At 42.3% G+C, this 72,089-nt stretch overlaps 1 protein-coding gene across 1 annotated transcript; it reads left to right on the top strand.

Annotated features, from left to right (window-relative positions):
* The first annotated feature begins 27,731 nt into the window (after positions 1 to 27,731).
* Positions 27,732 to 71,856, top strand: LOC308064590 (patched domain-containing protein 4-like). Its single transcript, XM_080389260.1, has 2 exons — positions 27,732 to 40,512; positions 65,838 to 71,856. Exons 1-2 carry the CDS (start codon positions 39,913 to 39,915, stop codon positions 66,336 to 66,338), a joined length of 1,101 nt encoding a protein of 366 aa, XP_080245386.1. The 5' UTR covers positions 27,732 to 39,912; the 3' UTR covers positions 66,339 to 71,856.
* The last annotated feature ends 233 nt before the right edge of the window (positions 71,857 to 72,089 follow it).

Genomic DNA, 72,089 nt, shown 5'->3' with positions numbered 1-72,089 from the left:
CTGATGCAGTCTTACAGAGCCCTCAACCAGGTGAGAAAATCAAGAGGCTTGATAGATGTCTAGACCAGTACACCACACTGCTGTAGCTAGATTCAATACAGCACCCAAACTGGTCCATTTAAAGACAGCTCAGCCAGCAACAGCAGGGACTGTGCTTGCTTTGTGTTGGTGGTGAAAGAAGAACAGCAGTATCCTGTAGCATCAGCAAGATTCAAAGAGCATAAGAAACAAGCAAAGGGACTTGTTTGAATTGTGGCAATTATGATCTTAACAGAAGGAACAAAGATAAAATGGATCATTCTCGCAACCAAAGAGGAAAAAAAATACTGAAGGCTGTATATTTATGAGTAGTCAATTCTGCTACTGTGAGCATTTTGGCAATGAAAAAAATGAAATACCATGAATTATGGAGATTGTTTAATGTATGTGACTGCTCTGAACAGAAGAAGGTACAGAGATATGTCAAAAGAGTGGGAAAACTACCAGCTGAATTTGGCAGCTAGCTGGGGAAGAAGGCCATGTGGAAGTCATCATGACAGGATAAAACAGTAAACAATTGGAAAGGGCTGAGATGTGGAGGGTGGGTAAGAAGCTGAGCACTGGTTTGATGCAGTAAGAGAAGACTGCATGGGCACTTGGTGAAAGAGCTACTGGGAGAAATGGGCAGAGAAATCACAGCAATCCTGTTCCGAAGAGGTTAGGAGGTGTGGGAGCAGCCTAACAGAAGGTTGCAACAGCCTATAGAAAATGGGGGCTAGCACTGAACTCATTGGGGATGGCTGGAAAGAAAAGATTAGAAAGGTTTGGTGTTTTGTCCTTACGTTGGTTTTGATGGAAGAACACTACCTTGTTATATATCTTCCGTACAGTTTTCCCATACAAATTTTAGTTTTAGCACAAACTCTAATACCACCAGATGTTTATCTCCAAACTAATCTTCTGTTTGAGAAATGGTGTTATGCTTCTTCACAGGACTCATAGTTTGTTTTAAATCCTTCCCTCCTTTGTAGCATTTGGACTTCATCTCCATGAGGTACCACAAAGTTCCTACTTGCAGGAGCTATGCCTCAAAGGAATTGTAAGACAGCTGAGCTCATGAAACAGGGACATGAGGCTACTGACCCATTATTCATATGAGACAACCATAAGAATAAAATCACTGAGTTTCATGCCAGTCAGTTTTTCAACACTGCTTTGAAAATTTGTCTTTAAAAGAAATCTTTTATGGGAAAAATACCTTTAATCAGCAATCCAGTCTTGTGTTGGTGAAAAACATTTAGTATAAATTCATCAAATATTTCTGGGAAAAGGAAAACCTGGTAGGGTAAGAAATGTTAAAACACAGGTGGCATGAGACAGAGGCATGGCAGAGTCGCTACTAATGGCCAGGTTGTATGGTTGATCAACGAAATGGGAGATGATGGCGTTAGTAGCAGTGGATAAAGAAGGAAGGAGGAGGAGGTACAGGTGGAGGCAGAGGAGGAAGAGAAAGAAAAAAGCACAGCATGGCAGCATTCTACATGTTGGAGCTGGGTTCAGAAGGGTGAGCATACAGGGCAAAAAGCTGTGACCAAATCATCAAAACTTGAACACAGTGCAAAGTGCAAAAGCTTTTTGTTTTGTCCTCTTCACTTTCTGAAGCCAGATGAACGCATGCCTCCAAGGCACCTAATCAGAGATAAAAGGAGAACAATGAAAAGATTAATAAAAGGAAAAAAACAACAAATTTCATTCATGGGTAAAAGTGGCTATATCCTTCTCTACCTGCAGATCTATTAGTGAAAATATTTTGATTCAATGTAATGTTTTGGTCATAATTTCTTAGTGTGACATAAAAGAAATTTAAACAAAGTAAAGAAGTCTGCAGAGGCATCTAATTTCCACCTCCCAGCTAGGTTAAGGAAGCTTCGGTCTGGTTACAGCCACAGAACAAGCAAAGAAATTTGCTAAACATTTATTTCTTTTCTTTATTTTAAAATGTGCCATTTTGTCCCTCACAGGAAAGGGTCATTGTGTCTCAGTCTGTCAGTGGGATTCCTTTCAACTGAAACCCTTATTTTATACAACCATTTTTATTCATAACTGTCGCTATGGGGCCCGGTCCTATTTTCACACTAGGAAAATGCAGTTGATTTCAATACAGCCAGTCGTGGTCAGGCTTCTGTAAATGAGATTAGAATTGAGCCTATGTCAAATACAGCAGAGCCAGAAAAAGATTTATTTATATCACTGAGGTGAGGTTTTGTCCCATTAAAATGTATTATCTATTACACTTTGGACAGCATGGCCAAACCAAACTAACACTCAAAATTGGATGTTTGGAAGGAACAGGCTTCTGTTTTTCTCCTTCAACACAAATTCATTTGAGAGCTTTTGCTGATCCAGTGACTTTTTAAAGAGCCAGTTCTGCAAAGATCATGAAGACATGAATCAACAACTTTGGTGAAAGGCCTGGGCTGTGTTTCAAAGAAATGTTTCAAGGAGCATGTTGTTCTGAGTTTGAAGCTGCACGGTCTTTTATCAACATTGATGCCTTGGCTAGACAATTTATTGCATGCCCAAGCCTTCAGGTGATTTGTGTTTGTGGGGTGAGCAGGTTCACTTCAGGCTGTGCAAGTGACCTGCTGAATCTTGGATTTTTGCTGATCCCCCTTCAGCAGTAAGTAAAATAAACCCATTTCTTTAGCACTAACCAACAAACAGACGCAGTCAGAATGACCAGCCTAACCCACAGAAGTGCATATCCCCATCTTACCAGAAGCCTGAAGCTCACCAGAACTACTCTTGCAAACTTCCAGAGCCACCCTCAGAGTGATCTTGGATGAAACAACTAAAACCATGGTTTCCAATAACTACAGCTGTGTCTGCCAACTACTTCTACAGAGGATCCCCAGGAGCAATGTTCCATTGCCGGTCCTGTTTTTCTGGTTTGACCTTGAATATTTCCACTCCGCCTCTCATGGAGATGGCTGTTGTTGTACATCCCACCATTTACTCCAGGTAGTCAGGCCTGGCCATCCACAATATGTCTAAAGTATTAACAATATATAATACTACATATAGTATTATCAATAGGTACCTAAATGCCCAGTGAAATCCAAGAGGGATTCTTAGTTTTAAAGGATCCTAGGCATCCAAATATCTTTGAGAGCAAGCTTTTTAGATTCTTCGGTTAGTCTATGCTGACCTTTATTTTTCTCCCTTGGTATTCCCTCTGTTCATTCCATTTCTTGAGGTCTCTGGGGTGCTCTGAGTATCTGATCCTGTCTTCTTAAAAGACACAAATATCCTGATCCCATGGCGTTCTCTGCATCTTTTGCAGGTCTCTTCTGCTTCCGCTGAAGTCTTAAAATAAAATGCCTTTTCATTACACATTGGCATTCAGGTTTGGGTACGATACTAGGATAGCAGCAGTATTTACTAAAACTATAAAAAGAACATGAAAAGCTGATGTGATGGAGGAGTAAAATAAACAGGCACACAATCCTCTTTAAACTAACCCTTTTAAACTTATATATTGTATTCTAAAGATGCCAGCAGTGCAGATAAAATAGGAATCACATCAAGAAATGTGAATCACAACCCCGCTCGAAGGACTGCACTGTAATTAGGTTTTCTTCCTCTTGGCAGACTGACTAAAAAACTCTTGAAAGAAACACTGGTGCAGTTGGAATGCAGGGGTGCAGAGCCCATGCCACCACGGCACCGTAGCCATCCTGCTGCCCTGCTGCAGGGTCCCAGGGTCACATCGTTACACCGATCCCCACTCTGAAAGGGAGATTTCAGTGTGAAATCCAGCATTCTTTTGTGGATCTGGGAATAGCTCGAGGTCACTGACCCTCAAGCTTTTTGCTACCTATGCTAGCTGAGAAATGATAACTGATCATTAGAGAAGTACTAAACCCATGCCAGCGCAAAGTGAAACAGGTTTTATGAAGAACAGGCTCTCAGTCTTTTCAGTCCACGTTTCACTCAAGTCAATTAAGAACCATTTTTCAGCTCAAGGTAGGAAACAGCTTTTGAAGCTGAAGAGGTGAGTGGTGCTGGTCGCCTCATTTACTGTTGGTACAGATCCATCTGAGAGGTATATCTCAGGAATTAACAGTTATGGGCGTCAACTGCCCCTTACAGGTTTCATGGTAGCCAGCTATTGCACAAGCAAATATTCATTATTTATATTTAGTGTAGCTTCAAGCAGATTAGTGCTTTTTTGGCTTTATATCATGACTTCCAGACATGAGCTAGAAATCAAGGGAGTCAAGAAAAGCTGTGAGTTTTGAACATAAATGTACATTACCTGTGTTTAAATAGGATATAGTGCAGTATTAGTAGGCATGAAGAACAGTCATATGGTGTTGATAAATTCAGTGTTTACAGGGACAATTAGTTGGTAGTTTACATTCAAAACTTCAGGTTTCCGCAAGCAGGTGGTCAATGCACTGGGAAGAAAACTTAGCTAATTCACCTGAGTTCAGAGACAACTTTGGGAGTGTTTCAGGAGATCTGGAAGCAGGAGCCTCAGCCTCATCACAAGTTCTGTGCCAGGGAATGGCATCTTAGCACAGAAACCTTCTCTTATTTTTGCATCACCTAGTATATAATCGTCTGACTGTACAATTATTAGGTGTTCTTTGTATTAAATTATTTTAATCTGTATAAAGTAAATAACTGCAGATGTTGGTATTCTAAAAATAGTAAACAAATCTATGTCATACAAGCTGGCTTTCTGGTCAGCATGGGAAAAGCCTCGACCCATTACTTATTCTTTAACATTCTTACTTTCCACATTTTCTCATCCTCTTTATTTCCTAGTAAGTAGCAGCGTTACACTGACATTTTATCAAGCAGTTTTCATATCATTATTTCTGATGTTATGCTGCTGAAATATTGAAGTAGATAAATGAACAATATTTAAACGAGAGGCTTGATACATTGTAGATGCAGCAGAAAATCGGCAGAAGTCGTCCCGTAACAGATGGTTAAGAGCATTTAAAGAACACAGAACATAAGCACAAAACCAGTCAGCTGATCTTCTTCGGTGAGGAACAGGGTTTCAAAAACACCTGACGTGGAAGCCTGCAACCAGGCTGTTTGATCTGAAAATGAGACCACGTAGTCCTCCTTGGGCTGAATAGGCATCCTGCATCCACTGCCCAGCCAGTGAACAATGCAGAGCTCTATTAATCACAGTAAGAATTGCAATAAATCATAACAAGGATTCTGTCCCAGGCAAGGAAGGAAGGAAACTCTGAATCTGGGGCTGAATGTAGAGACAAGTTAATTCATCAGTGAATTGTCAACAAAGAATGTGCCTTAATCTTAATTACTGGTACACTACCATGTCAGAGCTCTGAAACATGTATTAATACAAAGAGCAAACAAGGTGTTAGCATGGAGCGATGTGCCAATTTCACATCCTGGGGTGATTCTGGCTACAAATGGGAATACTGCTTAGATTCGCAGGCACCTTTAGCTCTCCAGCATCCTCTCCTTCACCTGCTGTGCTGCCCCAGGTGTAGCATATCAGCCAACAGCAAAGTCCTTCTCTGCCTTCCGCACTGGAAGCTTACAGATCTCAGGCTGCTAAGGAAATGGTGGGGTGTAATTTGCCTTTGAGCGAGACAGGGGAGAACGTGCAGCTTCTTGCACCCAGAGAAGGCAATCTGTACAATCTTGCAATCAGACATCTGATGGCGTAGTAAGGCAAATATATTTGACAGTAATGATGATTTTTATATGTGGCACAGCTGCCTAGGTTCCCTTTATAATAATGGATAAAGGATTTAGATGCTTGTAAGCTGCATTTTATCCGAAGATAGACATTACATGACTAATTTCTTGAAAGTGCTTATTTCTCTCCAGTGATAAATAAGAGCACTGGCAGCACAGATGCAGGCACCCGCACAGTAAACTGCTGAAGGAAGGTGAGGAGAATCTCCTCCTGGTTTCTTGAAGACTTGTTGCCTTTGGCAGTGAGTACTGTGTGAAGTATTTATGGGTTCAGTAGGGAGACAGGTGATGTGCAGCAGAGTTCCCAGCATGGACCAAAAATTGCAGAGAAATGTCTCTGTCTTCCGATTAAGCACTCTTGGGAAGGCAAGACAAGCATTTTTAGAGTTACATACATACGTAGGCTTACATTCTATTTCTATCTGAGATCTATGTTCTCTCTGTCATTAAAGGGATGCTGGCAGGGGAGGCCTAAGTCCTCTGTAGCTTTGCCCTAGACAAGGCAGACACTTCTACTTAGTCCCTAAATATCTGTTCCTTACCCATTTTTATATCCTGTGCATTAGGGTCACTGAAGTACGATGACCTGGAGGCATTTAGTTATCAGCAAACCTGATTGGATTTGGGGATAGTTTTTCTTCAAGCAAGAGAGTCTCCTTGATATGTGACTGCTGATAAAGTTTTGCACTTTATATTCTTATCCCAAGGATAAAACTTCCAAGAGGAAAATCCATGAATATGTGAGTGTTAAGTGCCTGAACTAACACAGACAGCAGCTAGCACTAGTTTCTGATCAGGTTTAGGTGGGTTTTTTTATCAAGAAAAAGAAAGTAGTCAAAACATTCTGTGTTTTTTTGCCAAGATCTTAGTCTCTAACTGCCATCTTCAGCAATGTATTTGTCAATGTCATTTATTTCTTTGTCTAAATGCTATACCAGAAACTTCTCTATCACTTTGGATTTTCAGCTTAAAACATATTCAAGCGATCCGTGTTCTCTTACCAATTTCTGCCATCATTACACTCCCCTCTTGGATATTAAGGCCTGGAAGCTCATGCAAAGCAATTATTACTCTTTTTCTAACTTTGCAATTTTTACTTGTGGTTCTTGCTGTTTTCCTTCCAAACTTTTTTCTTCCTTAGTACATTTTTTTATTTTAGTGATGTCTGTGAGCTGTTCTTTTCTAAGGTGACCTACAAAGGATTTTTTTTTAATTGGACTTATACTTTGTTTCTTTCTGGTGTACAAAGATATTCTTTCTTTTTGTTTGTTTATTCATAGCAATTATTTTTTCTTGGCTATTTCAGGAATGTCAGTGCTGGCCTTTTCTGATTTTTCTGGATGCTACTTTGAGTCTTCCCAAGGACAGTTATTATTAGCTCTTACATTGCAGCTGACTGAATATGGGTGTTGAAAGTTTAATCTGTTATCTCCATAAAATATAATTACTTGTACCCACCAACCTTGAAATGAGCCCATATTTATATGAAAACCCTAACTATTTCTCAGTGAAAGCAAAATTTACTAGCTACCTCGTATCTTCCAGAAATGTTCTCCAAAACTGCTAGCTTCATTAGATATATATCATCTTGACTAAATCTCAGCCAGGCTTTCTTATCTGTATACATGTGCCTAATATTAATAAAGTAAAATCTTGCAGCCTCCCACTCCCTGTTCCATAAAGAAACATATTGTATCTAATTTCCTTCAAAACTCTGGAAAGAAGATTTCTCTGACGCTGTATAGTTTTCTAGCTTGCAGTTTCTTACCCTAATATTAGTGTTTAAAACTGGTCATGTGAATCAAAACTAAAATGCTTATTTCTCTTCTCTGAGCATAAAGACGACTGCTAGCTTTTAGAGCAACATGCTTTGTTAGCTGAGGTGAATCCCATGTCTCGTCTTCTCCATTCCATTTTTCCTTCTCCAGGATGTTCCTCTTACACTCCCTGAGGCTATGTGGGTTACATCAGACCATACAACATGTGATACACGCCATCGATACTGGCCTCTCTGCTGTCGGAAGCAGCAGTCAACTTGTGTACGACCTTGAAACTTTCATGAAACTTTTATGTACAGGTTGGCCTTGACATACACAGACCACATGCGTTCAATGACACTGCAACTCTGTAAAATATGTGGCCAAGGAGTGACTTCTGCCAGCCCCGAGGGAGCGCAGCCTGAGGTGCAATGCACACGTGACACTGCAATCAATCGCTGTTGAAAGGAAAACATCACTGCTCCTCATGTCTCTGATGCTCACATTTTTCACATTTGACTTTAAAACCAATTGTGGTGATTATTTGGGCCTTTATGTTAATTAGTTCTTCTCACTCCCCAGGTTGATTTTTTTGCCCCAGTGAGTTCTCATAGCTCTCTTTTCACAGTTTGTTTTATTACACTGAACAGACCAAGGTCGTCTTTTAAGGGGGAGACCCTTTTCCTCTGATCTTCCTTGTAGACCTTTGTAGTTTCTCTTCCTTGGTGATGCACGGCCAGGGCAGTATTCTAGATAAAGCCTTACAGGGACTTTCTGCAGAGCCATGAATAAAATATCCCTCTCAATGGATACTAATACTTAACTGTCAGGTAGGAAAACAGACCTCAGGGAGGAAGAAACATACAGAAGTGCTCCACTCAGTGACACGTCTCTCCTCAAATTCTGCTGCTAGTGCTTTGCTGTCATTTGCTGGAATAAATAGCAATCCTGTATTAAAATATAGGGATCCACAGCTCGAACAGTGAAGAGAAAGTAGTTGTTGAATTGTGTCCTCGCCTGCTGTGGCTGACAAGCTCAATGACAGAGATAAATGTAAGCTGGCAGTGTTACTGGATCCATATTTTAAACAAAAATTGAAACCTCACTTCTACGAAGTGCTGACACGGCTATCTGGAAGGATGAACCATTAAGTGCAGGATCCATCCTCCCTTACCTGCTGTGCTGTGCTTTGCAAGTTGGCATTTCACATACCAGCAGAAAAAGCCACCTGATGCAGCTAAGCAAATACCCTGAGCAGAAAAAAACAGGCCACCAGGGACTTATGTGCTGAGAAATGAGTTGATTTCCTAATGCACCAGACCCTAAATGTAAACTGTTAAATTTAACTGTCTTCATCTCAAGCTGAATCTCACCATTGTACTTGGTCAGCTGAATCCCACCCCGTGTTTGTGTCCTGCTGTACATACTTGCGAAGGGAGACTGTGAGCTGATCTGAAGGTGTAGAAGCAGGGCAGGACATGAAGCATACTGAACTGGTTTGTTGGAGGACATAGACATACTCCTTGAGATCAAAACATTGTCACTTATTATTTCTTGATTACTTGGTCCTAACTGGAAGAACATACCTTTTGTTTCTACATAGGGCAGCAAGTTGTGTTTGTGAACAAGATGCTGGCTACTTTAATCCTGTCTATTCCAAGAGCAGGTTGTTAATAACATAATTAATTTTGTATAATTTATTTCTGTTTTGTCTTAGAAAGAGATTCATCCATCCATCAGGAGCAATTTTCAGGTTTGTCCTACATTTCCAGAAAATCCTGTCTGATTTCAAATAAGTGTTTGATTGCTAAGTGATGACCATTTGCAGATGTCATCACTTTCAGTCAGATTTCTGAGTGATCAGCTATTCTGAAAATTAGGCACTTACTGTCTGATGGACAGATTCCTACTTCCTGTGTGTGAAATGAAATATCAAAGTGGAACATATAGGCTATATTTCCTATGCTATTATCCCTATACCCATGATTTTCATGGAGTAGTTGGCTGTATTTCATATATGATAGCTGTTCAACTGCTTATAGAAACAGTAATGCTGATACCAAATGAGTGGGATACGATATACTTCACTGTTAAATATCACCTGTAGGAAAGCCCAGAAGAAAAAGTCTAGAGATTAATCTACAGAAGGATCTTGACTAAAGCTTTACATTGAATTAGAGGGGGCTGGAGCTGAAGGGCTAATACAGTGATGATTCTTTAATATTTCCCAAAGCCAGTGTCCCTTTCTGCTGCTTACTGGGTGATTTATCAGAATTATGTATTACCTTCAGCTCTATTCACTTTGCTCCCGTACGGCTAGTGGCTGACAACAACAAAAGTGTGTGCTCTTAAAAGTGTAGCCATTATGGAATCTTCTTTTATTGTCTGGTAGTTGCAGCGTGTTCTATTACATTACATGAAAAATAGGGTCTGTCTCTTCTGTGATTAGATAGAGGAAAGATGGGAGCTGTATTTTGTGAGAATTTACAGCAGCTGATAGGGGTAAGTGAATAAAATATTCTAACTTGGTGTTTACCTTGTTTCTTCCTTTGCTGACTACCAATATCACTGCATGTTCTTTCCTTTTATAGAACAGACTTAGCCAAAAGCACATTTTCTTTTTTTTTTTTTTTTTCTGATCATCATATTTAGTGAATGCTGAAACTTATGACAGTGAACCCAAGCCTTGCAGTGGATGGTTGCTTCTGAGCGGGCTGGGGGGAGGATTTTCCTTCACTGCCTGAAATGGGCCGTTTAAATAAAAGGCCATCAACAGATGACTGGTGTTGAGCCTTAAAATCCTATAAAATTATCACTGTCTGAGAACTGTTTCCTCTGCCACTCTATTTGTGTCTGTGGTAGTGGAGAAAATCTAAAGCCAAAAACCAGAAGTGAAGATTTTTCTCCCCAGAGATTCAGCCTATAATGCATGCATTGAGTTCCTGTTTCTTAGAAGGCTTTGGAGATCTTCCTCATGAAAGCTGCCATAGGAAAACCACCATAGAATGAAAGTATGAGGGAAGCATTCCTGGTATGTCTTACTAGCTCTACTGAAAACCATGGAAGAATACCATGGCCCACATTTCTAGAGGAGGCGAGTAGTTTTAGGGGGTCTAATTTTCCAAGCAGCTGAGTATCTAAAAATGCAAGTGAATTCCCTTAGAACCGTTCTTGATGCCTCACAGTCAAGCCATGTGTCTTCCTTTGGTCATGATATTTTTTTTGCAAGCCTGAAAAACAGAGACAGCTTTGGAAATGGTGGAACTTTGATGCATTTCGGAGAGAAAAGATTCCATTCATGCAAAGCAAAGAAAAAGGAAACACTCTTCTATAAATGAGCCATAATCCATCTCCCATGCCCAATTAAGATGTCGATATATCTCTAGTCTGAGTTGTGTTTCAGTTCAAACTCAACATTGCTAAAACAACATTTCTAATCCCCATCCCTTCCCTGAACTTGCATTCTTCTCGCCTTTTTGGTCATTCTGAAAAATAACACTGCTATCCCTGTCAATCAAGCTTATAATTTGGGCATGATATTCACCCAGATGGATTTCTGTCCGTCACATCAAACTGTTTCTAAACTTCACAGACACTTCCTGAAGAAAGATTCAGATTTTCTAATCCATCCATCCAGTTAAATTGCATCCACACTCTGAACACCTGATGTCTCCAACCTCAATAAACATAGTTTTGTCTTATTGATGCCTATCCAGAATTTGGGTGCAAAAGTAACTTTCCTACTGCATTGTTTTGATCATGTAATTTATTTCTGTGTATTTCTTTAATCGTGCGGTGTCTTTTCTGTTGCACCAAATATAAGAAAATTCCCTTTTTCATGGTTTTACTTAGCTTTCTGTATCTAAACTTATCCTCTCTCACTTAACAGTGAGAGATCTGCTTTCAAAGCTCTGCTTCAGCCATAATGTCAACTTACAGCTTGATGTTTTATCCTTGTTTTGCTGCAGATTCTTGGGGTAAGTTCCACCAAAAAAAAAAATAAATCTTTGGTTTAATACTAGTATTAGTATTAAATATTAGCTAATCATAGACTCATAGAATCATTTAGATTGGAAAAGACCCTTAAGATCATTGAGTCCAACTGTAAACTCAGCACTGCCAAATCCACCTCTTAACCATATTCCTGTGTGCCACACCTACACATCTTTTGAATACCTCCAGGGATGGTGACTCAACCAGTTCCCTGGGCAGCCTGATCTAGTGCTTGACAACCCTTTTGGTGAAGAAATGTTTCCCCATACCCCAATCTAAACCTCCCCTGGTGCAACTTGAGGCTGTTTCCCCTTATCCTACATTTAAAAGAGCTAAATAGCATCATCTGTCAATAATTTGCAAGGTCATGTCTTCTTTCTTCTTCATATCTTTTCTTGGACTCCTTTTCTGTCATGTCTAAAAACTTGATAACATTCAGATTAAGTGGGTGCTGCAAACCACTGCCTGTAACATCACCCATTTCTTTATGACTGCCTTTTTTGGTCACCTATTAAAAATTATGTGTTTAAGAAGTTTTGAAGAAGGAATCACTTTTTCTTTTGTATTTGTACAGTAACTGTAGGGACTAAAGTAAGATTTTTTAAAAAAAAAGCATAGCTACTTAAATGCAGTCACTCAAACAATTTATAAAAGTGAACAGCTTTAAAAAAAATGTTTTGAAATAGCTAGCTCAATTCTAGCCAAGTATCAGAGTAATCTTGGGAGAGCTATCCCCTTCTTTATTGAAGATAATGACCTTCAAATAAAGGTAAATCTGAAAACTTTTGCAGTCATCCTTCTCTATAAGACTCCAAGACACACATTTTAAATGGGATCAGTGTTTACCTCTCATCTTTACTGAACTGGTAATTTACTTTATTCTAGCTTGGTTACTCTACAAAATGAAACTAATGCCTTCTAATAATGGTTGACATCGAATACTGTGCTACTTGGACATGTTTACATGATTTTTACATAAATGAATAAGTAAAGTAATGATGGCTATTAGTGCAATATTTATCATTACATGCTGAATTGCAACTGCATAGTTTAAAGGACATAACTTACTAGCAATGAGAATCTACACAGGTTGCTCTAGCAAATATAATTTTTTCTGTGATTTTAGCTTCAGCTGCAACCTAGTGGCCAGCTGTAGTAGCTATAATTCAGTTGCCAGTAAAAGAGAGTTTTGTTAGTAGAAAACATCTGCAGCCTCACTGCTCTTCAGGGCTGTGTTATTGTGATCCTGTGCCAAAACCACTCAGACAGGGACAACTGAGTAGGGACCTATGGACCCCTCCTGCAGAGAGGTGCAGGAAGGCACAAGTGTCCCATAGGATCCCTGTCACATCTGCCAGGGCCAGGTGGGTGTTTCAGATGCACTGGTGCATCTCTAAAGGTATTAAAGCCTAATGGATGAACAGTTGTGTTGAGTCTCTGGGTCATATGTGAATGTTCTTGTAGACATCTGTAATTAGATGTGAATCTAGACTGGAATGCCATCCAAAATGTCTGGGCTATGTTAACGTACACTGACTGACAGGCAACAGAAAGAGGGGTATTTCCTGAAAGTGAACAAGTTCTTGTTAAGACACAGGGAATGAAATGACCTCTGGACATGCCTTGAAGGTGTTTGCTTCTAGTTGACCAGACTAAAGACATAACAGACATAAAATCTGGGGAAATTATTCCTGCCCCACCCACCCCCCAAAAAAACTAAAAGAAAAACCCCAAAAACCAAAAACAACAAAACAAAACCAAGGAAATGGAGCTCATGATTTTTATCTAATAATATCTGACTGCTGACACAGAAAATGTATGGAAATGGGGGTCATCAGCACTGAAAGCACATGACCCTATCAGATGAGCTGCAGAAATATCTCCTAAGGGTCAGTACAGGCCAGTCTGAATAGCCTGGAGGCTGTGTTTTAGGAACATGTCTGTGTATACTGGAACCCAACGTAATACACCTATGTTTGCTTCATATTGTTGAATTTCTGATATTCATGAACTGGGACTGAGCTTGAAGAGGAACTCTTATATCCCTTCACAAGTCATTCCTGACAGATTGAAAAGGTGAAAAATCAACCTTAAGGAGCTTGTTTCTGAATGTACTGTGCAGAATTGGAGGATGAGTGTGATACCGACCCACAAGGGTGAACCTGCCAAGAGACGATAGGAAGTGATACCTGAACCAACCTCCAGGAAGACAGTAAAGCTCACTTCAGGGGACAAAGTTCTTACAAAGTATAACCAACCATCCATGGTTTGTACATTTTCAATTTTCTCATTTAGTGCTTCGCAAGTAGAATAAGAGAGGTGGCACATCACCCAGATCCCAGAGTACATGCTTTCAGGACACAAATCATTCTGCTAAATTTCTGCTGTCCAAGTTAGACAGATAGTCTAAGGTGGTTGTCTGAATTTCTGCTGCAGTCAGCTCACCTTTGGGGATGGATTTATCAGAGTTGTTTTGGCACCTGCCTTCGCATGGGATGAACTCATTTCAGGAGGTGCCCATCTCTCCCCAGTGACCACGAGTGTTTCAGACCGGACATCCATTGTGGGATGGCCAAAGTCAGACTGGATGGACCATACCAGCCATGTAGAAAATTGTAGCAGCAATTGAAGCAGAGCTAAACAGCACCCTGCAGCTCCACTTTAATGAATATAGCTTGAGTTAGGAAGTGACAGGTAAAGGTAGATTCATAGTAATAAGATTTCTTCCGGCATATTTTAAACTGCACAGCCTGGCGTGGTGTAGGATCCCAGCCTTATGATGGAAGAAGGTCCCCTGTTGAGTTACTTTTCCCATTCCCAACACCCTGTACAACACCACTGCATCTCCATTCAGCCTTATTGCTCAGGCTTAAATTGGCTTTACTTAGCGGCATTGATTTGAAGTGAGAATCGTGGGGGCGGGGGGAACATCCATCATCATTTTTCAAGACTTTTTGCTAATTAAATTCTGAGTTGCCAAACAGTGGGAGGGTAGTCATGGATTCTCAAGCAAAATGGAGTGGATATTGTATTGAAGCTTGGCCTGAGTTCTACCCTATCCCAAGCTACTTTTAATATTAGCTTAGGTCAGGGGTCCTCAAACTTTTTAAACAGGGGGGCGGCGTGCAGATGAAGTGGCAGGCAGCCATCTGTGGCTGCTTGATTTCCCCCCGCAACCCCTGGCGTGGGGGGTCTGTAAATACCGGGGGCCAGATTGAGGACTCTGGGGGCTGTATCTGGCCCGTGGGCCATAGTTTGAGGACCCCTGGCTTAGGTAGTCAATAAAACAGGAGTGGTATTTTCAAACAGTCTTACCTGAGCAGCCTGTTGTGATGCATGTCAGCAATTTCTTATGCCTGCCTGAACTGGAGCCATCCTGGCTGTAAGTCAGTGGCACACTGGGTGCTGGGCTGTTCCCAGCTGGTCTCTGGGAAGATGTTTGAACCCATTCAGGGCTTGTCCCATCGAACACAACCACAGCCTCCTCTTCTCTAGAAGAACTGATATGACTCAGACTGGATAAGGTTTTAGCAGATGCTTCCCTTGTTTCAATAGATTTCACAGTGTCACTTCTTATCTATGAACAAAACTGTCACAACGATTTGTTTTTGAGTAGTTAGGTTTCCACCTTCAGTTCACACAAGAAATGTGCCTGGGGCAAGATCTAGGTTTGTCACAATTTTCAGAGAGAAGAGGAGATGCTAAAAAGGACTGACCCATCAACCAGCCCTCTGTAATTTTCCTTGCATGCAGAATTATCTGTTCTAAGTTATTTTAGCTGAGAGATCACATTCAACGTGCAGAGCCAACATTTGATTACACAGTTTATCACACCCCTGCGTTTAAATCATGAGTAACACTCCCCAGTGCTTATCATGGCCACTGTGCTGCATATAAAACCTACCAAAGCTCTTCTTCCATGAAGTGAAGAAAATCCACGTAAACATCAGCAATCAAGGTGGCAGGCCCAGCTGTGCCACTGCGCCTACCTTATATATATAATTATAGCTATAATATAGTTATAATTGCATATAACATCATACACGAAATAAGCATAATATAATATAATATGTACTTATAGCTATAATATATTTATATTATATGTGTGGTCTTGTATTTATCTATGCAAGAAAGAATGTAAGCTATGAACAAAGATATAAAACTCATAGCTGTACTCTTTCTTGCATAGATAAGTACTAAGTCAGGTCTTGCTATGTATGTAGTTGAATGCAAAGAGTGTCTGCACCAGTTTTTCTGTTGACTTACCTACGTAGTTCCCATATGCTCTGTTCCTGGAGGGGCAGCGTTCTGCGTTCGGTGTAATTTGCACAGGATATATGGCACGCACTGCTGTGTGCAGCAGTTCTCTCCCACAGGGATTGCATTTTGGTTATGATTTTCCCTCCAGATAACACAGAAAACACCTTCTTTGAGATTCTCTGACTGCTGCTTGTACGTGGAACAGTACTGCAATGTCTATATTTTTCCCAGTGACCTCTCAGGCAGCTGCAGTCCCTTATACACCTGGATGTTCCACATTATGCAGTGTTCTCTGTAAATGGCTGGGATAAATGATAAGACTCAACTGCTTGGGGAGTAACCTAATCAACACACAAGGTCACATTCAAAAGCTTGAATGTTACTTCACAGTTAGAGCTAGGTATCAGATGGAAGGCAAGATATTAAAATATTGATGATTTTCTTCACTGGCTAGTGATCTTTTTCAGGGAAGCAGTTGCAATTGCTCAGCCAGTGTCCACGTACAAGATGCATTCTTCCACTATGTATTTTTTCTTCCCTTAAGTCAGTAAAATAAATCACAAATAAAATTTGAAAAAGTACCCTGCAGCAAAGACAAACTCAGAAGTGGTTTTTTTCCATTATTCACGTTGTGGATTGAAATCACAAAGATAATTGGCTGCATTCTGTTTCCAACTTCCCCTATTTCCTCTCCACTGATGTCATTAGGGACTGCCTAGATGCTGCAGAGCAGAATTAAGTTCACATCTCTTTAAGGCAGTAGGTACTTCCATGTGGTGGGTAGGTTGCTCAACAGGAGAGGATGAGGCTGCTTAGCAAGGTTTCAGAGGGCTGGTGGTGGAAGGAGGTCCTTTCTGTCTCCTTACTGTGAAGGGCCTCATAATAAACAGCAAGTTTGGCAAGCTCACTTCTCCTGGGAGCTTCAGCAAATACCCTTTTTTTTCCCTTGGATGATAACACTCCAGTCTCCCGCCTTATTGTGCCTTTGTTTTGAATTTTGATACTCACAAAGCTTGCATTTTCTTCACAGGCCGGTTGCTTCTCAAAGACAGACTTAATCCCAATACCTCAATACCCAATACAGTCTTAATTTTGCAGAAAGAAACTATCTGCATTCTTACCTCGCTTATTAGTTGGTTTCCCCCTGTTTGTAGTGCAGGATCAAACAAATCAAAGGTAAGGCAACATTTTTTATTCTTTTTTTTTCTTTGTTGCTGTTATTAAGTAAATAGTTTTTTGATACACCTTTGGCTTTTGAAAATGGAATGTGAACCTAAAGTTTTTGTCTTGGACAGGAGTTACGCCGGTGTTATATAGAGGGGACTTTTTATACTCCTTAAGTGGACACAGTTACTTGAGGTAGATCCTCTGCGTAGTCTCTTAGAAGAATTTCTTAAGTGCCCTTGCATGTTTATAGGTTTGTGAATTTGCTTTGGCAAATATGTTTTATTTCCCTAAAGCTCACTGTATTCCAAGAAAAATTTCTGCCACAAAGCTTCGTTACTCCAATGGTTGTCTAAAGAAGATGAATAAAAGAAAACTCAAAAAGTTAGAGCAGCTTTATTAGTTGACTCTTTTGCTCGGTCCAAAGGGCACAGTCCAAACTTTCCTGATGACTCTATTTGCCTTTGGATTAATTTCTGCCTGCAAAGTTTGGTTTTCAGGCACATTTCTGAAGCACAAGACACTGATTAAGTCACCAGCCCCAAAGAGATCTGTGCTTCAGGGGAAAGCAGTCAGAGCACAATTAAAAGATGATGTCTGGATTTGTCAAGCTTATGGAGACTTTTTGTATCAGAGTCAAGCTCCCATCTTATTATGTCAGGGCTCATCTACCTCAAATAGTCCATGATATTCCAGATATTAGGTTCTAAGTTGCTCATCTGAAATATTCTTAGTAACCATCGTCAGAAAAATAATACACTATTTGGGGATTAATCCAAATATCACTGGAGTTGCTAGGAGCTTTACTTTAAATACATTGGATTGGAGATACGCCCGATTAATCTGCTTTTAATCAGCTTGTTTTGTAGCTGATTTCATGGCCCTTTTCAGGCTGGTATGGGTTCATTCAGCCAACAATCTGCAATGGCTAGAAATTATTAATAATGGCAGCATGACACTGACTTTGAATTACAATATCTTTTTTTCTCCATATAGCATCAGAGCTGGTTTCTCTCTGACCGTGACTATGCAGCTTCTTGTCAGCTTGAGATGTGGACACTGAACGAGCTCAGATCTGCTCACAGAAGGTGCTGCGGCATGTTGTCCTCCATCAGTATTGACTCTTAAAACCAGTGGGAAAGCAAATGTTTCCACCTCAGCCTCATCCTTGGAAAGGCTCTGGAAGGACAGCCTCGTGCCATTTGCAGAGTACAACAGCCTGGGCACTTGGCCTTATTGGAGGCACAAACCCTTTGCTGTTGAAGTTCCTTATGCAGGCACAGCACATCAGGATCAGCACATTAGATGGAATCAAGATGCTCAGAAAGTCTGCCCTTGCTTATCCCTCATTAAAATAAGATGTAACATGAACTTTATTTGAATGTATTAGCATACATATATTACCGTTATTCCTTAATACTTTATCATGAGAACAGATTAATATCACTATATATGGGGACTGAGTCTCTGTTGGATGAAATTTGCCTATATAACACATTCACACAGGGTTGAAGCTTTCCTTGATTCTTGCTAGCATAAGGTATTTTTAATAACATTAAAATATTTTTTTTTAAAAAAATGGGTGAAGACAGAGGTGTAGTAGCACATGGTTCCTTGCCATGAAAACAGGAATAAAATTTGCAGTTTGAGAAAGTTTAATTAAAAAAAAAAAAAGGGGGCGAGGGGGGGAAGGAAAAAGTCATTTAGGTTTAACATTTCTCAATGAAGTGATAATTCCACATTGAAAAAGTTATGAGTTACATGACAATTTATTTAAAATTTTTATCCTGCTTTTGGATCAAAACATTTGGAAAAAGAGTTTCCAAGTGTGTAAATCTCAGTATTTCCCTCAGGACGGAACCTCATGATTGCTATTCAGTCACAGAGTCCAAAAAGCTATTACAAATGCTTGCAAAGACTATGTCCTCCACCAAAGAAAAGGGAAAATGTTCTCACTTGGCTAAACTTCTTGCTCCAGGCTCAATGAATACTTGCAGCAGATCTGATTTCCCAGCTTTCTTGCTTCTTTCTCCTGCAATGACCTGTATCCATGGCCCATGGTCTCAGCCTATATCCCTGATGAAGGTGTCTCCTGTGAACCTACTTTATTCTGTGTACCAGTAATGGTATTAATTCTGATTATTAAAACCAAACCCTGGTGGTTTTCTGGTAGCAACCTAATCATGCAGATCAAATATGTGTAACCTATGCTTTCCGTAGTGTTTTAGAGAGGCCTTTCAATGAGATTGAAACTATAAATTATGGCACTTGAGAAACTCATCTCAGCTTTAATCAGAGTGGTGTGCAGAGTTTATATGCTCAACCATCTTTGTCATCAGAGCTATTAACTTCTGCAGTTGCTGCTGCAGAGTTTATAGGTTCTATAGATTCATTCTTTCTTAACCTATAGAGGTGACTAACTTTGGATAAATTTTCCTCCTCTAAGGAAACTTGTATTTTCCTCAGCAGTTTTGAAGCCGTGTAAGTTCTTCAAGAGAATGTGATTTTCAATAAAGAATTAGTTTCTTCAGAGAAAGAGATTCCTGTGGCAGTCTGTATTAACAGTGATTCAATATGATTATATGTTAATTTTAGCAAAGCCACATATGCCACAGAAAAAAGTAGTTTTCGGTCAAAAATGTTAACCAGCTTTGGTATTAGCTGCAGAAATCTATCTTTCTTTTAATTTCTGAATGGTTTTCAGGTTAAACTGCTCATTCTTCCTACCATTCAAACACACTGAATCTAGGAACAGTATCTGTGCCTCCAAGAATATCAAAACACATCCCTTCTTCGTTATAAAAAAAACCCAGAAACCAAAACCAAAACCTCACACCTATTTATGTCTCACTTTAGTTCCCTTTCATTTTAATAGAGCTTATTAAGCTCATTTTTTAGCAGTTGTAAAAAAAAAATAAAATCTTTCACATTCTTTGTGCCTTTTTCCAACACTTATTTCAAGCAGTGATGTTTTCTTCCCTTGGTTTTGTTTCTGTCTTACATCTTCCTGATCTTCACTTGCCATTACAAGACAAACTCATGTGATTTGTTACAGTTATGCTCATCACTAAGGTATGAAAACATATCACAGTTTAAGTTTTTGGCTAAAATACCCATAGAATTTTGCATCTGATGTTTTTTGACATGTATTGATCTGTGAGATTTGGTGTTAATATGACTGTCATGCGAAAAAGTTTAGAAGAAAGCAGAGATGGTGGCCTAAAGCTAAATTGCTTTCTTGCACACCCTCCTCCACCAGCTGTGTTTTGCATTATGTATTAGGCTTCTTTTTTTTTTTCTTTTTTTTTAAGTGCACATAATCTTTAATGCCACTGGAAAGTTAAGGAGGAAGGAAAGGGAATATGTTTCAGTGTTGGATGGCAGCCAGCGTTTTTTTGGCAGGTCTGAGTTAAGAAAGCAAAAGTGAAGTTTTCAGAATCCTCTTTTGAAGATAGACATTTACCAAAAGAGAAAAAAAAAAAAAAAAAAAAAAATCAGATTGCCTCAGCATATTCAAAAACACCCAACATTTTTGAAGTAAAATCCTGACTCTGTTGAAATCCCTGGTGAAACTCAGACTCATTTCAATGAGGCAAAGGTATTTGTTGTAAATTCTCTGGTCTTGGAGAATTTTGGCTGATGGAAGTAATTGCAGATGATCTATTAATTTGGACAAAGGATAATCGATTAAAGAATGAAGGATTGCATAATGTTCAGCAGCCCACTGAAGGAAAAAAAAAGTCTTAGCCTGAAAAAAACCAAGTATCAAGTCAGGCAGGGTTTGCTGTGCAGAGCAGGATTATCCTCACCCACCTTTGCTCTTTAAAAGTCAGGGCTCTTCTTAGAGCTTGTCACAGAGGCTGCTACTCAGCTCCAACTTCAGACATCTACGTGTTGGCCCCCACACCTAGGTGGATTCATGAAAGCCTTTAAATTGCCATTATGCTCAGTGGGAACCGTCGATACTGTAAAGCAACTTGCAGAGTGATTTGACTCATGCTACACTCAATGTCATGATGCTCTTTCCAGTCCCAGGGAGGAAAATGTTGCCTCTGGAGGAAAATTTATTTATCCCACTGATTTTGAGACGAGATGGACTGTGCTCCCCCATGGGCCATTTGCCTCTCCCTTGACCACAGAGGGAGCCCAGAAAAAACAACTGAGATTCTGAACTGTCACGCAAAATGAAAGCATCTTGTAACAGGAGGGCTTTTGCAAATGCTTGTGGCAGGCTAACATATCAATCAAATTGATTCCTAATCATTACAGATGTGCTACTTGACTTCACCAGCTTCTTGGCAGATAAAGGATGGTGATGGGATAATTGCCTGGGGCAAAATTTCTGGCTGGGGAAAAAAAGAAAAAATATCGGAAAACCACTGGAATTGAAACTTTGAGATCAATAAAATGCTTGAGATTTCTGTGGATGAAATACAGATGAATGCATATAGCAGCCTTGAGCACCATGGTCATGTAGCATTTTACCTTCTCCATGGAAATATGTTTTGGAGCCTTTTCCTCCCTTGGCATGGGATGGTTTTTTGACATCTGACTCCTACATTAGCATGACTCCTTAGTGTGCTTCAGAAGGGAAGGAAAACAGAAGGAACACTGTCTTAAAAATAGGAAATCTATGAAAAATAGGACACTACAGCTTGAAAAAAGGGTTGTTTTTATATGAAATGGCTATTTGTAAAAAGACAATTCCATGAGTCTAACATTCACAAACTCTACCGGTCCCAAACTTAGGAAACGACAGGGATGTTGTTTAGAAAGCTTATGGACTTAGAACTGGAGATAAGGGAAAAAAATAAATTACCTTGTCATTGAAAAACAGGATTTTTATGTCTGTTACGGTGGCTATACCGAAGTGTTATCTGATATCCCTCACGAACTGTGCACGTTTCAGAGCTAGGCAGTACCACAAAGCCCTTTGTGCCAAACTTTCCCCTTCTGGAGCTACAGATAAGCAATTTTGAGGTGATCAAACAAAATCTGAGGTATTGGAAACTAGAAATGGTGGAGGCAAGCATGGCAAGATTGCCATCTTTGCAGGCAGGAAGGAACATGAAACTAAAGAGAAGAGACTGTAAAGCTGCCAGATTAATACCTATAGCCTCCTTACCATGGTTGCACATTACACTAGAAATTCAGTCCCTCAGTAGGAAGCAGCTTTCTAAATAAAACTAAAAATATTGCCTCTGCTTCTAAGGAACATCAAAATCCCAAAGGTAGGACTTCTGTTCTCCAGGTGAAGGCTCCCAGGAAGCCTCTATGCTTGGATTATGGAGGGTGACAGGAGCAGGAAACCTACGCTGCAGGTAAAGACTAAATAAAAGTGGTAAAACTAGAGAGGGAACAGTCTTGCAAAGCTACATGTCAGATTATGAAGAAGGTGGGAGTTGCTGTATGGGAGCTATGGTGCGTTTTATAAATTAAGTTGAACTAGTTGGTCAAAATGCTGCTACAGGCTCTTAGCATTGGAACATTTTGATCAGCTCTCTATCCTGGGAAGTAAGTCTGTGAATTTTATTAATTGACTGCAAAAGTCTCTGCGTTTCATAGATTGTTTTTTATTATAATGTGAGAAATCATTAGTTAGGCTAACAAGAGGAGTGGTTCTTACAGGTTCTTTAAGTAGAGGAGTTATCACTACCCCTAAAACAATATGTTTGAGACATTGAGAAACCGTCTCTGTAGTTTCTTCCAGGAAGCACATATTTCTTGAGGTGTCAGCAAACTATAAACAGTGGCTTTTCGCTCAATCCAAAATTTGATAAGTGCATTTGAAAGATTTTTTGTTTGTTTGTTTGTCACTGGAAACACTACAAAACGCTATGGCAGAATGTACATAATTTTCACGTTACATGGGGTTGGTTTTGTCAGTAACCTTATCTAGCCACTCTTAGAGCCTTTACTTCATGAGAAGTAAATTGATACAAATTAATGCTGGGTTTTGTTTACGTTCTATTATAAAATTTCATTACTGGGCATATGCTTAGGGTGATAATGTCCCATAAGGTGCATGGTATAACCAGGTTAGTCTCTTACTTTGTTTCCAGGCACAGTAAAATAATTACCAGCACCCACTGGGAGGCTGTGATTCTGCAGTGACAGCTTGTCCCGTGTTCTTTGCGTATGTACCAAGCCCTGCTCCAGTACCAGGAGGGAAACAGGCCTCCTGTTTATCCCGTTGCCAAGACTTTTCCCTCCAGCACCCACTCTTCTTTACCAGGTACGTGAGCTGGTGCATCCTACGAATCACCACCTGTGTGTTCCAAGATCTGCCCTACCTTGCTTCAAGCCTTCGGTGGTGTAAGGCTGGAAATACCCACAGAACTGTAAATTCAATGCCAAAATTTGCCTAAGAGATAATGTCAGTGCAGTACAGTACTGTGACAGGATAATGGTCTCCTGACACAATAAAACTGCCAAAAAGAAGCCAAGCAGTTTATAGATAATAAATGTCAAGACGGAGGTAGATGTTTATTTTCAAAGCATCACAAGCCTATTATCCTGTCAGACCATCCTGTTTCAATTTCTTTATTTCCATTATACTAAATGAATAAAGAACAGTCAGGAATGAGCTGTCTACAAGGCCAATCACAAGCCTGTTCAGCCTGACGGCTCCAGCAACTCATTAGCTCACCTCAACATATGTCCTTATTGTGGAGCTGCATTGCTCTGCATCACTGATACGTGTGCTTCAGATGAACAGAAATCCATCCGTCTCTTCCAGTAGGTGTTTGCCTCCCAGCCATAAAGTTCTCCTTGGTGTTAAATCATCTTCACTTCCATGAAGGGGGGCACAGATGGAGGAACCAAGGGGAAAAAAGTTGATCCCTGCTGGCATCTGTATCAGCTTGGCAGAGATGAGCATTAAATGGGTCTTTAGAGGGGGCACATGAGGGTCGTGGTCAGGCAGGCAGGTATGTATTTGTGCAGGTACAATGGCCACAAGCTTCTAGAAGAGGATAACAGGTATCTTCATTTATGTCCGCATTGCTAATAGAGGTGGGCTGAGTAAATCCAGTGTCACCTCTTACCTTGACTTCTGTTTCCTCAGATGAGCATTATGCATTGTTCACTCATCTTTTGTTGTTGGTTGTTGTTGTTATTCAGCAGTAAGTATGTGTTTTATGGAATGGACCAGTAAAAACAATCTCTGCCCCAAAAGATGTCACCATCTGGAATTAGAAGAAATCTTTCACATTTCTGAACAGAAAAGAGACATGGAAAAGGAGTTGCTTGTGCTTTTATTTGCTGCTGCATATAACAAAATTCAGAAGTGCTAGTGGGTAAGATATCATGAACAAGCCACACTGGCATGGGTCTGGAGAACGTACCTGAAAGGAAACAAGCTGGAGTATCTGAAATGGGGTGAAAATGGGGTTTCCAAAGGAGAATACACTGAGAAGTCAAGACCATCATGCGAGAAGAATGCTGTGGCGACATTTGGTCTCGCAAACATTATTTATTTTGTGTGCAGCTTTCCATTCACCAACTAAGTGAAGTCAAAAGGCCTCCAGAAAAAGAAGCGTGACAAAAGGAAACTCTTGGCAGCTTTATGTGCAGAGAATACCAAGGGCACAGTATTAACCTTCACACTTCCCACTGGTCCCTTTCTTTCTCCTCCTTTGCTGGTTTTCTTGAGGCTGCTCCACCTTCTCCTGAGGCAATGGCATTGCATTAACAGTTTTTACTCCTTCTTTCTTTAGGACTGAAAGAAAAACACCCAAGATAAAGATAAACTCACCAAGAGGAGAGCTCATTTGAAGATGAGCCCTAATAGCCCCTGGACGGCAGCCTGGGCTTTAACTTATGTATTGCCTAGGAATGCCAGAACATCCAATGGTCGGTGTGTGAAAAATGCACTTCCAGGGGAAAGACTGATCTGGGAACCAAGGGAAAGTGCCAGGCTGTCCTGATGAGGCTGTTTCAGGATTATTTCATGGTAGATAGATGCAGCCCTTTGTGCCTGCTGTGAATTGCAATTGCATCTGTCCACAGAGTCTTGTTAATTAACATCAATACAGAATGGGGACAGACTTACCGAAACATTCCACAGTTCCTGCCCAGAGGGAAGCTCCCATGCCCTTCCTGACAGGGTTTTCAGCCCCATTGCAAGGAATGATGTCTTTGGTAGATGATCTGGAGGCATGATGGTAGCTGACAATGCAAATGAGCCTCATAGTCTCTAAGAAAACATTCACCTTACCTGACTTCAGCCATCTGAAGGTTAGGGATCTGGTCTGAACTGACCATCAAGGAGCCATCAATAGTCCCTGGAGACAGATAGTCACGTCCAAAGGTTATTTCATCCCCATCTAACAAAAAGTTCTAAGATAAGTCTAAGACGAATCTCCTGGTGAAGACATCTTTTTGATGATTATTAAGGGACCGACCTAACTAGATGAGACTAGGCACATCTTTAAATAGCTAATGGTAGGTGAGTTGTAACCTGTCCCATAAATGAATTCCATGACTTCTTAATGCGTATTATTTCAATATTGCAATACAAAATACACTGTGTAAACTGAAATCACAGGAAAAATGGATAGATAATAAAATGCTAAAAACCAATTATATCAGATGAAATGGTGGGATTTAAAATTATGTTTTTCTTTCAATAATAAGTGTCCTTAATATTTAATTTTAAATTCTGACACCTCTGTTAATCTACTTAGGATAAGCTAGAAGTGGAATATATAGCTACTGCCATTTATATAAATCATTTAAATTAAAACAATTTCAAGCAGTTCAGGGTACTTACCAAAGTTATAAAAATGTGAAACCATTTAACCTGTAAAAACCATTGAGCAAGCAGCAGGAAGTGGAATTTGTTAAAGAGCTAAATTCATGTGATTTGTCACTAAGCCCTGTGTCAGTGCCGAGTATTTTCTGTTTATACCCCTGATATAGTCAGCTTGTTTAGGTGCTGGCATGTTCAAAGTGAAGAAATCGACTGGGAATCAGAAAAGTGGGAAAATTCTTTATTCCTGTCTGGAAGGATGAGATCTGCTACTGTACTGCTATGGTAATGTCTTGTGGAGCTCTGAAGCGATCTTTTAAATTTGTTTGTACAGATTATAGTTTAACTTCATCCTAGATGCAACACTTGTTGTTAAAAGCTCTCCAACTCCACTTATGCATCTTGGACATTTAAAAAAAAATCATTTAACTAATAAAAAAGATTTTTAAAAACCTTGGTTTCTGTACTTTAATTAAATTCCTGGATCCATGTGAAAGCCTTTTGGCACTTACTGTGTAGGGGGAGCGGAAGTTAATTACATCTTTAGAAAATAAGAAATTTGCCATTCACGCTTTTTCAGCAAAACAGAAATTAAAAAATACAGAACCTAAATAAGGTTGGACAAGAGGAAATGGCCTCAAGTTGTGCCAAGGGAGGTTTAGATTGGATAATAGGAAAAATTTCTTCACTGAAAGGGTTGTCAAGCATTGGAACAGGCTGCCCAGGGAGGTGGCTGAGTCACCATCCCTGGAGGTATTTAAGAGACACATAGATGTGGCATGTATGGACATAGTTTAGTGGTGGACTTGGCAGTGTTAACAGCTGGACTTGATGGAAGTCCAAGATGGAAACGTCTTTTCCAACTTAAACTATTCTATGATTTTATGATTCTGTTCTGGGTTATTCTGTGTATTTTCTTATGTAAATGCACATAAATAAAGAATATCCTGTATTTGCAAAAGAGTGTCCCAGATTCTGCCAACCACTGAAGAACTGAAGACAACTATAAGAGCATATATATATATTATGAATGTTTTTTCTTTCTCTTTCTTTTTTTTTTTTTCTTAGGAAAAAAAGTACCATCTGGGATTTCCTTTTTTTTGGTGTTTTTTTGTTGTTGTTTGTTTGTTAGTTTGTTTTGTGGGTTTTTTGTTTTTGTTTGTTTTGTGGTTTTTTTGTTGTTGTTTGTTTTGGGTTTTTTGGTTTTGTCCCTGAGAAGGGTGAGACTGGAGAAACAGGATCTGCTTCACAGCTGATGACTTTTGCATTTTGCAACCACACTGTTGTTCAGTTCAGGGACTGTTGTTCAGTTCAGTTCAAATCAGGGACTACTAGGAAACTTGTAGCAGACTCACAAAACCTTCCCGTGTTGGAGACTGGACCACTTCTCTAGTCAGTAAGTGCCTGTCTGTTCTCTGTGTTAGAAGGTTTCAGTGCAATATCCCACAACCTGCTTGCTGAAGTTTATTACATGCTACCCTAGTTACCAAGGACATGCAAAACGCATTATTTTTTCCTTTTTTATATCTGCTTTCCATATATTTGCAGAAGACCATTACGTGCCCTTTGTTCTTTGCCTTTGCACGTGCCTACTGCAAGGAATATTTTCCTTAAAGAGAGCAGTACTGTCTGGAGAAGGAAAGTAAATAAGTTAAACATGAAGGACTGAGAAGTGTGAAGAGGGAAGACAGTTTTGGATTGTGAAGGAATGTCATAAATACTTGGGAAGGGGAAGGAGTGTCATATTCTCAGAGTATCACATAACATTCCATAAGTTGTCCTAATATGCAAAATACTTCATGATCTTGGCATGGGATTCCTAAAAGACAACCTGTTTTTCTCCTTTTGGCAAGAGAAAGCCATTCACAGCAAAGAGAGGGCAATCAGGTCAGCTTATAGCAGAGCCCTGTGCAATTAGTTTACTGAAATTCTACTTCATAGTCTTTCACCATGGCACAGTGTGTAACTGGAACAGCTCAGCAAAGGTGAAAGAGGCACCTAATGGGTTGCACAGCCACTGACATTTCAGCTGGGCAACTTGACTTCACAGGAGGTAGAACCAGAAATATTTTTGAAAAGTTTTAATTGTTGTTGCAACTTAATTAAAAGCCATTAATACCAAACTATGAGGTTTCTGACTCAGTGAGTTGCTCAGACACTCATTTTCATTCTGATGATGACAGAATCTTGAAGTCAAATCCAACAATTACATTTAGCAAAGAACACAGGAGGAAAAATACTGATCGAAGCATCAATTCATGGTTTGTTGAGGTATTGTAGTGGAATGAAGCTGGGTTAATTAGCATTGATAATATACAGCTGTGGGCTGGCTTGGGGTGGGGGTTGGCTGATGTAGATAAGGTGCAGCTGTGGCTGGTTCTGTTAAGTGGTTGAGAGCCAATGAAGAGAGAGCAGATGAGGAAGAGGTGGAGAGAGGAAGAACCAAGAACAGAGAGAGCGAGTGGTCTGGATGAGGTGAGGAGAAGGCAGCAGAGGGATTGTATGAAGAATATGCTGGTATGAGATGGTAAAAGGCCTTGTTGTAGCTTGATAGTTTGAAGAGTGCTGCGATAAGGTATGCTATCTCATGCCTTGCAGCAGAACCTGCTTGTCATGAAGTCAGTCTGATGCATTTTGCAGCTATTTCTTGGGTAAATGGTATGAGAGAAGTGGGCACTGATTCCTGAAACTTGCTATTGTATGGATCTGAATTCGCAAGGCAGAGAGGAAGAGGGTCCTATTGCAATGGCAGGGGTTTCTGCAACTTGAGGGGTACAGAGGCAGTGATGATTGATGTCTGCTTTGGGGTGGGAGAAAAGGGATGGCCACACTACGAAAACACAGGACTTACCTTGTCTCCTTATGGTTTCTCATGTATAAGCAACAGAAATGGTCCTTCAACAACTGAAACAGAGGTGACCTTTCTTGGCCAATAGGTAGAAATTAAGGCTGAGGGTAGACTGGATATCATGAAACAACACTGAGATACGATCTTTAGCATCTGGTCCTTGAATCATGTTCTCTGAATTAAAACTTCAAGTATGGACCATACATTACACTGGCCAAATCAAGTTATATTTCTGGTTCATCTCTATAACTTGCGGCAACGCTGAGGCTGAACTGTGTCAGGCCTTAAAGTGTAAGTTGAAGGTTTATGTGGCATCTGTCAGGGACACATCCCTTATGACATTTGGCTATTTTGGAAGCTGCCTGATTTTGTTGAAACATATCCAGATTGTGATACAGTAAACACCCTCTTTTATTAAAAAATACCTATCAATCCAGACATTCCATGTCTTAAGACACCCTCTCTTAAGGTGATTATTATCTGAGTGTACAAATGTGCATTTAGTTTAACTGCATGCATGTCTTCCTATTTCTATTATATTCTCCAGTCTCTTCAGCCCTCGCCCCGTTTGATCCCATGTGCAAGTGTAACGCTCATACTCCCTGTTTCATCACCGGCATAATACAAAATATTCAGCAATACCTGATCAAAGAAAGTATTGAAAAATCTGTCACAGTACATGCATTTGGAAAATGAACCAATCATAGTTGTTTTCAGGCAGTCATTTTCTAACCAGTTTTTCACCTGCCTTACTTCAGTTTTATCAGGATCATCTTTCTCCAATTTGTGAGAAAACAGTACGAAACAGCATCAGCAGACATCCTAGAGTCAAATATTTAACTACTGCTTCCTACCTGTCTTGAAGCCCACTGAAGAAGGAATTGACACTTTTATTTCCTTAACAAAATGACACCTCTGCTCATCTCTCTCTGTGAGCTTTCAGGTAGCCATTGTTTCATTATGCCTGGTTGGCTGGCTGGTCAGTATCCTTTGGCTTCCTATTCCTCCTACTCCCTTTTCTAAAATGTCCACTGTATTAGTTGTTTCCTGTCTTCCAGGACCTCATCTGACTTCTAGGAGTTCACAGACACCTGATGATAACACCAAGAAATTTTTCCACAAATTGTCAGAGAATCCAATTTAATATGTGTTCTCTACAACCTCTTCTATTTTTCGTTCTACTTTGATTTTTATTCCTTTGTTTCCGACATTCATTTTTTAGCCATCTGATTTAATTACACTTAACCTTCTTGCTGGAAATGGAAGCAAAAATGCTATTAAATATTCAAGCCTTGTTAAGGCTTTCAACAAGTAAGGCAGAGAAGCAGTTTATTAAGATATGCATCTTGGTAAAGGATGAAGATAATCCAGTCTAAGAAAATGTTAATGAGTTTGATGTACAGCAGTGTCCACTTCCTCAGGGGATGATCTGAACCATCAGAGGTTTCCCTTCCCCTGGCCAATAGGAGTAGATTCTTGGGAGTGATGTGGGCTGTGAGGGAGGACTGTCCTCGTGCACAGCAGCTCTTAGAAACCCGAGGTCTTTGGCAAGGGCTAGGATTCACCACAGGCAGAAAAAGCTGGTTAAAGCAGATGGTTTCAGAGAACCACTAGATGCACAGGTGGAAGGGAAGAGAAGGAGGAGAGGTGGGAAGCATGTGTGTAGCAAGGTGGTCTAAGTCTGAAGCAACAGTGTTAAAATTCCTGTGTGTAGGTGCTGTTCAGGTCAGGTCATAATTGCCTGTCGAACTTCCCACTATTCTAGCTCTCTGTACTAATTCTCCCATTTCAAAACTAACAGGCTTATTTGCGACTGGAGCATTTTTTTCTGCAGGTGCTAACTCTCTCCTTTCCTCTGTATTCCTCTTCTCCTGTAGAAGTTGCCTGAAATTACACCCCTGGGTTTGACAAAGCTACTTAACACAATCACAAAAAACCCTAGAGAGGCTAAGTCTTAAAACACAGGGAGGTTTGCAGGCCGAGGCAACTTTCATGCCCAAGAGTATCTAGAAAGTATTTTCCAAAGGAACAGAATCCAGGGGATGTTCCAAAGGGTGGGAAGCCTGCTGATGTGTGCCAATAATCACAAATGATGAACGAGATCTCCTGAGAAAGCCAGTATAACATCAATAGCACAACCAATACAGGGAAAAAAAATCAATACAGAATTAATAAAGAATAAATAATAGGGAATATCATTAATTAATACAAGTCACCAAAGTTTTACAGACAACATGTCTTATAAAACAAATGCAATTTAAATAGTTGATGATTTTCCAAGGCTGGCTAATTAAGGTAACAACAAAGGTATAATCTACTTAGACTTCTGCATGGCGTTTGACTTTCTTCTGCATAACATTTTGACTAAAAGATTAGCTCCACATAATATCAATAAGGCACATGTTAAGGAGATTAAGAACAGGGTCATTCTCAAGCCTGCAAAAGGGTTTGTCAATGGGAAATGGTGATGGAAAGAGGATGCTCTTAGTAGGGTTCTGCATAGACTGTTGCTAGGTCTGTTGCTATCCCATATTTCTGGAAGGCAGTTTGCAGTCACCATTGGTAATATTTGCAGATAACACAGAGGCTGTCAGCATGCTAAATAATGCAGGGAATGGAGCAGCAGTGCACAGCGGTACACATCGCTCAGTGCGTGGATCCCAGACAAGGTTATGTCGCTGATGACGAGGAGGAGTGGGGAGGAGGATTCTCGGGGTTTAGCGCGTGAATGGCTCAACAGGAGCAGAGGTGTGTCAGGAAGGGAACTGCAACCTCTGCAGAGAGCAAGCTAGCAAATAGGGCAGGGAGATGAGTCTTCATTGAAGGACACAATTTTTTGCCTTTCGCTGCCCCCCCAACACTTGCATGTGGTTTTCCTAATGTATCTTTTCCTTAGGAGGGATCCTGCCTGCCTGAGTTGACCTCTAAGCAACACGGGGATTTTTGGCTCCTGTCAGAGCAGTCCTACAGTAAGTACCTAAGTTCCCAGGCAAGCAGTGATGACAGATGCCCAGCAGGCCTTGAAAGGAAGATCTGCTTTATCTAATTTAGGTGATTAAATGTAGGCAGGCAAGATCTCTCCTTGGAGGCCTCCAGAGTACCCTGCCTATCTCCACTGACCACCCTGGGAAATGCAGCTTATCTTTTGGAAGGAACTTGACACCGAGTCAGATAAACTGGATCGCATCCCCTGTGAAGCCACTTGGCCTATATAAATCTATAGTCTCTACTGATAGTGGAATGTCTACTGTTCCCTCACAGATGCTGGCTAAGCAGCCTTTCTTGCTATTAAGTTCATTAAATTAGTGCAACAAAAATCTGATACTACACACAAGAACCATCTTTATATAGTGTGTAATACTGTGTCAAAAGTTAAGAGCGTGCAGAGTTTTCATTAAGGCCAAGACATGTCCTGAATTAAAATCACATTTTGCCAGGAATTTACGGCATGAAATGTGAATTTCCAGCTGGTGTAAATGGGGACAAAATCACTGAGTTCCTGATTTTATGGAGAAATAATGGTCCTTCTATTTTCTAAGAGTATGCTTTGCTTTTCTCTTTGCCTGTCTCTCAGTTCCAGTCATTCATAATCCACTCATCTATTTTTCTATTTTATAGCCATCCCACAGGAGTAATGTGAGACATAATCAATCAGTATTTGTAAAGCACTCGGAGGCTATCAGGTGGAAGGAAGTGTATAAATGCAAATTGTTATGATTGCTCTTACATTGCTGCCAAGGGACCTGCAAACAGAATCAGGCCCCCATATATTCAGATATACACAGACTTAGTCACATCTTGTGAAAGCAGCCAGAAGATAAAGGTGAGGTGCTGAGGAAGTGTAGGAAGATAGAAGCTTAATAAAATATAGGAAAAGATCGTTCAGGGATTGTTTATGGGTTTAAGATTGAATCTTTGCTCTGCCACAGATTTTTGCCCAGTTTTGCTTCTAGCACTGTCTACAATACTTAATTTTGGAGAATAATTAATTTGCATTGTCTATACCGGTCTACGTTGCTCGTAATGTAATGACCTAGTCTTTCTGGGTTCTTCTTACAGTTAGTGTATTCTAATATAGCTTTTTATGGTACAATCCATGTGACCATTATTAGGCATCCACTTAATGACAAGTAGATCTCACATGGTAAGAGAAATCATGCCCAAGCATTTCTCTTTGCTGGTTATACATTGTCTGGGATAGACCCAGACAGCTGCCTCAGACGTAGGCACCTACATTTGATTAGGCAAATCCTATCCTATAATTTCTTCAGTCAGTAGATTGAATGGTGCCAGGGAACATTCCCAAACACTGGAATGCAATCATCTGTGTTCTTCAGTTTTTAGCATAGTGCCTGGAATGATTTGGCCCAAAACAATCAGCACTTTCCCAGCACATTCCTGAGTGTGGGTCGGGACCCAGCACCAGCCAGAGACCATTCCGAGCCGTCGGTCTGGATGCAGCTACCCTGCTCCACAGGCTGAGATACTTTAACGCTATAGACACAGCCAGGCTGGGCCAGGTGGCCCCAGGGCTAGAACACGGGCCCTGGCACTGCTTGGTTTAGTAGGACAGTCACATCCACACCTCAACACCCACCACAACTGTGGCTGGGACCATTCAGTCATTCGCCATAATTATTTTTTTCGGGATCACCAGGTGATCCCGAGTGGACAGGAGACTTACAGCCTTGCTGGGTCTGAGCCATTTGAGTATCATCCCACAGGAACAATGTGGCAGAGACAGGAACGGGACCAGATTCCCTGCAGGTAACATTCAAATGCTTCACCCTCCTGCAGCCACTGTCCCACTGGTTTTCAGTTTATTTTTAGGGGTGTTTTTTTGTTTTGTTGGTGGTGGGGTTTTGGGGGGTTTGGTCGTGGTTTGTGTGTGTGTGTTTTTCTTTTAAAATTCATTTTTTTCATTTTTTTAAATACTCTTTAAAAGACAGAAAGAAAGAATCTGGACTGAGACAACTTGCAGAGGCACATAACCATGTAGGTTTTACCTTCGTGAAACAGGTTTTCTGGGTCCCTATTATAAATATGTTAAGGCAATGCAGCTTTTAAGGATAATAAAGTACTTTATCTTGAGACTTTTCCTATGTAATAAATTAATAAGTTTTCATGCTCCTTTTTACCTGTTTTCGAAACCACCACGCCTTTCACGTCATGAAACAGCTAACTAAACTGCTAGGTGAGATTTATTGCATACCTCTTGATTTCATGTCAGTCTAAAGAAATAAAATCTGGAAGCTGACTGCACTTTGCTCCTTCTTATCAGTTTCTGTAGCAGCTTCTCTTACTGCATTCAGCCCTGTCCTCAGAGGACTCGCAGCAAAGGCCATCTCAGGCCATCTCTGAGAAGGCAGGCTAAGGCTGGCAAAATTATCAGAGGCGGCCTGTGATAAAGGAGAAGCAGGAAGCCTCTTTGGAGGACATCTTATGAAGGTGGTCTCTTCTACAAGACCTATAATAATGCCTTTCTGTTCTGGACCCGCCTTTCAAAACAGAAAATAATGCTGCTGTATGGCACCACCCTCTGACTTGGGCTAAATAACACTGCTACCCTCCGTTCCCAACGAGAAGGTGAAATAACACAAGGCAAGTATCCAAGACGTTGTCAGACCAAAGACCATTTCTTTGCTTACTGGGATTCCTGTATTCAGGAGTGTCTTTTCCAGCTTCCTTTAGATCCCTAGCATTAAAAACACATTGTAGTAGCTTCCCCAGTCATCTTGAAAACCCACAGGACAGATAAGGTCTTGGTATCGAGCCCTTAAGGGAGGACCCGGGTAGCAGGTATAATTCACGGTTCCAGAGATCTCCACCTAGAGATGGGTTGTAGCAGACAACTTTGTTTTCAAAGTACTTTTCCAAATAGACAGGGACATGAAAATAAAGACATATGGTGATGGAAGAAACAAATATTCATTGTTAGCCTTTTATGATAGCAGGAAGCACAGTAACAAGAGCTGAAAAGACGGGGTTTAATTTTTGCAGAAGTAATAAGGAGAAACACATATGGGAGCATATTTGTTTGATTTTTTTTCACTCATCTGAGGTAGCTTCCTCAGTCATTCCCATTTTCTCCAGCTGAATCAATATTTTCTCTCTCACAAAAGAAAACAAAACCACAACTTAACCTCCCTACCCACACAAAACATATTACTTAACTGCCTGCTGCTCCCAGTTATCTTTGCAAGCTGTCTTCTTTCAGCAGTTTAATTTTTCAGTCCTCTCAAGAAATATCATACATTAGTATTACGCATTTTATGGTGCTTTTACTTGTCATGGATCTCACAGCTCCTTGCTAACACTGGAGGCTTTTATCACGTAGCTATATTTGCTTAGAAAATGGCAAGTATATTTTTCCAACAAAAATAAAACCACCTAAACAGGAGCAAAACAAGCTTATTTCTTTCTAATAAATTTCCAAGAAGGTTTCCAATTTTTGCTGAGAAACTGGAATTTAGAAAGATTTGCAGAATTAATCACAAAAAAAGGTATTTAAAATGTGTTCCTAAAAGCTTGATTTTTGAACTGACAGTTTTTGCTTTTCAAAACTAAAAAAACTTGTTTGTTGTGCAAGAGACGAAACAATCTGCTAAATATATGATAAAACAGTGGGTTTATGCCAAATATTTTTCAAAATCTGTTTTTCATATGTGAAAATATCCATTAATTTTATTCAACAAATATTAACCCTTTGAAAACACTGGCTCGGCAGTCTTTACTTGTGTGAGCAGTATTTTAGCAACTTCACCAACTGCCCTGCAGCTACCTAAGGAAACAACACCTAGTTGGGAGAATAAATCTTATATAATAAAGCCGGACATTTGAAAATATAGCAATACGTAAAGGATCTGATACTTGCTTCCTCCCATGCAAGAGTTCCAAAGGCTCTTTAACATTTAATAAGATACTTTATATACTTTAATAAGATACTAAAATACTCTTTAGTATCTACTCCTTTTGTTATTACCACTGCAACACACTTGGTCTTTTCTAGCAGCCTGACTGCCCATGCTTTTCTTCAGTCTGTCTCAGGTTTTTCTGTTTAAAATCTCCAAAGTCAATGGGTGCAGGTTTCTGCTCCTACTGCACCTGACACCCTCCCTTGAAGGCACAAGGTGCCTCAGTGTTTCACACCCTCCATTTCTGCAGCTGGCAGGGTTTACTCATCTGTTTTCAAAACCACCACATAGCACAAGAACAAAACAGCAAATACAGCCACAGTAACCAGAGTCTGGGGTGTTTTTCCCCTGAAGGGTCACCCCAGGTCTTACACCCTTTCTCCGCTGCTCTCATCCCCCAGCACCATGCACAGATCCTGTCTGTCTCCCCCTTTCCACCCCTGCCCTCTGTGCCTGGCTCCTGTGTAGTGCTAGCTCTGCAGTTTGAGGAAGTTCAGAACTTAAACAAGAGCTGCTAAACAAGAGCTGCTAAGGGAGTTTCTCTTAAAATCCACATTTCTAAAAAACAAACTATCACACCAGAGTTTTTCTTTCCCAATTTGAAGTACAAAATCTTCTAAGTGTGTGAACGCGAACCACTAGTCGGTCTGAAGTCTGTTTTATTTACCCTTATATTCACAGCCCCTGTGGCTATTCTGAGTTATTCCTCTGCTTTTTCACTACTTAATGTCTTTTTGTACCATTAATTTTTACTATATCCACCCAGCTATTAAACCGTAACAACTTAAAATCACTGTGTCAATAGGACTGTTTGTAGCTTCACTTGCTTGTGAATAAGCGTATGGCCATCTGTCTCTTGGGCACCCAGCTCTACCTTCAGTACCTAATCAGTGCACCTATGCCAACACCTCAAGCCCATTAATAATTCTTACTTAAGCAATCAACAGGTTTACCTGAGCTGAACACAGTCCCCAGTCCAACCACACCAGGGTAACACAGAGGGACCATTCCCTACCTGCTTTAAGGTATCTCTGCAAGTCAATGTGTATTGCTTTGACTTTCTGCTATGTGATGGTTTTTTTCCAAAACCACATATACATTTTCCTGTGCTGTAATCCCTTTTTTTTTTTTTTTTTTTTTTGTGCCAGAACATTTTTTCCCAAAGCTGTCTCTCCTTTTGTGAGTAGGCAAGAGGCAAGTCCAATTATTTTCCCCAGATACAGTTGCATTTTTTCCAAGCTGAATCTTTTTCAAATATTTCTGAGTGTTTCAAATCTCTCTGTGTTGTGTTATTTCTCTGGGCTCCAGGCTCTGTGAACCATCATTCAGTTCCCCCAGCTAGCATCCCTGACACGTTGGTTATTCCCCTTTAAAAAGGATTCATTGGATGACACCAGGGAGGATATATATAACAGCATATCCCAACACTGTTCTCAGAAAAGGTGCTGATGCCCTGCTTGTTTCTGAGATGTACTTCAAACTGACTCTTTACATCCTCCATGGATTTTGCCATTTGAGATGACCAACCTAATGCATTGATCACTTCATCATCCACATTACCTGCAGGGGCACTAATGCTGAATTGCACTTTGTTACTGGGTACTCCAAGGGACAGGCAAGACCAACCGCCAGTGCCCTTTGGCAATATTGCTTTATTTTCCTGCTCAGGAAGGAGGCAGCGTGTGCTCAGTCACACCTGTCATTGTACATATTTATTCGCCCTCTCTTTGCATGGTCTGTGCTTCAGGAATGCTGTGACTGAATGCTCCACTGCAGCATCCTGGGCAGACAGAAGTTTTCCAAGCCTGGGAAAAGCTGCAGAAAAAACTGATCCTTTGCCATATATTATTCAGGTACTAGAGAAACCTGTTCCTTCTAGGGACGTACAGACTTTTTGTTCTGTGTCCTGAACAATTCCTGTGGTCAACACGAAGATCTGGCCGGCTTCCTGGGAAATGATCAGCTCTGTTGAAGGCTTACTGGGCAAGGCCACAGCAACCAAGAGAAGTGATTGCAGCTGCCAGGCCAGGTACCAACACCATATAAGCCATAGAAACAGTAAGTACCAAGGACACAAAGGCTCCAGGCAGAGCTTCTGCAGCCTGTGTTGAAGCCCACAGTGCCAAGGTATCCCTGCCAGCAGCGCCCATAGCTTAGGTACGGTGACACACTCTGTCAAAGGCTATTACAAGCCTGCGTGTGTAGAAATGAGGAATCAGGTTCCGACTTCCCACTCAAGGTCTCATGTGTGTAAGTACAAAGGCTCAATAAAGCCTGTGCATTTAGACTTTATTCACTGGGAGTACTCAACCATTGGCATAAGTGCACCATAAAATAGACAAAGAGCTGTAATTTGTACCAATGGAGCTTAGCATTTCTGGGGGTTGTGGAGGCAGATTTCCACCATGGGCAATGTTTTAAAGATAAGCAAATAGGAGGCTGATGGGACCTTTTCTACTGAATTTCCCACCTTCGACCTCTCTTTCTTGTTGCCTGTAAAAGCTCCAGCTCATTTGCAAGCACCTCCAGATCAGCAGTATCTAGGCCACTAAATAGAAGCAGCCTGAGTTTGAAAGGTGTGCTGTGCTTGCAGCAGCCATTCAAATACCTAAAACTTAAACTAGTTTTACCAGGGTGGTTGTGAACCTTAGCCACTGATTTCAGTCAGGTTAGGTTTCCAACGCAATGCTCCCAGCCTCCCTGTTGCATCCCTTAGAAGAATTTCACATTTCCCCACTTCAGCAGGACCTCAGCTTCCCAGTCAGAATTGCTGTCCCTGCGACCTAACACAAGCCCTCCAAAGCCCTCAGAGAACGGGGCTGCTTCCCTGCATGTCCCCTTCAAACACACAGGGATGTCGGAACAAAAGGGATTGCTGAATATGCTGGTTTTCTCCAAAACACTACTAATTAGTTCAAGCTGAGCATAGTCAGCTCTTTGCCTAGTCCTGGATCGGACAGTGTGCTAACGGACAGCCTTGAGCTCCCCAGTTTCCACTCTCCTTCCTCCCGTTTTGTGAGAGTTTATTATGGAAGAACCTTGCTCTCAGGCTTTGCACAATGTCCTTGGTCCTGTCCCAAATAAATCAATTTCTGCTTGACAAAACTAGCTAAAATACAGTAGGAGTTTGGTGGAGGGGGGACACACAGAGCAGAGATCTACATTTTTGGGGGTTTGTTTTGTGAGTTAGACTGAAGAGTTAAGTCCAAAGCTCCTGCAAAGCAAGCCTGCCTTTTCTCCTGCCTTGCCGACAAGGGGCTGTCAGGTCTGCTAGGGCTGGACGTGCTGTCCCAAGCAGTCCTGGCCGAAGCTCCTGGAGGAGCGGAGCTTGCTGCCTGGAGAGCTGGCGGGCAGCTCTCCTGCTGCAAATGCATGCATTTCTCTGCTGCTCTCCTTTGGTCCGGGGAGCTGCAGATTTTTTCTCCTCTTATGTAATGGTCTGCTGGTGTCTTTGCTTGGAAAAGCTGTTTTTCAGCTGGAGGTGTCAGGAGCCCCTGGAGTCCCCCTTCTCTTGGGTCACTGCTCAGGGAGGTGCTGGCGGCGGAGGGGGGAGAGGTGCCGGGCTGCCGGGCGGCAGGGGGGAGCAGTTCTGTCCCCCTTCCCTCCCCTTACCCCCAGCCTTTCCCGGAGTCACTGTCCCCCTCGTAGGAGGACGGGGCAGCTCCGCCTGGGCGACCGCGGGCTGCAGATGGAGGAAAGGGGAGAGGTGGCCATCTGGGCTGGCAGCGGTGCGGGTCCCCGGCCCCGCCATCAGCCACGGCGCGGCCGGGGCAGGGCTGGGTGCGGCGGGGGGATGCAGCAGCCGCGGGACCGGGGCACCCAGAGCGGAGCGCGGCTGCTGCCGCTGCTGCTGCTGCTGCTGTGGGAAAGCGCTTCGCAAAGTCTCCGAGCAAAGCTCTCCCTCCTCCGGCAGCCGGCGGGGAGCAGGGGGGGGGCGGCGAGGGAGAGGCACGGTGGGGTCGGGGGGATGTTAAAATGCAGCATCATCCTCCCGCCCCGGCAAATTCCGGCCGCGTGTGTGTGTGTGTGTAGGGCGGAAAGGAGCAGCGGTGCTTTGCGGGGGGGTGGGTGGGCGCTGCCGGCGCTCGGTGCACCGCCCCGAGAACCGGTGCCCGCCGCGGGGCTGCGCGGAGCGGGCACTGCAGAGCCGGCAGCGCTCCCCGTGCAACGCCTGAGCCTCGCCGCCGAAAGGGGGGCACCGGGAGGGGGGGATGCTAGTTGGCTGGGGGGGAGGGTGGAAAGAAGCGGGGGGGAGGAAAAAAAAAAAAAGCAAGGCAAGGACCCCCCCCCCCTCCCCCCCTCCCTCCTCTGCCCCGTCCCTTCCACCCCCGACACACACACACACACACACACACACACGCACGCACACACACCCCATTGATCAATATTTGGCTGTCTTGCTGCAACTTGCTGCAGTCTTTTAAAGGAGTAGTAGAGAGAGAGGGAGAGAGAAAGGGAAACTGACAGGAAGGGGTAAGGAGCTACACATGTCACATGTGCTTTCTAAGACGGCCAGGAGCATCTGCAGGCTGGATCTGGTGGAGGATGCTGCGGCAGGTGATACACAGAGGGCTCCAGTCGTTTTTCTACAAGCTGGGCTTATTCGTGAGCAGGCATCCGGTGTTTTTCCTCACTGTGCCCGCAGTCCTGACCATCATCTTCGGCTTCAGCCTGCTCAACCGCTTCCAGCCTGACACTGACCTGGAGAGCCTGGTAGCCCCCAGCCACAGCCTGGCCAAGATCGAGAGGAGCTTAGCCAGCAGCCTTTTCTCCCTCGATCAATCCAAAAGCCAGCTGTATTCGGACTTGCACACCCCGGGGAGGTATGGCAGGGTGATTCTCCTCTCCAAACCCGGAGGCAATATTTTGCATCAGGCTGATGTGATCCTGCAGATCCACCGAGCCGTGCTGGAAATGAAGGTGAACTACAAAGGCTATAATTATACTTTTTCCCATCTGTGTGTGTTGAGAAATCAGGATAAGAAATGCGTGCTGGATGATATTATTTCAGTGCTAGAGGATCTGAGGCAGGCTGCACTCTCCAATAAGACAACAGCCAGGGTGCAAGTGAGCTATCCCAACACTAAATTAAAGGTATGCTCTTACTGCATGCTTTTGCCAATTAAAGAGGCAGCACTTCATTTCTTGTCCTAAACAGCAAAGAGAAATATAATCCTATCTATCTCTCTATATCTAAATGTGTGTGATCTGGGCTTTCCTCGGGAAGCAGCTGAAACCGGTGCCTTGCTATTGTTCTGTACGAGAAGGGAGGGTGGGGGGACTGTACGCTAACGGACCAGGAGAAGCAGGGAGTGGAGGACAGCCTCCGGACCGGGAGACCTTGCAATGCCTTGGAGGGTTCATACGTCGGGGAAAAGGGACAGGAAGTCGGCGAGGGGCTGGGAGCTGGGCTTTCACGATCACCTTTTCCAGCCCCGCTGCCGTGCTGGGACAATTGATCTCCAATGTGGCCAGAAAAGGCTTTCCTCAAATGCACAGTGAGCTCCTGTATCCCCCTGCCTCTGCGAGTGCCATAGGAGCAGCAGGAGGTTTGGGCCAGGAGCGATTTCAGGTGTCCTGCTTTTTTTCCTTTACCTGCATGCAAGAAGGGGAAGGGAGGTGGAATTTTTTTTCTCTGTGTGAACATAATTAACTCTGCCACTGATGGATGAGCTGGAGTTCTGGGACAGATCCCATCAGCTAGAGGCTTCCAGAAAAGGGGAAACAAGGTAAAAGGTGAAAGAAGTTTCAGTCCTTCCAATTAAAAAAATAAACAATTTGGCACAAATGATCCCAGGAGTATTTCCCTGGCACAAAAGCATTCATCTGCTTTCCCTCTCATCTAGAGCAATCCAGTTCACCAGGGCTAACCTGCTATGGGCAAATAAAGTGCAAAGTTTGCAGGTGGCTGCTGAAAGAAGTTTCTGCGAATTACTATATCTGCTTGCTCCCCCGGGCATTGCACCAGAGGCAGGATTTATTTAACAGATTGTAACAAACTCCCCAGAGTACTAGTTACTCACGGCTCTGGTCATAGGGAAGAGGGTATGGTCCTGCTTGTAAACCAGAGAGGGTCTTTGGGGTTCCCCCTCCCCCTTTTTTCACAGAGATCCTCAAGGATGAGGGAGGTAGTGCTCTCACAAGTACCAGCCAGATCCTGAAGTTACCATTTGTTTCTTGCTGTTCATTTGCCAGGAAAAAGAAGTAAAGCCAGTCTCTGCCCCAGAAACTGAAGAGAAAACACAGATTGATTTTTATTGGTCTTTTTGCTTCAGTAAAAGGGCCAGGTGGGACAGCTGGGGTTTGGTTCTGTTGCTCTAGGTGTTAACAGTAATTGCTTTGTGCAGAGTTGTGGCTGTTTGAGTGTGTGGAAAGGAAAAGGTGTCCTTGCTGCACCTGAGTCCCGAGTGCAAGGCATGCTCAGAAACATGGGTTAGTCTGGATTAAATATCCCTGAACAATTTCTATCTTCCAGTTCACTGCGAAGACCATCCTGCTGTTGCAGAATTAAACTGCTTTCTTCACTTTTTGCTTATTTCTAAAGTCAAGATTCAGCTAGTGCAGTGGAAAACACTGATAAACCAGACTCACATCATTATAAACCATCTTTATACAGAAAGAGTCATTCTACTCTTTCAATCCAGATTGATTTTCTTGTGTAGAGAAACCCTAACTGATCTTGGCGAAACTAGGATGGGGTCACTTGCAATGTGTTGGTTTTTTGTTTGGTTGTTTTTTGTTTTGTTTTGTTTTGTTTTGTTTTTTACTAGGAAAGTGCCTATAGCTCCTCCTCTTTTAAAGACAAAAGCAAAGGAAAAAAATAATATGGTCTGATTAGTGATTTATTGGAATAAAGTGATGGGTAGATAATTCACACAGAGAAAGGTTTTCCCAAAGCACTGATGTCCGATTCTCAGCACTGCCGAATACCAGCCTGGCACCTCCAATCCCCCAAGTAGTTGTTGTGTATCATCTTCTGGATGAAGGAATAAATGCTCTGAAGTATCTAGGTTTAAAGTTGGACAGAGCAGGCAGCTTTCTACCCACTTCTCAGTGAAGGGAGGCAAAGCCGCCAAAATCTGTGACTACACTTTAGAGAAAAGCTAACATTTACAACCCATTTCTGTGGATAGGGAGAGGCCCTGGTGTCACTGAGAAACATGCTTTGCCACAATTTTTCTTTTTCTGGTACAGTAAAGACTTTTGTATGACCACGGTCAGCCCTCAACCTGGCCAGCCTTCAGCTATGGTGTGTTCTTAGAAACTCACCTCCTCTGGTCTCTTTGGCTTCAGCTGCTGGGAGTAAATTACTACTTGGTTTAGATTAATTCATTAGGTCATCTCTGCCATCTCTGTTGTCCCATCTACCAAGGGTTAGGAAGCTGTGAGCAAACATTTCTTGCTTTCCCTCAAGCTATGGCCAAAATCTTGGTTTAATGCAGGCTCCCAGGCTATTTTCTGACCTCCCTCTCTGCACGTCTGAGCAAAGGCTGTAGAAACCCAGGCCTGTGTTGGATGTTTTGGGGTGTCTAGATGTGTTCAACCAAAAATATCCCAGACACTGCATCCACCAAGGTAGATCAGTCTCTGGATGTTCAGCAAAGGGACACAATTCCTGTGGCTGTAGGCTTGAGGTTTTTAAATTTCTTTTTACTTGAGTCATGGCAGAAAGGAGCTAGACCTCATGGGAATGCAAACAAGAGGGACAAATCTGCCTGCCCTTATTCCATGTGGGCCAATGTTCATCACCCTCACCAGTCCTTGACCTTGGGAGCTTCCTCAGTTAAACCATAAAGACCCTTCAGTATCTTTTAGGTTGCCTCACTTTCTCAAAGGACCCATTGCTTGACCAATACTGGTAGATTTTTCTCTGTCTTGGTCTTTTAATAATGGCCTCAGATTGAATAAAGTTCTTCTATGAACAATACGGTGGGTTGATAAGCCATGAGTTTCCAAACTGTGAAGGTGTCCCAGATGTGTTTAGTTCACAGCTGACACGAGTCAAGTGTCAACTTGTACTGGTTTGGGAACCACACTGACAATGTTGAGCTGTCCCAACCTATCTCCTGCTCCATCATTGACAAAAACATCTTGTAGTTTTTTCTTTCCTTCAATCCTGGTGAGCAGCTCTCACTTTGTCCCTCTTCTCATCTCCCGCTAGAGATCAAATCGGTTCACTCCTCTCGGGTGAGGCTGGCTGAAGCCTGGGTGTGGGTGAGCTTTTGCCAGGTCTTTCATGGGAACTTCATGGGAACCATGCGAGCAGGCTTCAGCAAATGCTCCAATTTTGAGACAGCTGTTATTGGGCTGCAAAATGTACTGAAACTGCTTGGCTTTTGCTTAGAAAATCTGGCTGTGAAGGGTAATGACTGTTTAATCATAACTTGCTGTTGTTTTGGGAAAGCTTACGGCCTTGGATACATCTATCTTCACTGCCCCTCTAAGTCAGAAAGTCTTGGTTTCTCCGCTCACCGGAGAAGAAGCAGAGAGATGGCACTTACATTCAGAGTGCAGACTGCAGTGGGGTTTCAAATGCCTGGACTGGTTTAAAATTCACTCTGGCAACACAGGGGTCATTGTAGGCTAGTTTACTCTTCTGAAAGGCCAGGTGAACCAGGCTGTAGGAAAATGCCTTGCTCCCAATGCTTTGGGGACACTGTCTAGCCTGTTCACGGTTATTGCTATGCTACGCTGCAGTCTGCAGCCCAGCCAGAAGAGTGACTTGCCCAAGGTCATGCAGATAGACCGTGGTGGAGCAGGAAAACAATGCTGGATGTGTGAAGTCTTGATGAAGTCTTTTGAGATACGTCCTAGAGCAAGATTGCTTATGCTTTCCCTAGCCCAGGACAAAAAAGCAATATTCCTGTGCTTGGGGTCTGGACTGCACCCTAACCGTAAAGACTGGGCAAGTCTACACTGAGCACTGTCCTTTAGTCATCATACTGTTAAACTGCAAGTTTTGACAAATCTCAGCATCATTTTTGTCCAAACTTCCAGGACAGTGCCTGTGCATGACTCCGCAGATAGCATGGGCACGGGTTCATTCCTGGTTGGTCTGTCTGCTCCATTCTGGGGATAACAGTGTGTCTGCTTGGATATATTGTACCCCTGCCCCCAGAGCCAGAGTATGGTCTAAGGCAAATTTTTTTAATTGGTATAGACAGTATTATTGATTACACGGGGTTTATTTCTTGTGTACGATCAGATATGAGGAAGGAGATTGGGTTTTGACTCTGATTTACCAATAACCCCAGCAAATTTGCTGTCCTTATCAGGAAAAAAAAAAATCACTACGAAGAAGGAAAATTATTTTTGGACACAGTCCTTACCTGGAGGGAAAAAAAAGGCATGAAAACATTTTTTTCAGGTATTTCACCTTTACCGTTTGTTTTCCTGTTTATTTACTAGTTTGTCTGAGAAAAGATAATAACTTAGAACAGATCTCTCTGAGAACAGAATGAATACAACAGTGCTTAAAAGGAGCTTTTGAAAGCAGACTGCATTTTGTAATACTGCTTTTGATTAATTAAATATCAGTCATTTATGAACACTAGGCTAAATAGCAGCCAATAAAAGAGACATCTCTATTACCACATTTGTGACAAACACATCAGCTAGATATTGAATCCTTTCTTGCTTAAGTAGAAAAGTTGCTTGTATTCACTTAGCATCTTGGAACCTGTAACTGCAGATTTGCTAGTGGCCAGATTCTCAATTTTTCTCACACTAACAGATGTACTTTTAGAGTCCTGCTCCATTTGCATTTATGAAGTCTTTCCCACTGCTCTAAGACTAATCCCTCTTTATATGCCCCTGAGGCATGGGTCAACTCCATAGGGCAGAGAGGATAGAAAACCACAGCCCACCTACATCAGAGTAGGCATCTGCTTATCAATAATATCCACAAACTAATTATTCCTTCAGTAAAGTTGGTCCAAGTACAAGAGTTCTCTGACTCCAAGGACCAGATGCTTCCTTGGAGGCAATGTGGCTTTGCACCCATTTGGGATACCACCCGTCCCAATCCAAGCCTGTGGCTCAGGTCCCGTGAAGTGCTCTGTGGTTGGCAAAAGCTGCTAAGTTTTTGCTAAGATAAAGCAAAATAATAAAAAATGAGCAGGGAGAAGATCAGAAGAAGAAGGCTGGGGACTGCAGATAGTTTTCATCTCAGCCTTCCAGATCAAGACAGGATTGGGCAGGCTGAGCTCAGAGTAGCTGCTCCATAGCACAAAAGCAAGCATAAAATGTTTGAAAGCAAGTAGCCTGTTCTGACTCACTGGTTAGAAAACTTATTTTTTTGGGGAAAAAATAATAAAAAGACCCTCTCGCTATTCCAGCTGTGTTTCTGTGCTGTCTGACAGGACTAGGAAGGGCTCCTGGAGGGGCTGGTGGAGCTGGTGCCTGTGACCGGTTAGCTGTGCCCTTGCTGGGAGATGTCCCTGAAGCTGTCAGCTCCTGCAGACACGATTAGACAGCCTGTCTGCTCCACGTGGGCAAGAAATGAAGTGTTTCCTTGTATTTTTAGGAAAAATTCTCTGCTCCTTCCTCTGCTTAGTACATTAGGAAAGATCTTTTTCTTAGCTGTGCTAGACCAAGCATTAAGACACTCCTAGGAGGAAGGCCAGGCTATGAGCCCTGACTGCACCAGGGACAAGAAACCGGGTTAACCTGTACCAGGACAAGGTATCCCAACATAAACAAAAAGCACGAAGACTGCGGAAACCTATCAAAGCAGAAAGACAGTAGAAACCAGTCAAAGCCAGGATGGGGTTTAGGGTGCTTTTTTTGCATTGCTTCAGGTATGAACTTAACTCTCCTTATCAGTCATTGGGGTAAATTCCACTTTCACCCTACCATGGCTCTAGACAGCAGGTTCCTTGAGTGTGGGGCTCATTCCTTCACATCTAGCAGTGGAGAGCAGTGGCCATGTAGAAGACTGCAAAGAAAATATTCTTGACAGACCTCTCAGATGGCATTGGTCAGCTGCTTCATGCCTCTTCCTTGCACCTATTCTGCTTTTTAGGTAGTCAGCACTTGCTGGAGGACATGGCCTTTTATGCAGTGCTAGGTCTTCTGGAGACCTTGCTGTGATGTGAATAATAATAAAGAAGTAATGGAAGGTTGTTTGGGCAGAGAGAAAAGGAAGACACAACTGCAAGCCCCTTCAGTTAGTAGTGACTGCTCAAACTGCGGATATCAACCGCTTGCTAAAGGTAGAAAGTCCAGTAGCACTTTGCCATCTTCCTATAATAGCTAATTTCTGGACAGAAAATGTTTTTTTATTTCCTTTACTAAACATTTGGTGTTTCTATGTTGACATGACTTCTAATTTCAGCCATCCCTATACCTTTCCAAGATGTCTTTGGAGCCCCTTACTGTACTGGCTGTGTGAGCTGTTGGAAGGCTCTGAACTTCTCTCTCTGGGTTTACAATGGATGTGTATTCTTGCTATCTGTAGCAAGAATTAAAACAAATTCAGATACCACCATGCTAGCAAGGCAAGAGGATACAACTGACAAGCCTTAGTAAAGAGGACGTGTCATCTTCCCAGCCAGAGGAAGATGCTTTTACAGAGAGGAGATCTTTAAACCAACATTAACTGATTAAATATATGTTCTGTGGCAGAAGTGAGAGGAACTTTAAGACACAATTAGATTAATAAATATGTCTAGAAAGTTCTTAATTTATTTAATGTCCTTTATGTATATGTGATTATGTATATTACATACATATCTATCTTTGTTGGTAAGCAGTGATGTAGGTAAGATTGTGCTAGACATTTTGAAAACAGTAATCTAAGAACAAAACCTGTATTAAACCTTTTCAGCCACTAAGAGATAAAAGACCCTGGTGAGGAGCTCTGCACAGTTGTTATTACAGAAGTCACGGTGGAAAAACCTGCTGACTGGTTTTCCAAGAGGACTGAATTGAGTTAGTAAAATCATGATCTTGCATTTATACAGAAATCTTTTAATTTATGCAGACCCCACATCCATTGCACCCTCCTAGTGCAAACAGCGAGACATGCCGTGCATGGCTGGCACTGGCGCTGAAAAGCAGCTTCAGACACAGATGAAACAAAGTCTTCAACAATGTAGGAAAGCAGGAGCTGTGTGTGATGGAAAAGAGAAGGGAAGGCAATGGGAGGCAGAAAAGGCAAGCTATAAAGTCTTTTATACCCCTGTCGCTCACTATATTAGTCCTGTTCTCTGTTTTCCTACCTACCAAGGTGTAAGATGCTCACGTGGAGAACAGATAGTAAAGGAAGTTCTCAGCAGCGGGGCTGTGAGGCATCTGACAAAGACAGAGAGCAGTGACAAAGCTCCTGAGCACTGCAGAGATGATCACGTGCAGTGGCACGTGTCGTTGCCCTAGGCCTTCACGGGGTGCAATTCAGCCTCACTTTTACACTGGTGAGGCCATGTGGGAGCAGGAGCTTTGCGTGAAGTGCTTGGAGATCTTTAATGACACTAGCAAGCAGTGGCAGTGGCAGGATTTCCAGCTGAAAAGAATTACTGTGGAATCAGCTCAAGGGCAAAGAGAATAATTTGTTGGTGGGCAGCTCTGGTATGGCACAGAAATGTTGTTTCTGAAGCTTTTTTTTCTCCTTAACCCTGCTCACACATCGGTGGGTAATTCCTCCACAATGCCAGTTCTACATGCCCAGCAGTGGCCTGACACACATCAGATAGCCCTCCCACAGTCATGAGTCAGCCAGCTCAGCTTTTCTCTCTGTTTTTTGTGTTTTGGCACCAAACATGCCCTCCTCCAGTCCACTCTTGCTAGCAAACTGGTACCACAGCCAGAGAACTGCTGGGGGGATCGTGGGCTGTGAGGCTGGCATGTAACTACTTGGCTAATATTGCAGAAAGGTTTTGGTCTGATATGATCTATAACCAAGATGGAAAAAGTCCTTTGGCACCACAGGTGTATAATGTTTCCTGAATACATATGATGGCAAATGTTTTGGCGTCTCCCAGAATAATTCTTTAAAAATACCAATTGCACAAGTATTAAAGCCTGCTTGTCTGCTCTGAGGGCATCTGAGAAGGCAAAGGGCTGTTCTTCTGACCCGTCCCACGCCTCTGAAGGCAATGCACGTGGTAGAGACTTTAAGTGTAATGCAGCCCATCTACTTAGGGTACACAAGTTGGGATTAAAGATCAAGCTCCTCGTGGGCCAGTCTGCCACAATAAATGTCCTAGTGCAGTCCGTGGGACACCTGGGAGGTGCCATTGAATACCACCACAGGGATGCCCAAACACCTAACATGTATCCTCTTGCAACGTATAGGGAGCGTAAACATCACCTATAGGACTGGTTCAGCGGGCACGTAAAACTTGTGCCCAAGTAAGTGCCTAAGCATGACAGAAAAGTTGCCCTTGGGTAAGACAGGGTCTTGCTTTTCTTACACCTTGCATAGCTGTTTCCACCAGTGTTACACAAGTGTTGTCAGTCTGATGTTATTCTTACCACATACATGGTGCATTTTTGCGCTTGTGTCAACAGCTTCATAAAGGGTGCTACGATTCAGAGGTGGCCATGGAGCATTTTGCTGCTTCTGCGCTTAATCACATGCTACCTGTGCAAAATCACGCGTTAACTGTGCCCTGTGTAGGGCCAGCCCATAACATTTCAACTGAATCTTTTCCTATCAGAAGTTGAAATCAAAAGCATATGTGAAACAGTGTATATCCTGGCCTTAATTTTGTCTTGGAGGAAGACAAGAGGAAGGTAGATTCCCACAGTTTCATTATAACAGGACCTTAAGAAAATGCTTCCATTTTTTGTTTTTGAAATGGTTCTGTCAAAGTATTCTTTCAAAATTATTTCCAAAATGTTTTGCTCTCGCAGTATACTTTATATTGGAAAATAAAGGAGAATTTTAAGAGTTACTTTAAAAGGAAATATTTTGCCATGTTCAAATTTTGGAGAAGGAGAAGTCACTCAGGTTTGAAAATCACAAAGAAATGAAGCCAACCCACCAGCTCTGCTGGGCAGGATCCTGCCTGGCTGAGGACACTACCCAGTCTCTGTGGACACAAATGTATGTATCCCCCAAACAGGGTGCTCTGGCTCTTGTTAATGCCGTTTTTCAGTGGAGACCAAGGCAGCGTTTTGATAGGCAAGGGACCCTCACTTCCAGTCTTCCAAGCAGGTTTAGTTTGTAAAACAATTTGCAGTTCATTAAGAAGAAAGATGCTGTTAGCAGTACTTCATTATGCAATGCAATCTCTTGTTTGATGGGACCTGTGACTGAAACATAAATCACCCTTTCCCTAACCATTTTCCAGGATGGTGTCTCAGAGTAGATTTTGATTGATTAACAAAATACATTAACAAATCCAGTGCTGAGCAGATGCAACATGGAAATATTCATGTGCATTTTTCTCCTTAAAAACCCATAACTCAGTTTGCTCATGTTCTTGACTCTGATCCTACTAAGGTTTTATTCGCAGATAAGTACAAAACATCCTCCAAAAGAGATTGCACTAGGTAGACTTTTGGATCCAGCAGGCAAACCCACTTCTCTTCAGGATTGGCTGGAAGGTGTGGCAGTAAATGCTCTACCAGCGGTGTTTCTTTGTGAACTAGCATTATTTTCCTGTCCAAAACCAATTTTCCACCTGCACATAAAAACCACGGGTCACCCAGTTGATGCACAACAGATTTATTATTGTAAATTGCACAGAAATTTGGGACACCAGCAAAGAAACATGAATGTTTCTGTATATTTACAAACATCTCTCTGACCTTTTCTTTCCCCAGGCTTCAAGATTAGCACAAGTATTATGCTTTAAATATACACCCTAAATTAAATTTCACAAGCTCGATAAGCATAAGAGCTCCCTTGCTCTCATAAAGTATTGGTTGTTTTGTTTTTGAGAAGAATTTAAAGAAAAGGTATTTTTTTCTCCTAAAAGAATAAAGCTTGTATCCTTACAACTTTTACCATCTTCTTGCTCCTAGTACAAGATTTTGGAGGTGGGAGAAAGAGGAGGACATCCTTGAAGGGAAATTTGTGTTATATAAATGCCAAATACTGTAATTGCATATGTTCAGTGGTTCTTCATCAGAATAATCAACTCAAAAGGAAGGTTAAAACAGGCCATTTGTCACCACTTAACAGATCTGAACAAAGCTCCTTTAGGAATGATTCTGATACTTTTCTTGTGGAAAACCCAATTACTCTTTAAAGTAGCAAAAATTACAAGGAAAAATAAGGCAGAATAGGATATTTTTTCACTTGCATTAGAGCAGCTAAGTAAAAGGGAACCAGGACAGAGGATAGCCCAGAATGAAACTCAAAGGAACTCACGTGCACCCTTCAACCGTTTGAACTGGGTCTTTCCTATAGCATCTTCAATGAGGATACAGCGGACAGAAAGAGCAACATTTCAGATGCTGTTTTGTGAATGAGCAGTTTGGGGGGTGGGATGGTGGTTTTGGTGCAGGACCACGTATTCCAGAATTCATATTCTGCTGCGGCTCGGATCCTTCTCTCCCTTACTTTGATTTTCCCATCACAAAGAAGTGCTGCGGTGCTGCTGGAGAATTCAGTCAGGGAGCTGTTGGAGCTTTATGAGCAACCTCGTGCCTCTTACATGTAACATCAAGAGGTCAAAGATGTAAAAGGTTTATAAGGTCAGTCTAGCCCATTCCCTGGCCTGTGCAGGATTATGAGGAAATCCTACTAGAAAAATTAATTCAGATTGGCTTGGATGGGAAATCAGTCATGCGGGTTGGAAACCGGCTGAAAGATTTTAAACGATGATTCGTGGCAAATGATAATGTAACAAGTTTATGGAAGGTATATGGAGAATTTGTGTTAGGTCTGGTCTCATCTAACATCTCCATTAATTATTGGGAAGTAGAATTGAATTGCACAGGAATTAAATTCACAGATAATATTAAACAAGGCAGCAGCTGAGTCAGAGAATTTACACAGGCAAAACTGGAGCAGCTAGAAACCCAAACAGAAAATAAAACTATTTTCTGGAGTTTTGGTTGCATTCTGGTCTCCAAAGGGAGACCTAGGTACCTCCCTTGGAACAGATTTCTGTTAGCTGAGTTTTGCCGATGTTGAATTGAAGATGTAGTGCTGCTTAAATGATATGACCAAGGTCAAAGAGAACGTTGTTATTAAAGTTGAGATTTTGCAACCCCCACAGAAATGGCACTTAGTTTTACTTCTGATTCTGACACTGCTTTGCAAGTATGGACATCTCACTACTCAATGCTGTCCTTCATCCTTCACCTTCTTGCAGGTCAAGTTCTGCAGGACAAAGACAGCTCTGTACGTTGAGTTTGAACAGTGCTTTGGAGGCTGTAGGTGATCAGTTAAATAATCAGTGAAGCCTTGATAGATTGCTGTTTTTTCTTAGTCCTTTCAATGCCTTTCTAGAACAAAACTGGTTGTCTTCTAGAGTCTTGTGCTGACTGTGTGGGTCTTGGATGGGCCAGCCTTGAAGTTGTTTTGCCATGTTGTGCATCACCTGATTGTTCCCTAGCACTTCAAATTCAAGTATCCTCATAACCCTAATGTCAAAAATTGGCTCCACTTTGTCCCTGTTGAATTTTGTCATTCATTTATTATATTCTGGTTGTGCCAGGGAAAAATTTTCATATCCGATAGTTCCTAACAACTCAGTTGAGCTGGATAGTTACAAAATATTCAGCTGGATCATTTCTACTTTTTTTTTTTTTTTTTCTGTCCAACTTGAGTGTGATTGCAGACCAAGCCTCTAGGCACAGGCTGGTGATGTTTGTAATGGACTGTGAAGTCGGGCCATTTCTTCTCCTCTTCTTGACAAACATCCACAACATCAGGGCATGTACTGCTGTGAATGGTACCTGACCTGGTCTGCAGTCAGGCTGTGACCCTGCCCTGCCACCAAGGGTCCGTGACGTAGCAGTTTGTGGATGTTCATACAGAGTCACGATGGGAATATTCATCCCACAGATGGATTTAGATGGATTTATTTTTTCTAATTTGAGCCCTTTTAGTGTTTAACATCTAATCTGAACTGGCCCCAATATGCAATCAAAGGAGAGAAGGGTGAACCTCCAGAAGCAATGTATTTCACTTTTTCTAAGCAACTGCATTAGGAGGGGATGAACTCACCCTTCAGAGGCATCATGGATCAGAGAAAGAATGTTTATATTATGCATTTACCTTTCAAATGGTTAAAATTGGGTGAGCTGAATCCCACCATGCATTTATTTCAAACCACCAAAAAAAAACCCAACAAAACAAAAAAACAACCCAAAGTTCCATGAAACTTCCACAAGCATGGAAATATGCTAAATCTGGAGGTCTTTATAGAAAAGACCTGTCAGGTGAAGCATTTCCAAATGACCTAGGGTATAACCCGCTTTTGCACTGACATGAGAAGAAACTTCTCGTAATAATTTCACAGGGAAAATCAAGGCTTTTTCTTGAGTCCACCACAGCTGTGTCTCATACCAAATCTCTGACAGGGTTTTGAAAAACTTTTTTTGGAAATTATTATTAGGCAGTTGCAAAAGAACTAAAATACATTAATCTGAATAAGGAATTATCTTCCACTGAAGGAACCGGAATTAAATGCCATCCTCCTGCAAAATAGATTGCCAGTTATTGACGGTTTATTGCAGCAGGGAGACTGAGATTTTACAGAGTACTCAGGAGACAAATGCTGAGTTTCTATCATCTGGAAGTGGTTTACCATCAGATACTCTTTGGCTTGATTTATCAGAATTTTTCCCTAAATATTTTTTTTGTTTGATATCCAAAGGTGGCTAGATACCACAAGGTCCCATCACCTACAGCACTTTTATTTTAAAACTAAAAGTCTAATCCTTCCTGTCTGCCAGAACCAAAATCTTTTCAAATAGGTTATACTTACATAAATTGAAAGATCACTTTGCACTCCAGGGGACTTTGAAAAGCCTTCTTTTTTAACCCATGTATTACATTAAAGTAACTGTCAAATGTCTATTGGGGGGGGGGGGGGGCGGAATGTTGATGTCTTGCAGGGAAATATCTCAGATAAGTTGAAAAGGTGGTGGTTGTTATTATTATTCTTCTTTACAACGAATATACTACATTTCTTCAGAAGTGCTTATACACAGCAACTAAATATCCACCTTACCTAGCATCTTGAACCCATTCTTAATAATAGCACATTAACTTATAAATCTAAGAGCATCTATAACCTAACTTTATGCATTTAATGAAGGCACTTAAATCAGGGTTTGTGTCACTGTGGGCTCTAGGAGGACTAAAAACCCTAAGAATGAGATTCAATCCATTGGAGATCAAATTGCCCTCCGGAGGTGCCCCCCTTTTTCTCTCCTCCTGGAGCAGGCAGCCTGGTAGCCCTGGCAGTTCCACCCTGTCGGGTTTGGTTAGGCAGCCTGGGCTCAGGACCTCAGAGTTTAAACTCTGACTTTTCATGTTTTGAGCCTTGTTCTGGCTGAAAAGGCACATCCAAATCAGAAACTCTGCTTGAAGTTAATAGCTGCTGTGTACTCACACGAAAGGACAAATACTCAGCCGTGAAATACAGCCACCTTGAGGATGAAGCTGTTCAGGTGTTGCATAGCTCACACCACCACCTTACTATGGGGTTTGAGCACAGGAATTAGAGAAACCTTCTGCCAGCTGGCGGCAAGGAAGGGATTACATCTTTCTTTTTTCTTTTTTTTTTTTTTTTTTCTTTTTTGCTTCCCATTGAGTTTGCATAAACCTGGATTATAGCTCCAATCCATTTCACCACATGCCGCATGAACTGCTGCTCCTGAGCTTGGCAGGGAGGAGGTGCAGGCTGAGGAAGGAGAGTGAAGGGACCTCTCCTTTGGCAGCATCCCCAGTTCATACTGTGAAATAAAGTGACTAAAGAAACTCCAGCATCAGATGGGAAGATCTCTGGAACGTGGGCAGCTTCTCCAGTTGTGTGTTTGCACAGCACCTTGCGCAGTGGGATCCTGAGCCATGCCAGAACCTCACTGGTGACCAGTGATTATGGTCTGAACAGAGACCTCAGTGTCTGCCATACCTTGTGTGGGTTCTCCCAGGTCTCTGCAGCACAAAGGCTGCATCAAGATGAATTGATCCCAGCGTGGGATCTCTCACATGTTCATCTCTAGATGGAGGGTTTGGGCTGATGCAAAATTTTCAGGCTGTCGCATGCTATTGTTTAACACTTGTTTATCATTGCAAATATGCTCTGTGCCAGCTGAGGCAGCATGAGACACGCTCTCCCACAGCGGATGGCTAAAATAATAAAGAAAAGCCGGCCTTTGTAATGGTAGCAAACTTTCAGTGGAAGAGCTCTCCAGCAGTGGGAGATAATGAGAAGCCCAAAGCAGAGATGCTGCCAAGAGTTTTACTTTTTTGACTGGCATAAGTATTACCAAAAATCTGTTAGAGAATCCCACGTGACAGCATCTTCATCTCTGTGGGCTACTGAGAACATAAGATTTTGTCATGAAGGGCACATGTTACAAGGTGATCTCGAGACAGGTTTTACAAATGCAAAAACTACCTGCTGATGGTTCATATAAGGGGGTGAAAAATCCCTTTGAACCTACTGAATTCAAAATTACCTTCAGTGGGAGTTAGCTTTCTCATATGCAGATCCAGAACCCCAGTTTCAGTTATATTTTAATGCATAAATATAGGCCAACTTAAATGCCTCATTCCCACTCCCCCTTTCCAGATTCTGGTCCATTGTTACAATAAAAAAGGAAAAACATCTGAAATCAGACATTTTTTTGGCTCTCTCCAGCTCACAAATGGCCAAACTCATTAAAAACCAATGTATGCTGGAGGGAAGGGGGGGATGCTTCGGGGCAGAGAAATTGCTTCACGATGCCAAATTTGAGATTAAAAAAAAAAAAAGGTGGGAAATCTGATTATCTCTTAAAAAGGAGGAATTTTCAGCTGGAAGTGTTAAGTGTTCTTAAGTGTATCTGTTTTACTCAGTGCCTTGTTATGTCTTATTGAGCACCACGAGAGTGGGAGCTCCTGACAGGACTTGGGTAAGAGCACAACAGTGCCTTGCGTTTGAAGGCTGGGCTTAGTTAAGCCTGCAAACTGCTTAGCTGGAACTTAGCCTTCAAACCACGCCAGCCCCCAAAATCTTGCCACGTCATGCGTGGCTCTGTCTGATTCCTAATTATTTCTTTCCTTCTTGCCTTTGATAAAACATTATTGCAGCATTTCAGTAGTTTGGCTGCTGGTCCCTAGAGAGACCAGGAAGAGCGGAGACAAGAGAAAATTAAAGAGGTGTTTGCCAAAATAAAACATAATTTAAAAAGAAAAAAGCACCCTTTTCTGTGTCATTATTGAAACTTTAGATTGTTAGAGCTTAAATGATTCCTGTGGATCTGCTTTACTCCTTGCTTTTTATTCTCTGCTGTTTATTTTTTAACATTTCCTTTAGATGGAGTAATAAAACCAGGCAAATCCAATTCCTTCTTCTTCTTGGCAGGTCTTCTTCCTTTTTTGTGTGTGTGTGAATTGGACTTCAAGCAGTGTAGGTGAAACAATTAGAAGAGGTACACAGTGGGATCCACACAAAGCAAGAGGGACTACAAACCTGTCAGTGAAAATGTGTGCTTCCTTTTTAGGATCTCCTCTTAGGGAAAATCCTTGGGTCCCATCCTCGTCCCCCCCCCAAACCCTTCAGCTTGCGCATTTGTGCATGGGGAGGTTTTTCAAACAGTTTTATGGCTTTTTAATTCTGTTGATATGGAAATAAGAAAAGAAAGGAGGTTTTCTTGATTTTTAGCATTTTCTGCTTTTTATTTTACTTAAGGAATTAGGTCCTTGTTTAGCCTATAGCTCCATGGACTTCAAGAAAGCTTTAAGATTAGACATTCACAAGAGGCAGAAAACATTCTGGTGCAATATTGTCTTGTTTACTTCCATCTGGAGAAAGCCATGACCCTCTTGAGATAATAAACTCTCTTGGATTTCACTAGGACACTAGAGAGCTTTAATTCATTAATCTTGCTTCCTTCTTTTTGCCAATTTCATTCAAATCCCGGCATTTGGGAGAAGGATTTCTTTGTTAAAAAATGAACAGTTGCATTCTTTCTCCCCCTTCACAGCAGCTGGTTTCACTTTTTTTTTTTTTTTTTTTTTTTTTTTTTTTTTTTTTTGTTGAAGAGCTGGAAAATCCACAATGAGACTCCCAAAGGTGTCTTCCAGCTATGTTATGGAAGACAGTGTCTTGATGTGTGATGCTTTAGAAATGCAGAGAGACTGGAAATTGGGCTAGATGGAGCACTGGCCTGCAGTGAAAAACCATTTCTTGTCTTTTTATGCTATTTTTCATTTTCTTCCTTTTCTTTGAACAGTTTTAACACTGATCTTGAGCTGTGGATGGATTCAGAATTAATATGGAGTATTCATTAATATAAAGTATTCATGCTAGAGTTTTCTAGAGTTTGCCAAATACGAGAGATGGTACATGTGTTCTCCATACACATGCCTGCATACGTGAGTGTGAGTGTTTAAATGCATATATCCGTACATTGGGGTTCGGTGCATCTCCCTTGAGGCACTGCTGTCTCCTTAGTGATTCATTCCTACATTTCCCCTTGGCACAAACAAAATCCTTCAGGATGTATAGTAGCCGTGCACAAGACCATGGAGACAAGCACAACTTTTTTTAGTTGAAACTGGGTATTCTTCATGGCTTAGCACCTGACAGAGCTCTAGATGTTGTCCCAGTTTGCACAGGTGAGGGGCCACAACTGTACCATGCAATGCAGGAGTGTGGATTTCCCCTCCTAAAGCCCTGTGGCACCTCCTTACAAAAGTCTTGTATAAAGCAGGATTTGAATAGATGAAAAATATAAACTCTGTTCTCCTTGGTGATGTGAAACATAGAGGTCCTGGGATACAAAACCAGTTTTTGAGGAAATCCCCATGCCTCAGTGTGAAGCTCTTGGTTAGCAGGATCAAACTGCCAGGATCTGGAGCTGGCCTGCAAACACTGCAGGTGGGGAAATATAGCCCCATTCAAAAACCTCCAGTAATCAGGGCACTGGGGAGACCCCCAGTGCTGGGGATGGGGTTTTAATCCTCTTGAGCTGTACAGATCCCTACACACAGGTCTAGGGAAACACAGTATTGCCGTGCAGGGCTGGCAAGCCAAATGCCCAGGAGCAAAGAGAAGCCAGCAGGAAGAAATAACCCATGTTACCAGCCCGAAGTGTGACTTTTGGGGTGGAAATGCTTGAAATTTCTTGTCCTTCTGTTGGTCTGTTGCGGGGGGGGCGGGGGAGGTCAGTTTAGGGTGGCTAAGCCCAGCCCTGAGTTAATGCTACTTTGCTCGATGTTACGGTGGGGACTGGGGTCCTGCGGCGAGGCGGGAAGGAGGGATGCTGGAGGGGGATGGGAAAGCAGCAAGCGCTGAAGCAGGGACTGCAGTGCAGTGGCTCCCGAGCAGGGCTGTGTTCATCTGCTGCCACTGGCACGGCAGCACAGGGCACGGGAGACACAGCTCTGCTGTTTGCAGGAGGATGTCAAAGCAACTTTGCTCCTACCTGCCTTCTCCTGCCCTCTTTCTGGGTTGTCAGGGTGCAATAAGAACTGCTTTTTCATTACCCCTTTCCCTGTATTTTCTCCCTCCCACATCCCTCCTTTTCACATTTCCAGTCTCTTTAGGGCACCCCACTCCATTGCTCCAATTGATTTTTTTTTTTACAGTCACAACAAACTCCACTTCTATTGTATCATTGACCACTTCCTTGTCACACAACCCACCCCCCCACCCCCCAAGCACACTTCCCACCTGCTTGCTTTGTCCACAGCCATCACTCAGACAGGAACTCATTATGGATGGGCAGGGGAAACTGTTCTCATCCGCGGTGATTATTTTTACCATCATCCTTCATCCTGTGGGATTTAGGGGCCAGATGCAGCCTGATGTTTTGCCCTATGATACCAGGGCAGAGGCAGGCTGCAGAAAGCAGAGGGCTGAACCCAAGGTGACCGCCTCGAGGGCTTTTGGTCCTGGTTAGGGCAGAGCACCAACTCAGAAGACAGTATATGGTGGGGAGGGAGCTGTGGTTCTGTGCCTTCTGGAAACAAAAGGACAGCGATATTTTAAGACCTGATCTGGTAGATTTACACACCCAGGCTTGCCTATGACTTGAGAAACCCTGCTGACACAAGTCTCCTGTGGAAGGTGAACCTGTGCCACTAAACAGCAAGTTATGCTGAGCTACCGACCTCCCTGTCCTCCTGAGTAAAACCATCCCAGCAGTCCCCAGGCTGCTGAGCATCCAAAGCAATCTGCACCCTTCACCCCTGGATCCATCTCGTGGGGCTGAGCTGCAGCCACCAATTCACCTGTCTGAACCATCTGTGCTAAAGCCATTTCACTGTTGTGCCTGTGATCCTGCTCCTGATGGAGAGGAGAGAAGAAGGTGGCAGATAGGCTAGCCATGCTGCAAAGTGACCTCCCAGTGCTTGCAGTCCCCTTTGTGCTGTCTTTAACCCCAACGATAACATCTTCCCGCAACACCCTTCCCCACCTAGAGCAGGTGTGTAACCACAGCCAACATGGGTATTGCTCAGCAGCTTCAGGGACACCACTGTGTCCTTGGGCACACAGGTCCTGCTTAGGACAACAGAGGACAAAGCTGTGCTGGGAGTAAACTGGGCAGCAAATCTATCCCTCTTTTCTCAGAAGAACTGGGATGGGATCTGAGATAGAACAATTAGGAATATGACCTTGAGAATGAAGGGGTCAGTTGAGCAATGAGGAGCTTGAAGATAGGACAAAGAATAAAGGAGGCTTGAAAAGATGTAAAGGTGAAAGATAATCTAGGAGGGAAGGTTTGGTGTGGAGTAAGCTGGTCTGGGATGGAGAGGGTTTATATTGTATTTTCATTCCTGAGGGATGTGCAGGGGAAGCAGAAGGCAAAGGTATGGCCTTTTCTACTTTCCTTCTGTCCTTGCTCTCTCTTGACAGAGATACCCAGCTGAGGGTGGTGAAACACTGGCACAAGTTGCCCAGGAGAGGTGGTAGATGCCCCATCCCTGGAAACATTCAAGGTCAGCTTGGATGGGGCTATAAGCAACCTGATCTGGTTGAAGATGTCCCTGCCCATGGCAGGGGGGTGGACTAGATGACCTTTAAAGGTCCCCCAAACCATTCTGTGGTTCTGTGAAAAGCTGATAGAGTGATACTGAAGACACAAAGTAGGAAGGACTACTCAGAAATACAGCATGTCCAGCACCAGAAGCTCCTCCTCAAAGAGCTCTCTAATAACAATCACATTTTGCTATTGCATCCTTATGAATTCCTCCAAAATTTGATTTATTTGGAAGGAATAAATCTGTGTTAGGAACATTTCTCTCATTCTCTGTTATTAATCCTAGAGTATGTAAGTCTCTTGAAATACTTTTCTTCTGTTCTTGTCTCTTTTCGAATTACCAGATCAAAAACTAGAAACCCAAAGCAATAAGGGCAAGGATCACAGGCCTGGACTCATCAGAATGAGGTGCCAGGTGGTTCTGGCTGCCTTTCAGGTGTTCTGGGTATAGATCTCCCTTACTTAAAAATCACACTAGTGATCCTTGATTTTACTGGGAGGCAGCTCAAGGTCTGTATGTTTGTTAACCTGCAGGACATGCCTGTGAAGGGACTAATGTGAGCCAGGAAGGACAAGACAGCTCGGCTAGTTTTGTGTTTGCACCTGTCACTGAAGGTGGGTTAATTATATCCTAGCTTTTTTAGCCTGATAAAAGCTAGGAACAAGTCTTCAGTAATATTGTGGCTCTGCTGTAAACAGGGAGACAGGCAACTGCAGAGGTCATGTCTGGGTTTGACCTGTACCTTAGGATGGGGAAGGTTGTCCTATGGATGTGCCTCGCTCTTCCCAGTGACTATAAAACAAATTTGCTTGACTGACTGGTGAGCTGAACCTCATCATTGTCAGATAGCTGGAAATAACTGAATTGGTCTTTATTGCAACAGAGAGCTACAGGATTGTTTCCTGGATAGCTTCTTATGGCCACCTTCATACCTTTTATTTTTGCTGAGTGAACAGACCACGGGGCCATCGCTGTGTCCCTGATCCCAGCCAACCCTCCCCGCCCCACCCCCCGTGCAGTTTTGCATTGCTGAGCCATACGGAATGGCTGCACCGGGACAAGCACAGCAAACAGTCTGGTGGGTGTGCAAGAGCACCTACACAGCTCTGAGGGCAGGAGAACTGCTATGCTGACATAAATCAGCGTTACATGGGACCATTTGAAAGGCATGCTTCAGGAATTCTTGCTAATTGGTAGCTGTGCAGTAGGGAGTGACTGATATAAGGTCTCCATGGATAACTATATGAGGGACAGGAACAGAGAAATCGCTGTGGTTTGGGGAGAGAAAGATCCCTCCAGAGTTTTACAGTGAGGTTGAAGGGAGGCAGGAACAACTCAATATGTTAAACCTTAAAGGAAAAGGGATTTAATTTTGTTTTTATTTTATTTTTTTTTACCTTGAAAACCTTAGGTGAATTAAAGCAACTGGCTTCATCCTAACCTTTGTGGATTTTAGTGTAATACTTTATTTAACCTACGTTTGGTAGAGTAGGAATGTCCTTACCACGAGGACAAACAACTGCATTGATCTTATTAAGATGTTTATCACACAATATATTTTTTATAGGCATTCCTGGTTGCCCTCTGTTGAACATTTTTAAGCTTTTAAGACAAAATAGAGTTTAACCAGGATTGCATGCTTTATCCTAACATTTCTATAATGTAGCTTGATAATTATCCATCACTCCAGTTGATAAGATGTAGCAGTTAAAGAAAAATAAAAATAGAGATGAATTTGCTGGCAAAGGTCCTGCGAATGTACTTGAATTAAAATGATCTCGCAGTAGGGTACAAGGGCTCCTCTCCTCCTTGCCAGTGATCTGAAATGACTTCTAAACCTCTCACCAGCCCTAACCTCCACTGAGCAGGGCTCTGGGAAGGCAGGAGCCATGGCATCTCAAAAATATTTTAAACCCTCTGTTTTTCCCATGAGAGAGAAGTCAGTGGAGGATGGTGCCACTGGAAGCAGGGAGGAGAAGGTGTCCTGCCCAGGGCTGGCATGGCAGTGGGCAGTGACACACGGAACCCCTGGGATGGGAGCTGGGGCTGCAGCAGCTATGCTGAAATTATTAAGGAAACAGAAAAGGTCCCAGGTAATTTAGCAGTAAGGGAGTATTGCTAGTATCCCTCTGGGCTGCATGCAGAGAGATCTATGCCTACATTAGCACCAGCAAAAGATATTTAGCTCAGCAGGAGCAGCTGGTTTTGTTTAACCTGAGAGATCCTGCACTCAGCTCTGGAGCAAGCCAAACATCCCCATGACATTTACACGTCTTTTTAAGATATTAATGGTCCCAGCATCCTTCACTGACAAGCTGCTAGCCTGAAATATGGGAGGGGTTTATTCTGCATCCATCCATTCACCATTAGTGATTTTTACTGCTGAATGGACAAGGAGTTTGGGTTTTCAATCACATGCAAGGCCAGGTTTGCATAAGCACAAGCAGCAAAGTCCATCATGCCAGAGGAAAAGAAGAATAATGCTGCCCACATCTGTCATCTCTCACTCCTCTGAGAACCCTTAGTTCTCATCCTTCTGCCTTTCAAACTCTAAATCTATCAAATGACTTTGAGGCATCTAGAAAAGAGAGGGGAGTACACAAAAAACAATTTAATAATATCCATCAAAGCAAAGATTTTTGCTTTGGCCCCTGTTTAAGATCAAATATCACAGGCCCCAGCCAGCAGTCTGTATTTCACACCACTTTTAAAGATGCTCAGATCTGGAGAGAATTAGCTGCCATCAGGATGGGCCACGACCCTTTTTGTCCTCTGGGAGAACAGACACTGTGAAGTTTTCATTAGACATTAAAAAAAAAAAGAAAGAAAAAAAAAAAAAAGAAAAAAAAAAAGAAAAGCACATAGACACAGCCTGGGAATCTGAAGTTCAGGCTCCAGCCATGCTAGTGACCTTGCTAAAGACAGTTATCATCTTATGTTGTAGATCCTGTGGTTACACGTGGGCGTACAACCAATAACTATTGTTATTACTCGATTTTCCTGGTTTGTTTATCTGTGTATAAGGTCAAAGAGTGGCGACATATGTAGGTAAATCTGTAAAGGGATGTGTAGTCTGAAGCATGAAACCATTGTTGTGAAATTAAAGATGACATCATGTAGGTGTATACCAGGAAGGATGTGCTAATTAATAGCAGAAAGTGCTTTTTTCATTGAAGAACTAGGCAGAATGAGAGATCTTGTTCAAAATCTGCCTGGTCTTTAGGCCTTATTTGTGCAAGTCGTTGTGGCTTCATTTTGTTTCCCAAAGCTTAGGCTTAGCCCAGGAGTTTAGCTGTTCACATCTTCTTTCACCAAGGTGGTCCTGGATGACAACAGAGAACATGGAAAGGCAAATAACTCCCTGAAGCACCCATGAGACATCCAGAGGTAGTTAGGTCCCTGGCTTGGGGGTCTCTGGGAGATGCTGAAAGTCATGTTGGCAGCACTCGATCTTCATTTTCCCACACATCAGCCTCCACCTGCAAAAGGAGGTGAAAGGCACTCTTTTCCCCCGTCTTTCTTCTGTCTATCTTGCTGAGATTGTAAGCATTGCTGTGACAGCCCTGCCTAGCACAACAGGGCCATTATCTCTCTAGAGTGTTCGGCAAAAAGTACGAGCTGTATTAGAAAAAGGCCCCATTTCCCCAAATGCTGTGGTGGCAGGTTTGTGTTTGCGTGCTATAAAAGCAGTCGAGGCAAAACCTTGGGCAGATAGGAAGCAATCTGCCTTTGGAAGGAAAGGGACAGACAAAATGACCTCAAAGCAATTCAGCATCTTTGATTTCCTCGATGCCATCTGAAAGCTCACTCTCTATTTTGCTGACATATGAGCTGGGTGCCCTATTGTACATCAGTGTAACAAATAGCCGTTATCTTCGGTTTCATGGGAGATATGGCAGAACATGATTTATTTGTGCCTGATCTGTTGCCTCTTTTGAAATGCTGCCATCGTTCGGTGCACCTTTCCAAGAGGAAGGCAGATGGTCATCACAAAGTTTCCCGTAACCTTGCCTTGTGTGCTGCATAGTGAATCAATGAAACCTGAATTACAGTCCATTGTCTGGGTCTGGAGCTGTGCTGCTAAAGTATCCTGCAGTGGCTGAAAATGTTTGAATGTCAACACTACATATATACTGAGGAGATAGGACATTTCTCCCTAAAATTTCAAAGCAGTGCCAAAGGGGATTTTTACCAAGAAGTTGCACCTGATGTGAGCAGGGACTGCATTGCTCAAACCTTAATTACCAGATTGGTAACATACCTTTTGTGTGTGTTAGCTGTGACCCCCTCCTCAGAAAGAAAAAAAAAAAAATTGGAATAATGACTCTAAACAGGATTCTAACATGAAATGCCAAAGACAAGGATTTTTCGGAGCCAGACGGCACCAGCTGCCCCTCTGCGCTTGCTGTCTCTGCTTCTATGACATTTGCAATGAGGCTTCAGGTGATTTGAGAAGCTGGCATTAGACTGCAAATCACCTTTCATGTCAGCTTGTGCCAGGATACCTTGCCAGAAGTCGTTATTTCTGTGGGAAATAACAACTGGGAATAGGGAAAAAATGAACTTCTGAAAAGCACTTTGTCACGTTCCCTGGACTGTGGCAGGCAAACGCTGAAAACAGCGTGAGCTCCTCCCCTGAAAGCGGGCCATGGGCAGAAATTTCTGTGGGGGGATTACCCCCTTTACATACCGGAGACAAGCAAGGTGAGTATAAAAAACATTTTCAGTGCTCTTGCTCAATTTCTGGTATTTATTTATTCTATGAGCAGACATGCCAGAAGACATCTATGTTTTGTAAAGCCTGGTACCTTGCTTCATTGATTTTTCCTTAGGATGGGATCATTACGATGAACAGGTCTGACAATTTCAGATAACAACCTGTGTGCAGCACAAGTGTTTCTAGAAATGGTTAATGTTGGATGTAATAGATGTTAAAAGTGTCCCCCCTCTTCTGGCCTTTCACAGATGACTGCTTCCAAGGGTGTGTAGGGCAGAGCATCTCCCAAATTCAGGCTATCAGTCAGCTCATTCCCACAGTGGATGCATTATTTCATGTGAACTCACTGCTGCAACATGTTTTATACATTAACTGGTTGAGAATTTTCTGTTTTTATTAAATAGAAGAGGAAAGAAATCTAAAAACTTATAACCTAATTTACGGGGTGGGGCAAAGTAAAATGTTATTTGGTGTGCAACAGACATTTAATCCCCAGGTTTAGAGTTTTTTGATCAAAGAGATTACTTGTGCTAGGACATTTTTATCCAATCTACTGAGTCTTCTTCCTCAGTTTGCAACTGGGTTTGATCTTCTAAATCCACACAAGCTTCCCCTGTCTTGAAAGGGGCACATCAAAGTTATTCTAGAGAACTAGAATAACCAGTGGCTTAAAAGCAAGGACCTTCCTTACAGGATCTTTCTTACAAAATCTTTCTTAAAAAACAACAACAACAACAAAAAAAAATCCAACAACCCAACAAAACCAAAAAAAACCCTCCACCATCTAAATGGGACCAGATAACCCTACCCCCCAAAAAATGCTCTGGTCTTGTAAACAGATAGGGGCTGATCCTGAATGCACCTGATGTGTCCTTTACTAATTGTCATGGAGTTTTGTATGTCCTAGCCCATACCAAAAAAATAAGTGAGACCAGAGAAAGGTCTATGTTCTTGAAATATAAAAAACAAATCCTGAGGTGTAAGGTAGGTTCTTTTCTCTGTGCCACTGATATAAATTAATGAAATCTCAAATAAACAAATCAAAAAGTCCAATTTCAATTATATTTTTCTAGAGCCAGAGCAGCTATTAAACTTGGTGGATTGTCTACGTTGACATCTGTATACTGAGGAACCAGGCCTCATTTTCTGTACGTTTTCCAACTTCTTTAAAAACATTTCCAAAGTGTCAGGAAAATCACAATTCTTCCAGAAATTGATCTTAATCTCAAACAGCTCGTACTTCAGTAATTGGAGATTTGTCACAGTTAGAACGCAGGGAAGCGATCCCTGCCGTGGGGTGAGAAGCTTGCATGCTACACTTTGGTCCCCGAACATCTGGGACCACAATGAGTATCTGAGCAGTCCCTGAGCTGCAACACAGCATTGCAAATGAGTCTCTAATGAGTAAGCAGTAGAGTTGTGGCAGGCAACAGGGATGCATCCCAAAGCCCACTGAAGTGAATGGCACTACTCCCGTTGACTGCAGTGGCCTTTGAGTGGAGCTCGGCATGCCTGTGAGAGGAAGGTGGAGTTGAACGATAGCACTGTATCACCTCTTACACAGCATAACCGCATGCTCGTCTTTTTTACTTTCTCTCTCAGGATGGCAGGAGCAGTTTTATTGGCCACCAGCTCGGAGGGGTCATGGAAGTGCCAAACAGCAAGGACCAGAGAGTCAAATCAGCCAGAGCCATCCAAATCACTTACTACCTCCAAACGTATGGCTCTGTCACCCAGGACCTCATTGGGGAGAAATGGGAGAGCGAATTCTGTAAACTGATGCACAAGATGCAGCTGGATCACCAAGATCTACAGCTCTACTCTTTGGCATCCTTCAGCCTCTGGAAGGACTTCCACCAGACCAGTCTCTTGGCCAGGGGCAAGATTTTGGTGAGCCTGATGCTGATTCTCCTGACTGCTACCCTCTCGAGCTCCATGAAGGACTGCCTTCGTAGCAAACCTTTCCTGGGACTCTTGGGAGTACTCACTATCTGTATTTCCAGTGTCACTGCGGCAGGGATATTTTTCATTACTGATGGAAAATATAATTCTACTCTGTTGGGAATCCCTTTCTTCGCTATGGGTAATTATTTATCTTCATAATAATAGGATTAACAGAGTTTAATGACAGGATTGTGAATTATATCCTGGTTATAAAAGTGCAGATTTTACCTTGAGTGAAAGTAGTCTAAGTCATTTTCATCTTGTTAAACTGATCTGTGCCTTGCCATAAAAAGAAAAGAAAAAAAAAAGAAAAGAAAAAAAAAGAAACAAAAGGGGGAAAAAAAAAAAAGGAAAAGGAAAAAACCCAAAGCAGTAGCAACAATAAAGAGCAAATGATGCTGCTGGAATCTCAGCCAGCATGAGAGAGGGGCAGTTTTATTGATCTCTGTTACGAAATGAAGGAGAAATTGTTATTGAAAACTAGTCAGCTCAGCACAGAAAATGGATATGTGTTGACCCGACTTTGACGGGAGGCCAGCCGAAAGAGTAAGTTAAAACAGGAGGGCACTGGGGAAGGAAAGATTTTAGCATCCTTCCCGGCGAGGGCTTCTCCTCCAGCTCTGTGTGAGGGGCAGAGGGGAGCGGCTTGGTGTAAGAGTAAGATTGATGGTCCTTATCTCAGAGAGGAGATTACTGTTGTGGTGTTTGCCAGGCTGTAAGCAAAGGGGCCCGTCAGTATCTGTAGCCCATAATCCCTCGGTTTGCGGAGTCCCAGATCAGCTGCAGAGATTTCCTTTGTGTCACACCCAGGCAGGGGAAGGTGCAGAAGAAGAACAGACACAAAATCCAGCTCTTTTAGCAGAATTGCTTTCATTCCTTCTGTTCCCATTTCTGTTCCATACACTTTTTAGTGCCTCTTGTGTGGTTCATGAGTTTGCTGGGAAGGTACGTTGGAAAGAAAGAGGGAAGCACGCCTAAAACGGCTTGCTGAGGCAGCGCTGCTGGGTGCAATCACATCCCAGTTTGTCAGAGTTTCACCATATTGTGAGTCTGAACCCCAGCAATGCCTCGATGCAAAATCTCAGCAGTGGCGGGCCAAACCCAAACCCCTTCATGCTGTTTTTTTGATGGCAGGAAAACTTATCTGTGGACAGAACTCTGCATTTTTATGGTTAATTTCTTAAATCTCATTCATGCTTCTAGTGCTCAAACTCAAGTCCTGTGCTACAGTGAGAGATACCTAAATATGCAAAGCCATGAGCTAGAGTCAAGGTTTGGAGAAGGGTCTTATATTTTTCTTAAAAACCTCAGCTTCTTAAGAAATTACATTTTCTTGCTCTTCCCCTTAAGAAAATTCCTGTAGTTATATGCACACACCCCCAGCCCCCCGCCTCCTGTGTTGTCTGTCCCCTAATAATGTGTTTGTGTCACTAACCAAGGGGGCTGAGCCGTAGCCTCATCAGTCCTGCACCTCTGGAGCAGCTGGCTAAGGTGGGAAGGAGTGGCATGGGGTAGATGGTCAAGACTCCAGAAGGGAAAGGGGAGAGTGAGGTAAAAGACCCCAGGGAATTCCATGATTGGTTCAGCCTCTTTCATGCTGGTAAACAAAGCCGTGCCAAAGCCTCTAGTTCTGTCACCTGCGCTGTGAAATTGTGGCAATGGCCCCTGTCGCAGTCTGTCCCATGCCAACTCTTCAGATGCTCTGCAGGCTTTGCAGTGTAAGAGGACTTGATGGAAAGAAAGTGCTGAGAGGGGAAAGAATGCCAGCAGGAGGAGCAGAGGACATGCTCGGTTGTGACAGGGATGGATCCCAACCTGAGCAGTGTGCGGGCTTAGGAAAAAAAGAGATCTGTGGGGCTGAACGGAGGAAAGGATGACAGCGGGGAAAAGGAGGCTCCTGTGTGTTATCAGATCGCGGCAACCTTTTTCTTGGGTGTCAGGAGGTGTGTACCAAAGGGTAGGGGCAAACAGCACTGCCTTGCTTGTGCAGCAAGTTGAGAAAAAAGCACAAAAAATACTGACATGATGAAAGCACCTTCCCTCAATTGTGTATTCCTCTGCTAGTGTCTCTTTTTAGATGGTTGTAGGCATTGGTAGCCCATACTCTTTGCTTGGGAGTGACAAAATTTGAGACCTGTCGAGGAGCCCTAGACAGTGCCTGTAGGTGAAGCTCATCTTTGGGCTGACCTCAAAAAGCACCAGCATCCATACAGGCCAGGAGCATCAGTCCAAATGGCAGTAGCACTGCGCTCAATTTATACAATCCCTGCAGCCCCAGGGTGAGACAGGGGTGGGAGTCTGAAGGCAGAGAGGCTCGGTTTCCCGTCGGGATGGTGGTAAGCCAGGACTTTGTGTGCTGTCTCAGGAAAGGGATGCTTCTAACTTTCTGTTGTGTTTTGTGCTGTCATTCTTGTCACAGCCACTTCCAAGAGCAAAAGAAAAGAAAAAAAAACAAAAACAAAAAACCAAAACAAAACACCACAAAACCTCTATTAAAGTGAGATATTTGCAAGGATTGCTTCTATAACACTATACCGAATGAACTTCAAGTTGAAAAAGAAAACATTTAAGCAACCCTTCCACAGAAATTTCAGTCAAGGATCTCAGATCAAATTGGATACACCATCAGGGAACAGCTTGCAATGCCTGGGAAGTGCTGCTGCTCAACATTAGGCAACAGTTTTACAGTTGGGAGAACTAAAAGCCAGGGTGTGTGTCTTGCCAAAGCCATCCTGCAAAGTGCCACGTGCCTTTAGTCCCTGCAATTACCCTGCCAGCTAACAAGACCTTGCTCTGCCCGTGATATACTTAGGGCCTTACAGACCCGGGCTGTGCACAGCACAGCGTTTTCTGTTAAACCTGATTTACCGACAACAGACCTGACACCTTAGAGTAGATCCATTGAAAATCCCAAGACCGTCCTGTGGGTCAGTCCATAACTCCGGCCCATGTTGTGCCAGTGTCCCATGCTGCTAGCACAGCAGAAAGCAAATAATATATCAAATAATAATTAAGCAAATATAGATGAAAAAGTGTGCAAGATGGGGTTTCCCAGAATTACAAATGCCAGATTTGCAATTCAGCCTTCTAAAGTCAAGTTATTTAGACTAAAAAAATAAAAGGAAAAAATAGCCAATAACAGCCAGAAGGTGCCTGCAAGTGCAATACTACGCAGAATGCACAGGCAACCTTAATTCCAGCAGCTTCTAACTTCGGAACACTTCAACCTGACATTTGCAAACTGTCCATTTAAAGTATATTTGTCTGGTCAAAATATACAGTGTCTTCTGACATTCACTTTTCAAAGGATTAATTTTAATGGAAATTCTGTGATGTTCTTCTGCAGTTTGTCCTTTTTCCTGCAGAGATGGCAGGATGCTGCTGTCTGAATGAAGGGAGTAACCCCGGACTTGTACGTATGTTTAGGTCTATCACTCCTCTTGCAGTGCAGAGCTTCTGGGGGTTTCAGTAGGTGATAAAAGACTATCTAAAAGTGAAATGTTTTATATTTTTTCTAAATTTGGACTGAATGACCTCGACATTAATTATTTACTGTAGTCCTGCTGTGAGGGAACACTCTGCTGGAATAAAGCATCTCTGATATACTGGGGAAGAGTGCTAGCTCAGATTGGCTTTTCTCTTCTTTATCCTTGAAGGTGAAAAGCTTCAGTCTTAAGCCAGGGGTGAGGGCAGTGGTGAAAAATTCTGCTTGCTCTGACTCCCTCTTTGTGATACCACAGTCTTCCTCTGCCTCAGGAATCCCAGTTTCCCCAGTACAGCGTCTACCACTGTGTTTTTGGACTCAGTGAGGAGCAACTCTTCAGAAAGGTCCCGTGCAAATAATGCTCTGGCTGCCAGAAGCTCCTGCAAACAGGAGCAAGAGGTGCTGATTTTTAGCTGTTCATACCCCAGACAAATGGCCAAATGTGGTGAGTTAGAGAAAAGGTGCTTCTTGGTTTCAGGGCTTCCTCCTTTAGGGACTGGACTGGACCTAGGTGTTTTGTTTGTCTTTTTTTTTTTTTTTTTTTAAAGTCAGTTTTTAGTAACCACTGTGTGAAATCAGGCTGTGGGACAGTTCTACCTTCTACCTTGCATGTCTCTTCTGGCACAAATGCAAATTACAGTTTCTTCTGCATGTTTGACAACATCAGAGTTGTCACCACCAGATGAGTTTCAGATAGGGGATAGAGGGTCCAATAATTGAGTTTCAGATTTGTTCTAGACATCAGAAATGGATACGGGTAGATGTTCACACCTGCCTTTTGTGTTTAGATTCACGATGCAATTTCAAAGGGATGTTATGTACGTGACATAATTACAGTTTCCCATGCCTAATCATCACTAATTAATACAACCAGAAGGTTAACTACATAATTGAGATATTATTGCTCCCATGATTTGCTTTTTAATGCACAGAAACCACACTGATGTCATCTGAGAGATTATGATTTAACTCAGCTGAGGATCTGACTCTATATTTTTAAATACAGGTGTATTAGTTATGTCATTTTACACTGTAATTATTTTTTGCCATTCCATGAAGTACCTCATTATACAGATTAGTGAAAATCTTATGTTAAAAATGTAACTACAGTGTAATTAGAGTCTAATCATGCTTTTTGTATCATAAAGTGTATGTGTTTCTTAGAAGGCTGGATTCACAGTAGACATAAGAGATATTTCCTGCCCTTTTAAAGTCCAGACCAGGAAGACCACAAAATCTTCACGGGAACAATTATTTGTCATTGAGTCTTTAAAGAACACTCAGCTCAACGGATGCCCTACAACACATTGCAATATCATTACTACTAGGACTAATAACTATACTGCTAGTAGTGGTCTGGTTAAAAGATACAAAATGTTAGGAAGCAATAGGCTACCTGTTTCCAGCAGTAACCCCATGCCTGATGTAAGACTGCAGGATGGATGGAGGAGTTTGTAACAGTGCAGGCTTTTCTGTTAAAATTCCCATTATCCCTTCCGCTGAGTTAGTCAAATGGAAGGAGGAAGCAAGGCAAAAGCAGACAGGACTCGAGGCAGTTATTAGCATTTCAGACAGAAGCCATCTAACCTCCTTCGGATGGCAGTTGTTAAACTAATGGCTGGTGATCACCTTTAAGCAAATTTGAGATGTCACAGTATTACCATTAGTGGTAGAGCTGTGGGAAATTACAGAAAAAAGTCCTAGTGCAGATGAGGAAGTTTGGGTTTTTTTAAACCTCAGAAGGCAAATGTGAGCACTAAAGTGCATGCTATCACTAGTTCACCTGTACATGAAGTATCACACCATTTCTAATCTTTGCTTCAAGCATTGGACTTTCTGATTACAGCTGCAACTTAGAAATATTTCTGCAGTGACTCTGGCTTTGGTTTTGTCCTTTTGATGCAGCCATAAAGCAAATCCCATATGAATCTCAAGTTCTATGATCATACCCTATCTGTATGAGAAGCAGGAGAACGACCCTTTAGAGTAAAGAGACCTGCCGACATAAACTTCCACCACTCCATGCCTTAAACATAGAGCAAATCTGTCATTTTAGATGTTATGGCAGTTCATGTCCTCACTAACTCAGCAGATCACTAAGGACTTAGAATTATCTTTGCCTTAATTAGATGGTGGCCATTCTTGACTTTTACAGTGGGAATAGCAAAAAAAAAAAACAAACAAAAAAACCCCCATCAACAAATAACCCCCAAAAAAACCCAAAATGAAAAAAAATCCACAAGGCAGCAGGAGAAAAAAATGGAAATATATAAAAATTTTAAAGTGACCTATTTCGATGGGCACACAACATAAATAATTCATATGAATGGGCCTAGACGTTCTCCATATTTGTAAGGTTGATTTCCCCATAACCTGGTATACTCTCTAACAAGTCTATTCCCAGTTGCAGAGAGTTGTTTTTTTCA

Source organism: Falco punctatus (assembly GCF_963210335.1).
Source record: "Falco punctatus genome assembly, chromosome: 5".
In the NCBI taxonomy this organism is placed as follows: Eukaryota; Metazoa; Chordata; class Aves; order Falconiformes; family Falconidae; genus Falco; species Falco punctatus.
The sequence above is the reverse complement of the archived record's forward strand: the minus strand, read 5'-3'. Positions and strand labels throughout refer to the sequence as shown.

What these genes read in the sequence shown, in the direction of transcription:
- LOC308064590 (XM_080389260.1), top strand. Translation starts at nt 39,913, where the DNA reads ATGTGCTTTCTAAGACGGCCAGGAGCATCTGCAGGCTGGATCTGGTGG. An exon ending in ATCCCAACACTAAATTAAAG is followed by an intron (nt 40,513 to 65,837) that starts GTATGCTCTTAC and finishes TTTCTCTCTCAG; the next exon opens with GATGGCAGGAGCAGTTTTAT.